Below are 72,089 nucleotides of genomic sequence, written 5' to 3' on the forward strand. Positions count from 1 at the left end.
CTTCAGCTGTTTCTTCTGTAATGAAAACCACTACAGAATCACTTTCTGATGCCAGCGAGAGCTCGTATACTCACACCAGCAGATCTGTGCCAACTTGGATGGCTGTTGCGAGTACTCAAACTGCAATGGGTAGCACAGTGCCAACTCACACATATGCTGCGAGTACTCAAACGGCAGTGGGTAGCACAGTGCCAACTCACACATATGCTGCGAGTACTCAAACGGCAGTGGGTAGCACAGTGCCAACTCACACATATGCTGCGAGTACTCAAACGGCAGTGGGTAGCACAGTGCCAACTCACACATATGCTGCGAGTACTCAAACGGCAGTGGGTAGCACAGTGCCAACTCACACATATGTTGTGAGTACTCAAACTGCAGTGGGTAGCACAGTGCCAACTCACACATATGTTGTGAGTACTCAAACGGCAGTGGGTAGCACAGTGCCAACTCACACATATGCTGCGAGTACTCGAACTCCAACAAGCAGCAATGTGCCAACGCAGACATATGCTGAGATCACTGGAGGTAATGTACCATGACTGAACATTCGAGGCTCTTCATAGTAACTGATTTTATTTTACTTCAGACAATCTGTTTCTCTTTACCAACTCTAGTTCCAGTGATCACAGAAATGCCACCCATCCTTGAAGCAAGCACCACTTCTGGTTAGTATCAAGCTTGTTTCTAGTTGACCACAGATAGATAACACAACATGGATTGTAGTATTAAATGAAGTCAAAAATTTGGATGCACCTACTCATGAGAAACTATTTAAGTCAAGCATGTCCAAACTTTTCACTTTTAAAGCAATATGTTCATACTGTATTAAGTTTAGGGTTGTTTTCGACCTAATAGAATATTTGTACAGTATGTTTAATTTCAGATGTTTTCTCTCAGGTCAGCGTGATCCGTTTGAGTTCCTCTCAGATGAGAAAATTCCCTGGATCCGGATTGGTCTCATTAGTGGAGTTCTGCTTGTCACTGCAGTCATTTTGGGTTCATTGCTGGTATTTGGAAAAATATGAATTGTTAAGAGAACATGAAAGAAGAGGTGCTAAAATTTTCAAACATTTCCATGAACAGAAAACAGATTGTTTGGTCAACTAAATATACAGTATTTTATCTAGCTTGTCTTTGTTACCTGTGGAACACTGTTTACTTTCAGTACTATTTAGTACTGGAAAATCAAACATATTTTAAAATTATTTTCATTTAAAAAACGGTTAATGACCCTGAGAAGAAAATTCACCTTTTTTAAACGTTTATTTTCTTGTATTCAGAGAAATGTATAAGAGATGGAAAAATGCATTCCTGATAGAGGTCGACCAATAGTGGATTTTGCAGATACCGATAACTAAGGCCGATAACCGATAAACCGGACGGTAGTTTTTAAAATCGATTATGCAATGTTAAAAAGTTTCTTCGTCATTTTTTAATATGACAGGCACAAGCATAGATGCTATAAGAGTCCAAAATGACTAAAATCCCAGATGCAATTGATTGATCAACCAAATTTGTAAACATTTTTTACCAGAACAAAAAATTAAGATTTGGTGCACTTTCAACTATAAACAAGCCTGAAACACACCAGGGACTCTTATTTTGAAATGACAGAGACTTGTCAATTCTCTGTTGTTAAATAGGCAATTTACCAAATTAATAAATTTTGTATAGCCTATATATTCATATATATGTGTGTGTATTTCACCAGATAAGGTTTAATGAAGAATGCAAGTTATTATTATTTTATTATTACAAGATAAGTTGGAGACACAATTTCTATATAGTTGCATTTTTCTTTTCATGCCCTCGCTTCAATTTCGAACACTTGATTATTTAATCATAATAAAATGTGCATTAAAGTGAGGATAAAAAATATAAGGCTGCTGTTATACTATAGAATCCTCCAGCACCAGCCACAGAGGAATAATACTAAACTTAAAAAACTGCGATTTTTGCAGGTAACTGATAGTTTGAAAAAGCAACTATTAGCACAGATTAAATGGTGAAACCGATATATCGGTCTACCTCTAATTATTGAGTCATCAAAGCCATAATTTAGCCTAAAAACCCTTAATAATAAGTTAGTGCTATGAATTGCAAACCACATCCCCAGGATGACGTATGTCTGGAATCTATTCATACTACTTGCTTGCATGCACGCCCAAAGAACGTAGTTTTACTGGCCGAGAATTGACGTTTATGGAAGTAGGGGTTAAACATGGTGCTGTTGATTTATACACATACTGGTGCAGTTAATTCCAGGGGGGATGGAGGTCTCCCCCCCCCCAAAATCAAAACAAGTACAACCCCCCCAATATTTATAGCATGATCAATGAAAACATGTAAATGCGTCATACTGCAACCCCCTCAATGTTCAAGCCAAATCTACGCCATTGATTGTATCACCCAAGATGGATGTTAATATCAGGTGTACACAGGGCCTCAGTTTCTTAAAAATGAATTAATATGACTTCATTTTACAGGAAAGAACATAAGGTCCAAACCTGTATATATTTTAATGACTTATATTTAACCTGTAAGGGCTCATCTCAGCTAATACACAACAGAATTGTGTATTAGCAAAGCAGTTACACCCATTGATGTGTATTTCCATTGTCACAGTGGAAAAAGTGGATATTACACATATTTTAATACTAATGTAAAAGCAACTTTTGCTCAAATGAACTGTCTGTGGCATTGCATAGTTGTATTTTTGTCCTGATGAGATTAGTTGTGCATGCTATGTTGTCTTGTGTGTTCAGTGAGCAAAAATGTTATATATTTGACTTTCAATATAAAGAACATGCAGCCTGTCTTTAGTTTGAGCATAAGACATCAGTGCTGTAACCACATTCAGATACATACAACATACACACATTGTCAGACTGATCCCTTTGATAATGCTTTATGTAACGTATACTTCTTGAACAGTTTGATACAAAGGCCAGTGTAAATTACATTACTGTTAAACTACAGGAAATAAGCACATTTCCACAATAGTTTTTCTAAACAAGGTTATATGGAGTAACCTAATCCAGAAAAAGAATATAGATATAATTTTAGGATTACGTTAAATATGTAGTTGAGTAGAAAAGATTTAAATATCAAAATAAAGTATCATTTTCCAGACTAAGAACCTCCTTTTATTGTTTTAACACAAAAACATGTTGTCTGCCAGTAACAGAATGCATGCCAATCTAGATGACTTCCGTAACATGCTTGGGCTGGTAAAACTGGTTAAAACATTTTTTTTTTTAAGGATAAAATGGTCAGTTCTTTACGATGCATCATTATTAAAGCATGCATGAAATATTTACAAGAACAGATATAGCAAAAACAAAGTATCAACATCGTCTAAAACAAAGTTTGTAGTTCAGTCAAATGCATCATACATCCAGAAGATATTTTGCACCTTTGGAGTCCAAACCTGGTCAAATTGGTATTTTCATTAACAGTGTGTGTGCTCATCTCAACTTGTTTAATTGCTGTGCAAAGTCCATCACAGTTTACCGAAACAAGGGGGTAGAGTAGAAGAAGAAAATGAGCCAAAATTACAAAAATACATAATGCAGATATGCGTTCATCATTCATCAACCAATGTGATACTGTGTATGAAGTTACGCGAGCATGTTCTGTCCTGGCATCAGATGCCAGAGGCCGCAGTAAACACCGGTCCAGTATGAGCGTTGTCGCCTACAACCTCTCCCATTGCTTGCAGGGCAACTGTGGCTGCCATTGCCTTGGCATGTTTCTTATTAGGACTGGCAGTTTGGGGCTGGTATTCACATCCATTCACCATCACCTGTGTGAAGTCACAGAGAAGCAGGTATTGAGAGTGATATGAAATCAGAATAAAAACATAGCCACATGCGGCAGTCGTCATTAAGGGTTTTAATTTCAACTTCCTACAATAAATAGTTGCATTTATAAAAAAAAAGAAATCCAGTTAGAGCGCCCCCTATAAGCAGAAATTGGTGGAATTTGGTGTCCGTCTTCAGAATGTCTGATTGTTAATGCGTACCAAGTTTCATGCAGACTGAACATTACGTTCAAGAGATATAGGCCAATTAGTAATGGCCCATGCTCCAAAATGTCATTGGCTTGTATCTGACAAACAAAATGACAAATCAAAATTATTTAAATAACCTTTTGTCAGGAGTGTTCATCATGGAAATCTGACCAATGGCCTAGGACAAGTAAAAATAAATAAATAGCCTTTTCAGAAAATCTGAACAAATACAACAGGGTTCGAGCACCTTAGAAGTAGTTTTCCTTGCATGATATGAATTTTGACCGCTCCATCAAAACTTTTGATCTTGGCTCAAACTCTATGACAGGAAAATTCTTACATCAGAGAATTTTAAGAATTGTAATTAAACCACTAATGTTACATCTTTATTCACACATGGCATCAATAAAGACATTTTCCGATATTGTTACAATTCCTTATTCTGAAAAGTTGCCGGAGATGATTTGCTGTTCTGTCCTTAACAAAGAGTTGACCTCTAAGTGAAAAAATGCAGTTAAATTCACAGCAAAGATTGTATGTGTGAAAGAACAATGACTACACTAAATGTGTAGACAATGAGATAAATTTGAGCACCGACCTTGAAGAGAAAGTTCTTGCGGTGGTCAGGTCCGCTGTGGTGAACCATCACAAACTCTGGTTGAGACCATTTCTTCTTATTACACATCTCCATTAAAGCAGATACTGGATGCTTCCCTACAGATGTGTAGGTTTGGGTCAGAATAAATGGTGGCTTATATCACTGAGTTTATTTTTTGGGAGGGGCGAGTTGGTATAAGGCAGACAGATTTTAGGGCTGGGGTAGGGTTAGGGTCTTGGACAACATTCTTGCCAACCAGTTTCTCTCTGACTTTAGGGCTAGGTTGGGGTTAGGTTTCTGAACTAAACAACACCACTGGCATCATCTTTAGGATTGGATTTGGATGAGGAAATGGGGTGGGGATAGGGATTTAGGATTGGAAGATGGGGTTTGAGGCTAGAAATAACGGTGAAGGTAAGGATTTTAAGGTTATGAACAGGAATATCCACATGGCTTTTCAAACCAACTCCTGGAGCGCCACTGTCCTAAAAAGTTTAGCTCCAACTCTAATCAAGGTCTTCAGGTTTACTTGAAAAATAAAGGCAGGTGTTTGATTAGGATTGGAACTAAACTCTGCAGGACAGTGGCACTCCAGGAGCAGGGTTCAGGACCCCTGGAACAGTGGTTAGCAATTGGATTTAGGGTAGAAAATTAGGAGCGGGTGTTAGGAATAGGGAGCAAAGGGTTAAGACCCAGGTTAAATGAAGGGGTTGGGGAATTAGGGGACAAGGTGTTAGAATTAGGATTTAGGGGAAGAGGTTAGGAATAGGAGGTAGGGCCAAGAGTTGGGGGTCCTAAAAGGGCTATAGGCATGCTGTTTCAGGACCAACAAAGGATGTTGTTGGTTAAAGGTCCTACTTCGGTACAACACCTAGGAAGGACAAGTGGGTTGGCAGGTTCAAAGACTTACCTAGAAGATCCTTCATCACGACAATGTTACCAGATTTCTGGGTCTTTTCTCCTTCTGCTACAAGCCCTATATGAACAAAAATGCATGCCATTGGTGACAAAATCCCAGTGATAAGAAGATCAACTGGTGATTTCTGCGAGGATTGTCCGTACCCTTGCGATCTGTTTTAAAATCGATAACGATGGGCTCCACTGTGCCTTCCCTGTGTTTCCCCAAACCCTCCCCGGAACGCCATCCCATCTTCCTCATTAACAACTCGCCCATTCCGCCTGAGACTGGCGCAGCTCGCAGGAACTGATCCTAAATGGAACAGGACAGAAACAGGAAGAGGGGAATAGAAGCAAACGGAGAGAAACGGGAGATAGTGAGCGATTAGTTTGTCACTGCATTCAACATCTTCAGAAGAAGCCAGGTCACGTCACTTTAACCTGAGCATAGAGCTGTATTTAAGGTAAAAACATATCTACATCTACTAGATTTTAGAGCTTAGTCGCCTTAATTTTTTACTGTTTGAGATGTTATAACTAGGGCTGTCAATGTAACGCATACATTTTGTTTAATTATATTTAATAGAAAATGTGTTAATTAAAAAAAAAATTTAATCATGCCCTCTGGCCTGCATGTGAATTCCATAAGTTATTTTCCCACATTTGGAGCAATTCAAGCTTAAAGTACCAACGCCATGTTTTTAGAAGTCTTGAGGTCAGCGCTCCCCCAGCTTACAGAGAGCAGGTGGAATCCTTCACAAAAAATCTAGAATGGACCAGAATGCAAGGGTCTTGAGACATGTTTATCAAACTTGATGCCGCATCTTTACGCGGCATTTATGACCCAAGATGCTAATAGTATACATTTACACAAGCTGAGATTGTAAGTCACAGCAAGTCACAATCCAATGGCCAAAGAAGTCCATTTTACGCCTGTGTACAAGTGATTAGTTTGTTATTAATTCCATTAATCAGCATATCATGTTATAAATTTGCTTAAAAATGTTAATTGATTGACAGACCTAGTTATAACATGGAAATCGTTTAAATGTAGAGTCCTTTCTTTGCATTCTCACCTGAAGCAATCTAAAAGGACTACACTTTTAGATAATACATCTGTAATTTAAGGTGCAAGCCTTCAACAGGCCAGGCATCAAAACCGCCCTGAACAGAACTCAGGGTCTGAGTCAGTTCAGATGAATCAAACAGTACGACATGGCAGAAATGTATCAATTCACACACAAATCCACATGAATAGAAGGAAGGGTGCTGGATGACGTACGTACCTAGGCCCTCATCAGCGGCTGAGCATCTGACGTGAATAGAAGGGGCCTGACTGTGACCATGGCAACAAGGCAGCTACAAGGACTGACCCTGCAACAAGTTTCCATACAGAGGGGTGAGAGTTCACAGGTCAAACTGTGAGCCCCCACCCCTCGTCCATCCGTGCCCCAACCCCATCAAACCCACTAGCTCCCACCATGGGCAGAGAGACAAACTTGAGGTTTGGAACCTTGTACCCACTGGCAATGGATGCCAAATCCCATTTATCTCTGATCCCGAAGGGAACAAACATTGATTTGATTGCAGTCATTGTGTGTTGGGAAGTTGACCAGGCCATTTGTAACACTGAGTGTTCAACACTTCATCTCAGGAAGTCATTTTTGAGACAGAAAATAGGGACTTACTTGAAGTTTAAAAGTATCATGCAAGTCAACTTTCTATAGGATTTGAACAATTTGGATCCCACCCCTTGAGTGAGGGTAAGCTCCAAAAATATTCCACATTTAGACATCTTTAAGTCTATTTGCTGTTGGGAAACGTTATTAATGTAATACTGTATATTGTATCTAGGTAAAATACTGCCCTGAATGCTGTCTTTGGTTGTATGAAAGCCATGAACTTTTTCGCCACTATTTATTTAGCTCCAAGGGATCCAGAGTCTATATAAACATGTAGGATTATCACATCTGAATGTAAAGATCAGGTTTGTATTACACAGTGGTCAACATCAAAAGCCTTTAGGACAGGGGCCTGGGTAGCTCAGCGAGTAAAGATGCTGACTACCACCCCTGGAGTCGCGAGTTCGAATCCAGGGTGTGCTGAGTGACTCCAGCCAGGTCTCCTAAGCAAACAAATTGGCCCGGTTGCTAGGGAGGGTAGAGTCGCTTGGGGTAACCTCCTCGTGGTCGCTATAATATGGTTCGCTCTCGGTAGGGCGCGTGGTGAGTTGTGCGTGGAAGCCGTGGATAATGGCGTAAAGCCTCCACACGCGGTAACGCGCTCAACAAGCCACGTGATAAGATGCGCGGATTGACGGTCTCAGACGCGGAGGCAACTGAGATTCGTCCTCCACAACAAGATTGAGGCGAGTCACTACGCCACCACGAGGACTTAGAGCGCATTAAGTACTGGGCATTCCAAATTGGGGAGAGAAAAAAAAAGCCTTTAGGACAATATGTATTTTGGCTAAAATGAGACTCATGTACACACTTCTGGTTGGAAGGTTTGAAAGAAGTGTACATTTAAAAAGTAAATGTAAATTACAGTTATTTTACCATGATTAAGGAGAGCTGTTAAAATTGCCTAAAACCCTTAACTAAAACATGGCCTCAATTAGTTAGTTTGCTTTTATTAAAATGGTACAACAGCAATATGATAAATTACACCAATGTTCAATCAGTAATTTCATTTAGTTCTAATAATAATCACAATAAACAATTCTTCCACCAGTAATATTAGCCTAACTATATTATAACATAGAATGTATTTTGATGTGTGGCCACTGTTGTGCATATAAGGCAACAGTTTTGAACATGGCTCATTCAATCAGATTTCAGAGTTGGAACTATCCAATGCATTTCCTCTACCCATTGACAGTTTCCGGGCTGTCTTCGGACTTACTTCAAATCCTCTTCCTTCCTCCCTTCTCTCTGTTTCCATGTCTCTCTCTCTCAAGACACTTTTAAGAAGAATACAGTGAGGTGAGCAGCCCATCCTGCATCTGCTACAACAGAATTTCAAAAATAAAACATCTGCATGACCATGCACAAGTGGTGTACCCGTGACTGCGATTCCTTCAAAAGATTGCCAGTATAAAATATTTGCACTTAAAACGGAAAGAAAAGAAGCCTTTTCTGTTAGCCGACTATGACAGACACATATGACGTCAGTAAACACAGAGGTCTGAGCTGTCTTTTGGCAAGAAGGTTACCATGGACACCTTGACGTCATCCTCACTCAAAGAACCATACTTAATACAAAAACGTGGCCAGCGCAGACTGTAATTGTCTTTTACGTGACAACTGACTGGATGGCGATCTGATTAACAACTCTGGGTACACCAATTGACAAAGAAATCACAGATGATCCTATATGAGATGTTAAATGTATTGAGAGAGGGGGTGGTGGGTATTTATACATTCGAGAGAAAGATGGTGTTATTTCAAGAAATATATTGCCCTCTGTGGCCATTGTGTGAGTGTTAGGTACGTTCTCAATAGTTAAAGAGAAAGTTCACCCAAAAATGAAAAGTCTGTCATCATTTACTCCCCCTTTGAGTCGTTCCAAATTCACATGACTTTCTTTGTTCCATGAAAAACAAAAAAAGATGTTAGGCAGAATGTTAGGTACTGACAGCTTCATTCACCAAGCCTGTTGTTCCAAACAGCTTAACATCTCCTTTTGTGTTCCATTAGGTTGCGTAAATTATTACAGACTTTCAATTTTTGGGTGAACTTTCCATTTAAAAACAAAAGGAGAACAGTGTAAACCTAAATAATACATCAAAAAGAGGAATACATTTACATATTTTTGTGTGATCTGACTGTACTACAACAATTTGCATGAGGAAAGGGTGTCTGCTCTTTGATTCTTGGGAGTCTTTGTTGTATCATACACGCATATGATGCAAAACACAAACCATCAACCACAATACATGTCCAACATCCATCTCAGAGTGGTGACACCAACTCATGGCTTTACCTTCTTAATCCAAGCCTGTGGGCCGCTGTTAGACAGCTCATCTGACGAGAGCACTTGGGCACCTGTTGAACCCGTGAAGAGTCCAGGAATTGTGTTGGACTGGGCCCAGGCGTCCACCTGTAGAAGTCAATCGCCAGACAGAGTAATAGAATTATTCTTTCTGCAAGTCTCAAACCTAGGCCTACAAGCAATACATTTAAATATGTTTCAAGTCTTCAGAAGCCATTTGATAGCTGTTTGTGAGACTTCTGTGACTGCAGATTCTAAGCAGGCCTGCACAAACCCAATATCCAAAAAACAAATTTCAAACGTACTTGCTCCTGAGCCCGATTGAGCATACACATGGCGTTTATGTCGAAAGGGTTTTCCGCCAGCCTCTTTTGGGCCACTGCTCTCTCGCTGACAGCCAATGTGATGTCCACTGGCTGGAAACACAAGACAAAAAGAGCTTGGACAAGTTGGAAAGGTAAAGCCCAACTGAGAATGTGGGGTATTTCGATAATTGTAAACTTACTTGAGAAGGCGCTTCAGGAAAGACACTATCTTTGTCCTTGCTGGCCTCTTCTGTCCCGGAAGAACCTGATTCTGATGGCTTTTCCGTCTTCTTTTCAACTGGCACCCATTCCCCGTACGCACCATCAGCCTCTTTCTTTCTGTGCTGGGAGCCGGAGGACACTGGAAACTCCTTAGCAAAGACAGCTTCCGTTCGGACGGCTGGCTTTATTGAGGTGCTCTGAAAAAAGAAGGGCACATGGTAATACAGTCACTACAAGGTTTGGGAAAGATAAAGGTGTGAATAGTTTAAAAATTATTGTCAGCCCAGACAAAAGGGTTGTTGCCAATAATGTCACTTGTTAACCCAAGTGCAACTGCTAATTGTTAACCAAAATGTCAACAACTACATATACATATTCAGCCATTCAAAGTTTTGAAGGTCCAGCATCACACCAAACAAATATTAATGCAGTTAAAATGCGTGACACAAATTTCGTCATCAGCACAGTACAGACTGTCCACGTGCAGCCCAGTCAGTGGTGTAACTTGGATCTTACGGGCCCCAGTGCAAAGCACCTGTTGCCCCCCTTATCATCTTCTGTGGGGTGGGGTCCCCCTTAGTCATTTTCAGTGACCTGTCGGGCTGGTGGCTGCCATAGGGTGCCCCCCTTTTTACCCTGGTCCCCTGTGCGTCCAACACTTCACTGTCTATAGTTACTCCACCGAGCCCAGTTTATCTAAACACATGGACAGCCAGTGTCTGTGTGCGTCGTTTGCACATACGCCTGCCACTGACTACTAAAAAATTGTTACAAAGCAGTCGTAGTGCACGTGTCGATCGCATCCGTATGGGCTCGCGTTTAAAAAAGTATACTTTGAAAGGCTGAACGCTCACAAGACAGAAAGGCAAGCGGAAAAACAAAGTATACCTTAGCCGTAATCGTGATGCTTGCCTTAGTGAGACACTTACACTGAGACTAAAGGCAAAGCCCTTGTTCTCCTTAAGGGAAGTTCCCCCAAATGGCTTCTCATCGTCTTCATCATCTGACACGTGTGGTTTTGCAATGGCCATCTCTTCCTTGCTCTCAGCAATCTTCTTGCATCTCTGAATGATGGAATAAAAAGTTGATTCAAGGCAGATCGAGAAACACTCAAGGTACACCAAAAGTGCAAGTTAATCCACAAGCACAACCCTTACCTCTGTTAGCTCTTGAATGCTGAAACTGTTAGCCTGTTTGGTTACTTTCCTTTTGGCTTCCTCAATACTGGCTAGATTAGAGGTGTTTGAAGGGGGTGGCTTGTTGACAATTGTCGGTAATGGGGCCAATTGCGGCAATGACGCCAAGGCACCCATACTAGACAAAGCAGCAGTCATTGTAGCAGCAGTCATGCTAGCCATAGCAGCATTCATGGTTATGTTTGACATCACTGGTACCCCCAAGGGTAAGGCTGTAGCATTTGCATTTGGCAAGGGTAGTTGAAGGATAGTTTTAGGCCTGAGGCTCTCTGGAATGGGCACCCCTGCCTTGGCACACATAGCTGCAGCATTAGCTTTAGCTATCTCCAGCAATTGTTCCTTATCTGTGAACAGAAAAGGAGTAAGATGAGATATATTCAAAAGTAAGCACTATAAAACCTAGGAAAGAATTCAGAAGTTTAGTCATACCAAGCTCCGTAAGACGTGGAGGCGTCTTGCTGGCACTTCGGCGAGTTTTGGACGTTGACCTTTTCTTACGAAGAATGAGGACCGGAGACCGACTGGGTTCTCGTTTCCATCGGTCCCGTTGATTTAGCGTTCGACTTCCAAAACCTCTTTTCCAACGCGAGCCTGATCGAGATCGCCTCCTTGAACGCGAGCGAGACCTTTTTTTGGATTTTGATCGCCTGCTTCTGTCTGGAGTTTTAGACCTTTTCCTTCTACCTGGTGAACGAGACCTTGACCTTTTCCTTTTGGGTGACCTTGATTTAGAACTTTTGTTCTGCGTTTTGGACTTGGTGCTTTTTCTTTGTGAGGGTGATCTAGATTTGGACTTCTTGTCCTTATTCCGTGAAGACGACCTGGATTTCCTCCTTTTCGAGGAAGACTTTGATCTAGATCTTGCAGCTCGTTTGGATCTTGAGGATCTTTGTGGATTGGGAGACTTGGACGGTGACCTTGAATTCTTCTCTAATGAAGTCTGTGGGTCTATTGTTGGAGTTGCGGTAGCTTCTTCCTTTTCAAGTTTGACGCTACACTCTAAATCCTTTGGCTCAACTGTTGAGGACGCTGAGGTTTCTGCAGATACATTGATCACCTCCAAAGGCACCTCTGGTGTAATGCACTTCTGTGAAGAGTTGCCCTTAGTTGACTCACTTAAAAAGGGTACTGGTCTCCAAGATCCAGTGAAGCCAACTGCATTCACACCAGAATTTGAGCTCTCCACAACAGTCTCAGGTGGCTTGGTTTCCGCGTTCACAGCCATTGGTGGACTTTGTCCATTCTCAGTAGTTTTTTGAGATACATCTGCTTGAATTCCAGAACTTTCACTATTGTCCTTTGCTGGAACTGTATCATTCTTAATAGTTTCAGTTATCTTCTGAATGTCTTTTGAAACAGAACTAGATTTTGATATGGACCTTGATTTTGAATGTTTTGTTCTTCCTTGCGACCTACTCCTGGAATGGTTCCTACATCGTGGAGAGTGAGACCTAGATTTTGAAGCGGACCTTCTGTTCTTCCTTAAGATTACAATAGACCTTGAGCGAGTCCGCCTGGAACGTGACTTTGATCTTGAATTTCTGCCTCTTCTCACAGAACGAGACCTGGAATGTTTATTCCGTACCTTTGACCTCGATCTACTTCTCTCTCTCCGCTGATTAGACCTCATTCTGGGACTATTTCTAGAACGAGATCTCGACTTTGATTTCTGTTGTCGTTTTGAAGACGGGGATCTTGATCTGTGTCCGGATTTCCGTTTGGGTGATCTTGATCTGGTTCGTCTTCCTCTGGAGTTCTCCTCTCTTTTAGATGTCCTGCTGGGGCTTCTTTTCTTGTCCTTGGCCCTTTCATTTTCTATGTTGTTGTGGACAGAATTTTCCATCTTGGGAATAATGTCGGGTAACTCCCGAGACTTACCTAAACCAGATGGTTCCTTCAGCTCAGACTTTGAAGCCTTACCTGCTGATGGCGATTTAGCATTTTCACTGGAAGGTTTTGCTTCGGATTCTGATTCTGATCCAGATGCAGAAGAGCTTTGAAAACGTGAGCCAGACCTTTTCGCTTTGTCTGCCTCTCGAGATTTTTTCTTTTTCTTTCTCTTCTTTTTCTTTCCACTGAAGGCCACACACAAAAACAGTGAGAATAATCATTTGAACATAAGAAAGAATAACTTGATAAATAACCACACTTGATTATGAAAATGACTGGTCAATACAAAGTTCCAGATGTACTAAATTATACTATGGGGGGCCTGGGTAGCTCAGCGACTACCACACCTGGAGTCGCGAGTTCGAATCCAGGGCGTGCTGAGTGACTCCAGCCAGGTCTCCTAAGCAACCAAATTGGCCCGGTTGCTAGGGAGGGTAGAGTCACATGGGGTAACCTCCTCGTGGTTGCTATAATGTGGTTCTCGCTCTCGGTGGGGTGCGTGGTGAGTTGTGCGTGGATGCCGCGGAGAATAGCGTGAAGCCTCCACACACGCTACGTCTCCGCAGTAACGTGCTCAACAAGCCACGTGATAAGTTGCGCAGATTGACGGTCTCAGACACGGAGGCAACTGAGATTCGTCCTCCGCCACCCGGATTGAGGCGATTCACTACGCCACCATGAGGACTTAGAGCGCATTGGGAATTGGGCATTCCAAATTGGGGAGAAAAAGGGAGAAGAAAAAAAGATATACTACATAGTTTCACTAGCTAACACAAAAAGGAGATGTTAAGCAGAATGTTATATGATAAAAATGGAAGTTGTCATGATTCCAAAGTAATGGTAATACATAATTTGTTTTACAAAGTACAAAGAACCACATCAAACCTTTCTTGAGTCTCTCTGTCAGAGTCAGTCTCTGAGCTGCCGTCTTTTCTGGACTTATGTTTTTTTTTCTTCTTTTTACTTTTGTGCTTTTTGTGCTTTTTACTCTTCCTGTGTTTAGTGCTGGCATCCTCTTTACCCTGGTCATCCTGGAGGTCAGTACGTGTGACTTTATCTGCAGTGAACAGAGTGACGGTCATAATATAGACAGTGACTGAACATTTGAACACAAAGAACATATAGTATGTATTGATGGCCGACCTGTTGTTGTGTTAATGTGTTCTGTTTGAAGTCCATCTTCTCTTGTCTCTGCGACAGGCTCAGATTGTGGTTCCACAGTATTACAATGGGTCTCATCTGTCCGACTGAATAAAAAACAAAACATTTTATTACTCATTTAAACTAGATTGTAGATGAAGGTCACTGTCATTTATCTTCTGTTAGGTGAAATTGTTAACATTGTTAAAAGATGCGTCCATTCTTTAACTCGTTACTTTTTCTAACATCACAAGTTTATCTAGGCTATATACTTTCTACATGAGAAAGTGTACATTTTAGGTGATGTGACTGGTCATCATTTCTTTTAAGTTTTATATATTTATTGAGGCCATTTTCAATCACCTATTTAAAAGAACAAACACTCAACATAGCCTCTCAATTAATATCATGGTGCTTGATGTACATATTAAAGTTCAGTGGTATCATCATCTAAACGCATCACTGTATCATAGAAACACAGCAACAGTATTACATAGCAACGCACACATGACAACGCGAAAATACACAATTCCACCAAACCACAAACATCATGATCAACATCATCATCTGTTGTTATACACTTAGCTAATGTTGCTATCCGGCTAAAACAGATCAACACGTTTATAAACATACTCTCGCGCAGTTTCACGTTCTCTGAAGGCACACGTAATAAAAAGAACAATTTACCTGTTATCTTGAGACTCATCCTCGATTTCTTTGATTTTACTCATAACAAAATCCCTGAAGATCTCCTCGATGTTGGTCGCCATCACAGTAGTGCTGTTGAGTCCGCCGGTATCCCACAATACCTCATGAAGCGCGGCGAATGACAGTCGCGTGTGTACCGAAGCGACTACTCATTCCCTACATAGTCAACGACTCGTAGTGCACTACATAGGGAAGAAGTGCACAATTTTCCCCTTTTTTAAATGTATTACAAAAACTTGTACCGAATTAATCACTCATTCCCTACATAGTCAACGACTCGTAGTGCACTACATAGGGAAGAAGTGCACAATTTTCCCCTTTTTTAAATGTATTTCAAAAACTTGTACCGAATTAATCACTCATTCCCTACATAGTCAACCACTCGTAGTGCACTACATAGGGAAGAAGTGCACAATTTCCCCCCCTTATTTATTGTAATACAAAAACTTATCACAGATTGATCACTTGTTCACTCATTCCCTACACAGTGAATAACAAAGTGCACTACATGGGGACGGAGTGCACAATTTTTGCCTTTTTTAAATGTATTACAAAAACTTGTCCCAAATTAATCACTCATTCCCTACATAGTCAATGACTTTTAGTGCACTACATAGGGAAGAAGTGCACGATTTTTCCCACTTATTTACTGTAATGCAAAAATGTATCCCAAATTGATCACTCGATCATTAATTCCCTACATAGTGAATAACACATAGTGCACTATTTAGGGAAGGAGTGCACAATTTTTTCCCTTTTGTTTACTGTAATACAAAAACGTATCCCAAATTGATCACTCGATCATAAATTCCCTACATAGTGAATAACACATAATGCACTACTTAGGGAAGGAGTGCACAATTTTTTCCCTTTTGTTTACTGTAATACAAAAATGTATCCCAAATTGATCACTCGATCATTAATTCCCTACATAGTGAATAACACATAGTGCACTACTTAGGGAAGGAGTGCACAATTTTTTCCCCCTTATTTACTGTAATACATAAACTTATCAAAAATTGATCACTCGATCATTAATTCCCTACATAGTGAATAACAAAGTGCACTACATGGGGAAAGAAAGCACAATTTTTGCCTTTTTTTACAAAAACATTGTATCAAATTGATCATGCATTTCCTACATAGTAAATGACACATAGTGCACTACTTAGGAAACGAGTGCACATTTTTTTCCCCCTTATTTATTGTAATACAAAAACGTATCCCAAATTGATCACTCGATCATTAATTCCCTACATAGTCGATGACTCATGGTGCACTTCATGGGGAAGGACTGCACATTTTTTCTCTCCTTTTTTTATTGAAATACAAAAACATTTCCCAAATCGATCACTCAGACACTCATTCCCTGTTCACCTACATAGTGAATAACACAGAGTGCACTACATGTGGAAGGAGTGCAACATTTTTCCCTTTTTTTATTTATCCCAAATTGATCATTCAATTATTCATTCCCTACATAGTCGACGACTCATAGAGCACTACATGGGGAAGGACCCAAATCAATCACTCAGTCGTTCATTCCTTATTCACCTACATAGTAGACATCGACATTCATTCCCTACATTGTCAATGACTCCTAGTGCACGACATGGTATAAGAGCACACAATTTTTGCCTTTTTTTATAGATTTTTATTTATTTATTTATTTATTTTTAGAAAAAATGTGAATGAATTCATATGGCACTACATGGGGAAGGAGTGCGTGATTTTCCCCTTTTATTGAAATACAAAAGCATACAGACAACCTAAAAGACATTATTATCAGATTGAAAACAGTTAGCAATTAGAGTTACGCCCCACAGGCCACCAATGATAACAGTTTAAAAATGTAATAAAACAAAAGCCAAAACAAGTAGGTTTTGTAATGCTTTTATTTTGTTGATATGCTGTAGGAATGTTTCTTACTGGGGATTAGTTCAAATATTGTATGAGGCTTCTATCAAAAGACACTTTTGAGTCCTATAGTACATCATATTAGATTCAACAACATACAATAAATGATTTGGTCATTATTAATTCTGAAAATAGCTTGGTATGCACTACAGATATATAGATACATATTCTGGGATGGTCTTTACACTGTCATAGGGAACGAACAGATGAACGCTCTCTTCTCACTGCAATCAACCGCTGTCCACCAGCTCTCGTCTGGAATTGGTGTTTATGTGTCAGAAAGAGAGAAAACCACAAGGAAACAAAAATATTTAGCACAAATATGATAAAAATACAAACAAATGAAAAATGTTTCTATCAGCATTGCAACATGTATTTCCTGCATGGTGGTGTTCTTTACTCTTGGCCTTAATGGCCTAGTAGACATATGCAATATTACGTCTTCAATCGTATGAGGCGTTACACAACTTAACAGCTGAAAGATCAAAGACGTTAAAATATGATGAAGCAAAATAAGCGGTTATGTAATCTGAACATTTGTAGAGGTTGCTTGGGTGTTCTAGGCTGTCTAAAATTTTTGCATGCAATTTACCCTCAATTATATTTAATATTTCAGATCAAAGATGTTCCCAATGACGCACAATGAGCAGTTATGTAACCTGATAATTTCTCATTACTTTGCCAGGAAAGATAATGTTCATTGATAAGGAAAAGTGCCATAAATCTCACCAATTCTAAACATCTCAAGACACGACACATTGTGTTTGTGTGGGTGACCGGGCATCCAGTCGCTGTATGTCCAAGAGGAACCGTCTATCCACTGGAACTTGTTTTCCTGTTGTGATCAGAAAATGCAATATTCATGACATACATGGTGTTGTATCTCTTTCATTTATAGTGTGAATGGATCTTCACCTTTTGGGTCCCTCCAAGCCATGTCAGAACTGGACCGTTCTTTGCTTTGGTCACCATCGAGACAAGCTGTTTATGCACTTCTGCACTCGCCACTGAGGCCAGGTGTCCTCGGGAAGACAATTTTTGACATGATACCTGCAAAATCACATTTGTTAAAAGCAAAGATTAAAGACAATGCTAAATCAAAGTTTTAAAGGAATAACATTTCTTGACAGTGTGGTGTACCTCAGCTTCCTTGAATGTTTGTGGAGTTGGATTGAAACTGTAGCACTTTCCTTGGATCACCTCACCCTGACAGGAAGCTTTGTCCTCTCCTATCAAACACAGAGCCACAGTGTACTCTTTAGATCAGTTTTAAGACAAACACACCAAATTCACTACTTTTTGTTGTTCCTCAAGATTAAAATACTATCTAATTGACCCTTCAATAAGCCCCAATTTAAAGGTGCACTCAGTTAGTTTTTTAGCTGGCTCTTACTCGTCCAAGTAAAAATTCCAATTACAGAGCTTTACAATTGAAAATTAACTTGTCATACTGTATGTTTCCTTTAAATCCCCTTCATTTTTTAATTACAGAGTTCTACAATTGAATTTTTACTAGTCATATGTTTCAATTAACTCTCATTCATTTTTAATTACAGACTTTACAATTGAATATATTCTAGTAAGAATTTCAATTACAGAGCTCTCCAAGTGATTTTTACTAGTAGAATTTCAATTACAGAGCTCTACAAATTATTTTTACTAGTAGAATTTCAATTACAGAGCTCTCCAAGTGAATTTTACTAGTAGAATTTCAATTACAGAGCTCTCCAAATGATTTTTACTAGAATAATTTCAATTACAGAGCTCTCCAAATGATTTTTACTAGAATAATTTCAATTACAGAGCTCTCCAAGTGATTTTTACTAGAAGAATTTCAATTACAGAGCTCTCCAAGTGATTTTTACTAGTAGAATTTCAATTACAGAGCTCTACAAATTATTTTTACTAGTAGAATTTCAATTACAGAGCTCTCCAAATGATTTTTACTAGTAGAATTTCAATTACAGAGCTCTCCAAATGATTTTTACTAGTAGAATTTCAATTACAGAGCTCTCCAAATGATTTTTACTAGAATAATTTCAATTACAGAGCTCTCCAAATGATTTTTACTAGAATAATTTCAATTACAGAGCTCTCCAAGTGATTTTTACTAGAAGAATTTCAATTACAGAGCTCTCCAAATGGATTTACTAGTAGAATTTCAATTACAGAGCTCTCCAAGTGTTTTTACTAGAAGAATTTCAATTACAGAGCTCTCCAAGTGATTTTTACTAGTAGAATTTCAATTACAGAGCTCTCCAAATGATTTTTACTAGTAGAATTTCAATTACAGAGCTCTCCAAATGATTTTTACTAGAATAATTTCAATTACAGAGCTCTCCAAGTGATTTTTACTAGAATAATTTCAATTACAGAGCTCTCCAAGTGATTTTTACTAGAAGAATTTCAATTACAGAGCTCTCCAAATGGATTTACTAGTAGAATTTCAATTACAGAGCTCTCCAAGTGATTTTTACTAGTAGAATTTCAATTACAGAGCTCTCCAAATGATTTTTACTAGAATAATTTCAATTACAGAGCTCTCCAAGTGATTTTTACTAGAATAATTTCAATTACAGAGCTCTCCAAGTGATTTTTACTAGAAGAATTTCAATTACAGAGCTCTCCAAATGGATTTACTAGTAGAATTTCAATTACAGAGCTCTCCAAGTGTTTTTACTAGAAGAATTTCAATTACAGAGCTCTCCAAGTGATTTTTACTAGTAGAATTTCAATTACAGAGCTCTCCAAATGATTTTTACTAGTAGAATTTCAATTACAGAGCTCTCCAAATGATTTTTACTAGAATAATTTCAATTACAGAGCTCTCCAAGTGATTTTTACTAGAATAATTTCAATTACAGAGCTCTCCAAGTGATTTTTACTAGAATAATTTCAATTACAGAGCTCTCCAAATGGATTTACTAGTAGAATTTCAATTACAGAGCTCTCCAAGTGATTTTTACTAGTAGAATTTCAATTACAGAGCTCTCCAAATGATTTTTACTAGAATAATTTCAATTACAGAGCTCTCCAAATGATTTTTACTAGTAAGAAATCACATTAAATATATGTTTAAATGCAGAGCTCTGTAATTGAATCACCGAGTTTGATAATTATATTCTTACTAGTAAAAAATCAATTAAAGATCTGTTTAATTGAAGTTTTTACTAGTAAGAATGCAATTTCAGGGCTCTGTAATTCGAATTTTTACTAGTAGAAAATCTATCGTAGAGCTCTCTAATTTAAGTATTACAAGTAAACATGCAATTACAACGAGTAACACTGGGAGCATTAAAAGCTAAATCGGTTGGCTGTTGTGGTTTTAGACTTTATACTGACACCTATCATAATCGTCAAGTTTGTTTAATAGGTCGCAACTCCTTCACATCAAAGATGTTTGTTTATCCTCTGTTTTGTTACTTTTAGCCTGTTATTCTCCATCTCATACTACACACATCCATATATTGGACATTCTTGGATTAAATCTAAAGAAATGTAATGCATTATTGCACAATGGACTGTGATCGGACTGCCGCAATGTTTCATCATGTCATATTAATACATTTTAGTTAATTTTACTTGGACTAATATGGCATATAATTTTAGTCCACAAAAATAACATATATTAGTTGACTAAATTATGTGCAAAATGATAAAAACATGTATCATAATGTATCAGACCAAACTTCAACAGAAAAATGTATATTTAGAAAAATTTATAAACTACTTCCAATTATTTAAACATGTATCAATCATATTAAGGATGAATATACTGAATATGTTTCTGGAGGCTTCATTACCTTGTCTGTGCAGCTCAGCAGGAATGACTCTCTGCTCATGTTTCTCACCAACAGCGCTGTACTGAGATCTCAAAATGTCTCGCATTCTCAGCACCTTCAGGATGTGAGGTCTGTACTCAGTGCCTTGTCTGAACTCATCCACTGTAGAGGAAACACCACAAAAAGGAAGTTCAGGTAATGGAGAAAATTTGAAATCGACATTCAAACCTGAAAACATGACATATGACCAATAGTGAAACACTCACATGGCGCTGTACTCCTCTGCATCTCAGTTATTGGATACAGCATCTGTCCAGTTATGGGGTCCACCAGTGTAGTGTGAGAATTCTGTGTTCCCTTTCTCACCTCATATGCTGGAGGATTGTAGACTGTGAAGAAGAGAAAAGAAATTAAATACAGCCAAAATCAACTGTGAATTGTAACCACTAAAGTGAATGACTTTGCAGACGTACAGCCGGCAACTCTTCTGTTCATTTCACCGACTTCCTCCTTCAGCATGCCAGCGTTCAGGTCCATCAGGAAACGTCGAGAGGGTTCTGTTCCCTGCCTACGCAACTCAACATGAACTGAGTTTTTGTTCTCCTTCGGTCCAGAAAAGTCCTGGTTTTTCATTTCCTCATGCTCAGGACCAGAAACGACTTCCCATTTAGCTGCATTTAGAGAAAAAAAGAGAGTCCAAATAGTCAACCATTGAGGTTTTCCTTTAACCCTTCCTTGGTCTTATGGGTCATTTTGACTCATTTTTAAAATGGCTCTAAATGGGTCTAAAAGTTCCGCAAGGCCAAGGAAGGGTTCAGGCATTGGGTCCCCCTGCTGAAAACACCAGCTTTCATACTGGTTTAGGCTTGTTTATGAAGATTAGTGCTGGGATAGCACTGATCTTGCTACAAAACATAGGTGGTGAAGCTACTTAACCGATAAAGTCTTTCTGGTTAAGAAGATTTTTAGCGACACCAACATCCAAAACACAACATTAGTTGGTGACCACATTTTCTGGTCTTTTCAGCAAGGTTGTGGATCTTCAACATCAAGAAATCTCCAATTCCATGGCATAAACATTTGGACTTACAGCCTGGTACTCTCCTGTCCATGTGGTTTCTGTGTTCTTTGAGTAGACCGGTGTTCAGGTCCATCAGGAGCTCAGCAGGAACAACTCTCTGCTCATGTTTCTCACCAACAGCGCTGTACTGAGATCTCAAAATGTCTCGCATTCTCAGCACCTTCAGGATGTGAGGTCTGTACTCAGTGCCTTGTCTGAACTCATCCACTGTAGAGGAAACACCACAAAAAGGAAGTTCAGGTAATGGAGAAAATTTGAAATCGACATTCAAACCTGAAAACATGACCGATGACCAATAGTTGAAAGACTCACATGGCGCTGTACTCCTCTGCATCTCAGTTATTGGATACAGCATCTGTCCAGTTATGGGGTCCACCAGTGTAGTGTGAGAATTCTGTGTTCCCTTTCTCATCTCATACGCTGGAGGATTGTAGACTGTGGAGAAAATAAAAGAAATTAAATACAGCCAAAATCAACTCTGTGAATTGTAACCACTTAAGTGAATGACTTTGCAGACGTACAGCCGGCAACTCTTCTGTTCATTTCACCGACTTTCTCCTTCAGCATGCCAGCGTTCAGGTCCATCAGGAAACGTCGAGAGGGTTCTGTTCCCTGCCTACGCAGCTCAACATGAACTGAGTTTTTGTTCTCCTTCGGTCCAGAAAAGTCCTGGTTTTTCATTTCCTCATGCTCAGGACCAGAAACGACATCCCATTTAGCTGCATTTAGAGAAAAAAAGAGAGTCCAAATAGGCAACCACAGAGGTTTTCCTTTAACCCTTCCTTGGTCTTATGGGTCATTTTGACTCATTTTTAAAATGGCTCTAAATGGGTCTAAAAGTTCCGCAAGGCCAAGGAAGGGTTCAGGTGTTGGGTCCCCCTGCTGAAAACACCAGCTTTCATACTGGTTTAGGCTTGTTTATGAAGATTAGTGCTGGGATAGCACTGATCTTGCTACAAAACGTAGGTGGTGAAGCTACTTAACCGAGAAAGTTTTTCTGGTTAAGAAGATTTTTAGCAACACCAGCATTCAAAGCACATCAGTTTGTGACCACATTTTCTGGTCTTTTCAGCAAGGTTGTGGATCTTCAACATCAAGAAATCTCCAATTCCATGGCATAAACATTTTGACTTACAGCCTGGTAATCTCCTGTCCATGTGGTTTCTGTGTTCTTTGAGTAGACCGGTGTTCAGGTCCATCAGGAGCTCAGCAGGAACGACTCTCTGCTCATGTTTCTCACCAACAGCGCTGTACTGAGATCTCAAAATGTCTCGCATTCTCAGCACCTTCAGGATGTGAGGTCTGTACTCAGTGCCTTGTCTGAACTCATCCACTGTAGAGGAAACACCACAAAAAAGAAGTTCAGGTAATGGAGAAAATTTGAAATCGACATTCAAACCTGAAAACATGACATATGACCAATAGTGAAAACACTCACATGGCGCTGTACTCCTCTGCATCTCAGTTATTGGATACAGCATCTGTCCAGTTATGGGGTCCACCAGTGTAGTGTGAGAATTCTGTGTTCCCTTTCTCACCTCATATGCTGGAGGATTGTAGACTGTGAAGAAGAGAAAAGAAATTAAATACAGCCAAAATCAACTCTGTGCATTGTAACCACTAAAGTGTATGACTTTGCAGACGTACAGCCGGCAACTCTTCTGTTCATTTCACCGACTTCCTCCTTCAGCATGCCAGCGTTCAGGTCCATCAGGAAACGTCGAGAGGGTTCTGTTCCCTGCCTACGCAACTCAACAGGAACTGAGTTTTTGTTCTCCTTCGGTCCAGAAAAGTCCTGGTTTTTCATTTCCTCATGCTCAGGACCAGAAACGACTTCCCATTTAGCTGCATTTGAAGAAAAAAGAGAGTCCAAATAGGCAACCACTGAGGTTTTCCTTTAACCCTTCCTTGGTCTTACGGGTCATTTTGACACATTTTTAAAATGGCTCTAAATGGGTCTGAAAGTTCCGCAAGGCCAAGGAAGGGTTCAGGTGTTGGGTCCCCCTGCTGAAAACACCAGCTTTCATACTGGTTTAGGCTTGTTTATGAAGATTACTGCTGAGTTAGCACTGATCTTGCTACAAAACGTAGGTGGTGAAGCTACTTAACCTATAAAGTCTTTCTGGTTAAGAAGATTTTTGGCGACACCAACATCCAAAACACAACATCAGTTCGTGACCACATTTTCTGGTCTTTTCAGCAAGGTTGTGGATCTTCAACACCAACAAATCTCCAATTCCATGGCATAAACATTTGGACTTACAGCCTGGTACTCTCCTGTCCATGTGGTTTCTGTGTTCTTTGAGTAGACCGGTGTTCAGGTCCATCAGGAGCTCAGCAGGAACAACTCTCTGCTCATGTTTCTCACCAACAGCGCTGTACTGAGATCTCAAAATGTCTCGCATTCTCAGCACCTTCAGGATGTGAGGTCTGTACTCAGTGCCTTGTCTGAACTCATCCACTGTAGAGAAAACACCACAAAAAGGAAGTTCAGGTAATGGAGAAAATTTGAAATCGACATTCAAACCTGAAAACTTGACCGATGACCAATAGTTGAAAGACTCACATGGCGCTGTGCTCCTCTGCATCTCAGTTATTGGATACAGCATCTGTCCAGTTATGGGGTCCACCAGCGTAGTGTGAGAATTCTGTGTTCCCTTTCTCATCTCATACGCTGGAGGATTGTAGACTGTGAAGAAAATAAAAGAAATTAAATACAGCCAAAATCAACTCTGTGAATTGTAACCACTTAAGTGAATGACTTTGCAGACGTACAGCCGGCAACTCTTCTGTTCATTTCACCGACTTCCTCCTTCAGCATGCCAGCATTCAGGTCCATCAGGAAACGTCGAGAGGGTTCTGTTCCCTGCCTACGCAACTCAACAGGAACTGATTTTTGGTTCTCTTTGTGTTTCACGCCAATGTTAAAATCCATCTGTAAATGATTTGAAGGTTCTGCACCCTTTGGATGGACTGAGTTCTGCTTGACTTCATCTTGGACTATTTGTGGCCCCTTAATCATCCATCCACTATTTCGGAATCGATGGGTGTCTTTCAGTGGTCTTGCATGGTGACCTGCAAACACATCCACACCATATATCACACTATATCTGTTCACACGAGTGTAAACAAAAGTTTTTGTAAATGTAATGTCAAGTAATGTCATTTAACCAATGTAAGTGAATGTTGTACTAGTTAACAATGAAAACTATGGAACAAAGAGAATTAGTAAACAAGGAAACTATAAAGTATTTGGAGATTTATGACTTGTCTGTCTCCACATTAACCATTTACCATATGCTGTAAATGGCTTAGCCGTAAAGGGAAATAATCACATATTTTATCAAAAAGATTAAATATGGCAATATGCCCTAGAGATGATTTGCAATAATACTTGATTATATGCTGACACAGTTTAAAGTTCAAAAGGGCAAAAGGACAGTCGTAAAATGACACATCATTTCTAGTTTTATCTATGCAGGGACCCTTGAAAGAAACATGAATATTTGTCCTGAATATTGTGATTTCTGTCATTCAAAATGAGTTTGTAGGAGTTCCAAATGCATACATATATCAAATCATAAAAAAACAAATTTATAAGTTTTAAGAAAAACTAGCTTTTGGACTATTAATTTAGTACAGAGATATGGCATTTCTCAAAGGTTTTGCTCATTGTTTTCCTAGTGATAGACCGATATATCAGCCAGGCCAATACATCGACCGATATTTGGTCATTTTGCATCAGCCAATAACCGTGCTCGCTTGGCCAATTAGCAAGAGTGTTAACTTTTAATTGTGCCAGTTTCAAAATCTAACAATAGATATGCCAACAGATAGTCAACATTTTCTGTTATCAATGCTTCTCCTATTCAAGTTTATGCAACTTTGATGAAATATTTCATAAAATAAGTGTTTGTTTCACTATAATAATTTTGTGTTCATCTGATTGTTGTTGTTAAATTGTATTATGCTTATTGGCATTTATATCAGCCATCCTGCTCTCTAGATATCGTATTGATATCAGCCATTAAAAAACCCATCTTGGTCAACCATTAGTTTTTTCAAAAATTCCTTTTGTTTTTTGAGATATCGATATCAGCATCAGCATTTGAAAAACCTATAACGGTCGACCATTCATTTTTACAAAAATGTATTTAGATTCTTGAGATATCGGTAAAACCCATAACGGTCGACCATTAGTTTTTACAAAAATATATTTTGATATTTGAGATATCGGCATCGGCCATTGAAAAACCTATAATGGTCAACCATTAGTTTTTACAAAAATTTATTTTGATATTTGAGATATCGGCATCGGGCACTGAAAAACCCATAATGGTCGACCATTAGCTTTTACAAAAATTTATTTTGATTTTTGAGATATCGGTATCGGCATCGGGCACTGAAAAACGCATAATGGTCGACCATTAGTTTTTACAAAAATGTATTTTGATTTTTGAGATATTGGCATCGGGCACTGACAAACCCATAACGGTCGACCATTAGTTTTTACAAAAATATATTTTGATATTTGAGATATCGGTATCGGCATCGGCCATTGAAAAACCCATAATGGTCGACCATTAGTTTTTCCAAATATTTATTTGGATTTTTGAGATATCGATATTGGCATCGGCCATTGAAAAACCCATAACGGTCGACCATTAGTTTTTCCAAATATTTATTTGGATTTTTGAGATATCGATATTGGCATCGGGCACTGAAAAACCCATAACGGTCGACCATTAGTTTTTACAAAAATATATTTTGATATTTGAGATATTGGTATCGGCATCGGCCATTGAAAAACCCATAATGGTCGACCATTAGTTTTTACAAAAATGTATTTTGATATTTGAGATAACGGTATCGGCATCGGGCACTGAAAAACCCATAATGGTCGACCATTAGTTTTTACAAAAATTGATTTTGATTTTTGAGATATCGGCATCGGGCACTGACAAACCCATAACGGTCGACCATTAGTTTTTACAAAAATATATTTTGATATTTGAGATATCGGTATCGGCATCGGTCACTGAAAAACCCATAACGGTCAACCATTAGTTTTTACAAAAATATATTTTGATATTTGAGATATCGGTATCGGCATCGGCCATTGAAAAACCTATAATGGTCGACCATTAGTTTTTACAAAAAGTTATTTTGATATTTGAGATATCGGCATCGGGCACTGAAAAACCCATAATGGTCGACCATTAGCTTTTACAAAAATTTATTTTGATTTTTGAGATATCGGCATCGGGCACTGAAAAACCCATAATGGTCGACCATTAGTTTTTACAAAAATGTATTTTGATTTTTGAGATATTGGCATCGGGCACTGACAAACCCATAACGGTCGACCATTAGTTTTTACAAAAATTAATTTTGATATTTGAGATATCGGTATCGGCGTCGGTCACTGAAAAACCCATAATGGTCGACCATTAGTTTTTACAAAAATATATTTTGATATTTGAGATATCGGTATCGGCATCGGCCATTGAAAAACCTATAATGGTCGACCATTAGTTTTTCCAAAAATTTATTTTGATATTTGAGATATCGGTATTGGCATCGGTCACTGAAAAACCCATAATGGTCGACCATTAGCTTTTACAAAAATTTATTTTGATTTTTGAGATATCGGCATCGGGCACTGACAAACCCATAACGGTCGACCATTAGTTTTTACAAAAATTTATTTTGATATTTGAGATATCGGTATCGGCATCGGCCATTGAAAAACCCATAATGGTCGACCATTAGTTTTTCCAAATATTTATTTGGATTTTTGAGATATCGATATTGGCATCGGCCATTGAAAAACCCATAATGGTCAACCATTAGTTTTTACAAAAATATATTTTGATATTTGAGATATCGGTATTGGCATCAGCCATTGAAAAACCCATAACGGTCGACCATTAGTATTCCAAAAATTTCTTTAGATTCTTGAGATATCGATATCGGCATCTGCCATTGAAAAACCCATAATGGTCGACCATTCATTTTTAGAAAAATTTATTTTGATTTTTGAGATATCAGCATCGGCTATTGAAAAACCCATATCGTTCGACCATTAGTTTTCCATAATTTTATTTTTTATTTTTGAGATATCAGTATCAGCATCAGCCACTGAAAAACTCATATCGGTCGACCATTAGTTTTTACAAAAATTTATTTTGATATTTGAGATATCGGTATCGGCATCGGCCATTGAAAAACCCATAATGGTCGACCATTAGTTTTTCCAAATATTTATTTGGATTTTTGAGATATCGATATTGGCATCGGCCATTGAAAAACCCATAATGGTCAACCATTAGTTTTTACAAAAATATATTTTGATATTTGAGATATCGGTATTGGCATCAGCCATTGAAAAACCCATAACGGTCGACCATTAGTTTTCCAAAAATTTCTTTAGATTCTTGAGATATCGATATCGGCATCTGCCATTGAAAAACCCATAATGGTCGACCATTCATTTTTAGAAAAATTTATTTTGATTTTTGAGATATCAGCATCGGCTATTGAAAAACCCATATCGTTCGACCATTAGTTTTCCATAATTTTATTTTTTATTTTTGAGATATCAGTATCAGCATCAGCCACTGAAAAACTCATATCGGTCGACCATTAGTTTTCCATAATTTTATTTTTTATTTTTGAGATATCAGTATCAGCATCAGCCACTGAAAAACTCATATCGGTCGACCATTAGTTTTTCCTAAAAATGTTCTTGATTTTCATTATTGGAACTATTTTATGTAAAAATATCAAATGGAGAAAACATATTCCATTGTTAGAACAGAATGAGTAACATAAAGAGCACTGAAAAATAACTAGTAAGATTTACTTAAAGATTTTGTACATAGTTTTTCTAAGAAAATCTTAATGGTATAAAATAAGGTAAAATCTGCTTAACTTCATGATTAAAGTTTACAAAGTAACATATTAAAAGTAACATATTGATTAAAGTGAGTAAACTTAAACATTTTAGTAAATACAGTAACTTTTACTGTATTTATTAAACAAGAATATACCAAACGTAACAACACAATTAACATTAAAAACAGTGTAAATAAACTTGCAAACAGTGAAACCATGCAAGCTCATGAATTATTCAAGCCCAGTGCATGCTGGGAACACCAGCTCCGAAAAGTTATGTAAAATATACTTATTTTATTTACCTGTGAAATTTACTCAAAAAAGAAAATAAATATGACAATATTTTCTACTTTGGGATTTATCCATCATGACGCATTGTAAAGATAACAAACAATCATAAATAATATTTTCGTATAAGCTAGAGCATAAGTTTTTACATGTCTGAATGTAGAATTTACTTAATATTTTCAAGTTCACACTTTACCTTATTCAGTGTAAATGTACTTAATCTTTTCTGCTATATTTACTTTACCACAATTTTCTTTTCTTTCTTTTTTTTTTGTTTTTTTTGTAGAGGGTTAAAATGTCTGAAATAGTACAAATCTCAGCTACAAAACAGAAAAATAAATCCAAGTCGTAAATAAATCTTACCAGCCACAGCCAAAAGGAGTAATATCGCCCGTAACATCCTGTAAAAAACAGATATATTAACACATTTTAATTAGTCATCAAGTCTCAATATTTAAATTGTTTTCCAAATATTACTTGAAACATCTTTAACTGCAGTATCAACATGTTAAATCCCACCTGTGACTTGTTCTTATTAGAACAATATCAATAGATTCTTCAGCGCTGTACAGGTGAGTCTTGTTTGCTTGACTCACCTCATGGAACAAGGAAACTGACTGGAATGTTCTTCAGACTGAGATAAGAACCTGGTTGAGTGGTTGATATACAGTATACCCATTATCATCTTTATCTTTTCATTTGCCTTTATCTCTTAGACACTGATAAAATATCTGCTCTTTGATCCCAGTTATTCCAACACATGATCTTATTTAATGTTTCAAGACATTCAGTTCACGACTGGATCACTCTGTACTGATTTCACTTTGCTGTACTGCTTTTCATTTATGCTGATTTTAACAATAAAATACTGTATTAAAGCAATACGAATCGAACGAGAATATCCTCATTGAGAATAATGAGAATTACAAATAAATAAATAAAAACTAACAGATGCATTTCATTAATGAGCATTTGAGATAAAAATTTGCTTAAAGGATTAGTTCCCCAAAAATGAAAATTCTCTCATTAATCACTTACCCTGATGCCATCCTTGGCATGTCTTTCTTCATCAGAACACAAATGAAGATTTCTAGAAGAAGATAGAGCTCTGTCCGGTCTTTATAATGGATGTACACGGGTGCCAGCACTTTGACGATCCAAAAGTCATATTTAGGCAGCATAAAAGTAATCCAAACGACTCCAGTCGATCAATGGTCTTCTGAAGAAAATCGTTACGTTTGTGTAAAAAATAAATCGATAATTAAAACGTTATTAACTTTTAAAAAGCACTTCCTGTCACATTATGTAAGCGCGTCGGTGAGTTCACATGAGAATTCGGAATCGCTGCTTATTTATAACAGAAGAACAAACATCACGCAAGAGTTCGGCCATTTCTAACAGCATCAGAACACTGGATGGAAGCGCCGATTTAAAGATTGTAAAGTTTTAACTATAGATTTGTTTCTCACATAAACCTATCGATATGATTCAGAAGACATTCACTGATCGACTGGAGTCGTTTGGATTACTTTTATGTCGCCTAAATATGATTTTTGGACTGTAAAAGTCCCCGTGTACATCCATTAAAAGGACCGGACAGAGCTCTGTCTTCTTCTAGAAATCTTCATTTGTGTTCTGCTGAAGAAAGACACACATACGGGATGGCATCAGGGTAAGTGAATAATGAGAGAATTTTTAATTACAATGGTCCTTAAAATAGGCTTAATTTTCTTTATGCAAAAAATGACCCAACCTGTTTTGTCCTGTTCCATGGGTATATTGGTTGCACTTGTTTAAAGCATAAACATCACTAAATTTACAAATTTGTCATATTTTCTAACATATGTTTTTTTCAGTGTGAATGCTTTGATTCACAGGCAATGAATGGGGGGAAATGTTTTAATTTTCTCATTATTTACTCACTAACATTTAACTTTTTTCTTCCATGGAACTCAACATGCAAATTTACTCTTATAGAATAAAAGTGAATAGTGACTATCACTACCAAGTTCCAGAAATGACAACAAAACAGTGAACAAAACAAATAACAAAACAAAAAACAAAACAATGAACAAAACAAAACAGTAAACAAAACAAAAACAAAGCAAAAAACAAAACATTGGACAAAATCAAAATAAAACAATGAACAAAACAATGAACAAATAAAAAAACAATGGACAAAAACAAAAGAAAACAAAGAACAAAACAATGAACAAAATAATAAACAAAACAATGAACAAATAAAAACAATGGACAAAAACAAAACAAAACAATGAACAAAACAAATAAAAAACAAAAAACAAATAAAAAACAATGGACAAAAACAAAACAAAACAATGAACAAAACAAAGAACAAAACAATAAACAAAACAATGAACAAATAAAAAACAATGGACAAAAACAAAACAAAACAAAACAATGAACAAAACAATAAACAAAACAATGAACAAATAAAAAACAATGGACAAAAACAAAACAAAGAACAAAACAATGAACAAATAAAAAACAATGGACAAAAACAAAACAAAACAATGAACAAAACAAAGAACAAAACAATAAGCAAAACAATGAACAAGACAATGAACTAAACAAAACTCTATAAAATGAAAGTGAATAGTGACTATCACTGCCAAGCTCCAGAAATGACAACAAAACAGTGAACAAAACAAATAACAAAACAAAAAACAAAACAATGAACAAAACAAAACAGTAAACAAAACAAAAACAAAACATTGGACAAAAAACAAAACAATGAACAAAACAATGAACAAATAAAAAACAATGGACAAAAACAAAAGAAAACAAAGAACAAAACAATGAACAAAATAATAAACAAACAATGAACAAATAAAAAACAATGGACAAAAACAAAACAATGAACAAAAAAAGAACAAAACAATAAACAAAACAATGAACAAATAAAAAACAATGGACAAAAACAAAAGAAAACAAAGAACAAAACAATGAAAAAAATAATAAACAAAACAATGAACAAATAAAAAAAACAATGGACAAAAACAAAACAAAACAATGAACAAAACAAAGAACAAAACAATAAACAAAACAATGAACAAATAAAAAAACAATGGACAAAAACAAATCAAAACAATGAACAAAACAAAGAACAAAACAATAAACAAAACAATGAACAAGACAATGAACTAAACAAAACTCTTATAAAATGAAAGTGAATAGTGACTATCACTGCCAAGCTCCAGAAATGACAACAAAACAGTGAACAAAACAAATAACAAAACAAAAAACAAAACAATGAACAAAACAAAACAGTAAACAAAACAAAAACAAAACAAAAAACAAAACATTGGACAAAAAAACAAAACAATGAACAAAACAATGAACAAATAAAAATAACAATGGACAAAAACAAAAGAAAACAAAGAACAAAACAATGAACAAAATAATAAACAAAACAATGAACAAATAAAAAAAAATGGACAAAAACAAAACAAAACAATGAACAAAACAAAGAACAAAACAATGAACAAATAAAAAAACAATGGACAAAAAAACAAAAACAAAACAATGAACAAAACAAAGAACAAAACAATAAACAAAACAATGAACAAATAAAAAACAATGGACAAAAACAAAACAAAACAACGAACAAAACAAAGAACAAAACAATAAACAAAACAATGAACAAGACAATGAACTAAACAAAACTCTTATAAAATGAAAGTGAATAGTGACTATCACTGCCAAGCTCCAGAAATGACAACAAAACAGTGAACAAAACAAATAACAAAACAAAAAACAAAACAATGAACAAAACAAAACAGTAAACAAAACAAAAACAAAACAAAAAACAAAACATTGGACAAAAAAAACAAAACAATGAACAAAACAATGAACAAATAAAAAAAACAATGGACAAAAACAAAAGAAAACAAAGAACAAAACAATGAACAAAATAATAAACAAAACAATGAACAAATAAAAAAACAATGGACAAAAACAAAACAAAACAATGAACAAAACAAAGAACAAAACAATGAACAAATAAAAAAACAATGGACAAAAAAAACAAAAACAAAACAATGAACAAAACAAAGAACAAAACAATAAACAAAACAATGAACAAATAAAAAACAATGGACAAAAACAAAACAAAACAACGAACAAAACAAAGAACAAAACAATAAACAAAACAATGAACAAATAAAAAACAATGGACAAAAACAAAACAAAACAACGAACAAAACAAAGAACAAAACAATAAACAAAACAATGAACAAGACAATGAACTAAACAAAACTCTTATAAAATGAAAGTGAATAGTGACTATCACTGCCAAGCTCCAGAAATGACAACAAAACAGTGAAACAAAACAAATAACAAAACAAAACAGTGAACAAAAACAAATAACAAAACAAAACAGTGAACAAAACAAATCACAAAACAAAACAAATGGACAAAAACAAAACAAACAAATAACAAAACAAAACAGTGAACAAAAAAATTGAACAAAACAAATAACAAAACAAAACAAATCTATGGACAAAATCAAAACAATGAACAATAAACAAAACAATGAACACAACAAACAAAGAACAAAACAGTGAACAAAACAAAACAGTGAACAAAACAAATGGACAAAACAAATGGACAAAAACAAAACAAAACAAATAACAAAACAAAACAAATGGACAAAAACAAAACAAACAAAGAACAAAACAATGAACAAAACAAATAAAAAACAGTGAACAAAACAAAAAAGTGAACAAAACAAATAACAAAACAAAACAAATGGACAAAAACAAAACAAAACAAAGAACAAAACAAAACAAATGGACAAAAACAAAACAAACAAAGAACAAAACAAACAAAGAACAAAACAATGAACAAAACAAATAACAAAACAAAACAGTGAACAAAACAAAAAAGTGAACAAAACAAATAACAAAACAAAACAAAACTATGGACAAAAACAAAACAAAACAATGAACAATGAACAAAACAAACAAAGAACAAAACAAAAAAGTGAACAAAACAAATAACAAAACAATCAACAAGACAATGAACAAAACAAAACAAAACAAAACAAAACAATAAACAAAACAAAACAAATCAAAACAAACTAATTTCTGGTCTGTTCCTCACACAAAGCTATCATATCATATCATCAGAGACTCCAGCCACCCGAGCCATGGGCTGCTCTCACTGCTATCATCAGGCAGGCGGTATCGCAGCATCAGGACCCGCACCAGCCGTCTCCATGATAGCTTCTTCCCCCAAGCAATCAGACTTTTGAACTCTTGATCTCCCACGATCAAAATACATCAGCACTGCACTTTATTAATCTCAGACTGGACTCACATTTTATACTTGTCTTAATAACACACTGGCAACTGACTATCAACTGACAGCTTCTTATTTTGTGTATACTGTACATTGTATATTATTAGGTGTATATTGTATATTGTGTAAATTGTGTTATGTGTAAATTTGATGTTTATTGTAATTGTCATACTGCTATGTTGCTCGGAACTGCACCCAAGACTTTCACCCACTGTTGCACTTGTGTATATGGTTGAGTGACAATAAAGGGATTTGATTTGATTTGATTTGATATGACTTCAGAGGCTTGGAATATAATGCAGAATTTTTTAGGATTACTTTTATGGTGCTTTTCAAAAGAGCAATATAAAAGAACGAAAGTTATACGTGTCTGGAATAACATGATAGAATTTTCATTTTTGGGGGATGAGTCCCTTAAAAGTCCTTTAATTTGAGGCACTGGAGTGTGTATCTCTTTGTAACTTGCCTGTTCTCTTAAGCACCTTCTTCCTGTCATCACGCTGCACGAATAAGACGACTTGCCACGAGTGTTTGTGAGTGTTTGTGTGTGTGTGTGTGTGTGTGTGTAGGGATTTGTAGTACAGTTGATTCTGCCTCAGAACATCCATCATTTCATGACAGGTTCCAGCAGTGCATCTCAATAGGTTTGTGCATGTAAGCTTGTGTAATTGCACTTTATCACCACCAGAGGGAAGTCTTTTCATACAGTTTTACACTAGTGCAGAAATAAAGACTTGAATTGGGTCAGTTAAGGTGATAACGCATTTATTCCACATAGTTTACAGTTCTCAGCATCCAAATGAGATATTATTTGTTTTAGAATTTGTAAAGTCAGGAATTTAAAAAAATATTCATGTTAAATTCAAAGAGGTCTACAAGACCTGGAGAGAGGTGTCCTTTAGCATTCCCATTCATTGCTCCATAACTGTCATAAATGTAATGTGACCAGAATTTAAAATGAACATCAACATTGGCAGTACAAAAAATATATTTTGAAGAATCTCAAACTGTTTTTGTCCATATAATGAAAGTCAATAGGGTCCAAAACAACACTGGACCCCATTGACTTTCACTGTATATATATATATATATATATATATATATATATATATATATATATATATATATATATATATATATATATAAAACACAGACATTTTTCAAAATATCTTCTTTTGTGTTCCACAGAAGAATGAAAGTCATACATGTTTGTAGTGACATGAGGGTGAGTAAATGATGGCAGAATTTTCATTTTTAGGTGAACTATCCCTTTAAAAATGCAGTTCGCACAAAACAATCACTTGTTCAAAGTCATTAAGATTTTTTTTTTATAGGACATAAAGTCAAGAATGTCATGTGGTGTAACTATCTGGAGACAGTAAAAATATAAATAACTAAAAGTCTAATTAAAATTCTTGAAAAAAAGAAATGTTGGCATGAGTAGAATAATCTTTTATAAATTTAAAACAGAGAGGACCCCTATAGACCCTCCTGACTGCGTGTGAAGTTTTTAAATTTTTATGAAAAGGCACATTTGGTTCAAGTCATGTGGTGTAACCCTGAGAAAACATCTTCATATTCTTCAAAAAAACCTTGAAAAATAAGTTTGAAAATGTGTAGTCATTAATTATTCATTGTGTAATCTTATTTATTCAAGGTGCAAGGAAAGTAGTTTAATACATTTTACTTTATGGTTACACCACATGACATTTTAAATTTGTTTTTGTTTTTTTTATGTGTTAAAACCAATTGGACACATTTCTACGAACTTGACGTGTGTTTTAAACTAGACTTCTAAAAGATTTCACATTTTTATCACCTTGGGCTCATTGAATTGAATAGTTTTACAAATGATTTACACAGAAATTCATGTTTCATGAATGAGGACAAATGTTTATGGTCATATTTAATATATTTTAGCCATGGTCATGGTAACATGAACCCCCAAAGCTAGTATGATCTTCTAAGTTTTTAATGAAACCCATTTGTAACCCATAATTGACCAATTTGTACAAACATAGCTCAAGTTCGAGGCTGTGTAGTAACGCTCAAGAACAAGCAGAAATGTCGATGTATTTTCTTTTTTGATATGAGATAACATATTCCCAATATTCCCCACCGCACTGAATTCTCACAAAAACGCACACAAACTCTGGCCTACAAATCATTTCTATTATCTCTATGCAGTGTTGGTCTGGACATATCTGTCTGTGAGATGACGGCTTGAGGGAGAACGCGAGGAGAGGTATGCCAGTCCAACAGGAATTCAGTCGCTTGGCTCCGTTAGCTCAAACTCTTTTTAAATTGAACCTGCAAGGCCTCGGTGCAGATTGCATTCAGAGTCGTGATGATAAAGGTCGTAGGTCTTTGAAACTGAGTCACTGTGAGAAAGTAGGTCCTCCAAACACTGAGGGACAAGAATTGTGCACCACGCGTTTGGCTTCTGTTTGAGCAGGCATGTTTCCTTCCTGAGGGAAATGAAGAAAGTGACGGTGTGCTGTGAAATCTACTTATGTTACTGTGGGTATACTCGCAGCCGCTGCAGACCTGACAATGCAAGTCACTGCAGGGAGAGTTTGGGGATCAGTCTCGTCTGAACAGAGCTATAATATGAAGTCTCTCTAAAACTTGTCTGAAAAAGCACAATTGGGTCATATTAAAAGGAATAGTCAAGCAAATATATCTAATCATACAACAGGTAGTTCTGGTCCTCTAATTTGATTGAACAGGCAGTGTTTCAAGAGTGCTGATACTTTTATTTAGAATAGTACTAAATACAAGCAATTGTACGCTTCAGTGAGCATTTTTACATGCACAGCAAAACACTAATAACTATCAAAAATCAGCGTATTAAAAAAAAAACCAAACATTAAAAATGTGCTACATCCAGTATAAATGTCTTAACATTCTTAAACCAAGAGACAATATAATTACTTGAAAAGTAAAATGGTAGAAGATATTAAGTCTTGTTTTCCGAGGAATTGGACAATATTTAGTGAACTTTATGCTTAAAGGGTCATGACACCCCCTGCTTCAGCACAGTTGAACTCTCACCACATTCCAACAACTTATTCCAAGATGATGATTTACAAATATAAGTGCTTAGATCGGTTAACACAGTTACATTAGGGATGGATGGATCATGGATAAATGGATGGATGGATGGATGGATGGATCATGGATGGATGGATGGATGGATAGATGGATGGATGGATTGATCATGGATGGATCATGGATGGATGGATGGATGGATTGATAGATAGATGGATTGATGGATCATGGATGGATGGATGGATGGATCATGGATGGATGGATCTTGGATGGATGGATGGATTGATGGATCATGGATGAATGGATTGATGGATGATGGATAGATGATTGATGGATCTTGGATGATGGATGGATGGATGGATCATGGATGGATGGACAGCTGGATTGATCATTGATGGATCATGGATGGATGGATGGATGGATCATGGATGGATGGATCTTGGATGGATGGATGGATTGATGGATCATGGATGGATGGATTGATGGATGATGGATAGATGATTGATGGATCTTGGATGGATCATGGATGGATGGATCAGGGATGGATGGATGGATGGATCATGGATGGATCATGGATGGATGGATGGATGGATTGATGGATGGATAGTGTTTGTGTCTGGGACAATAAATGAGTCCACCTCACCGCATATCTCAAAACACTCACATTAATAAATGCGTGCTATGCAAACATTTAAAAGGTGTTGCCTTTGAATGAAAGCCTGTCCTGCCCCTCTGTCAGCAGGGTGGGGAGACTTGCGTCACGGTACTATCAACTCTCTCAACTGACTGATGGCGCTTGAGAGATTGAAGCGCTGGTCATGTGCATGGCAACGACTCGCTTGTCAATGGTAAAGGCCACGCCTTCTCATGAATAATATGGAGAACACCCATGACATAGATTTGCATAAAGCTCACTAAATTATATAAAAGTTCTCTGAAAACAAAACTTTGGGCCCTATTTTAAGAACATAACACTATGCAATAAGTCATAAGCACAAAGTCATCCTATTTTATAGGCCATTCCCTGTCAATCACCAGTGATATAAACAAAAACAGCACATTCATCAGAAGTTGGTAGTGTAAATGGACTGTATGCAAAGAATTAGAGGAATTGAAATATAGCTGCAAGCAGCGATGGAGGGCCCAAGCACCATGGGTCCATTTCCACCCGGTAGCTTTCGGAAAACCATGCAAGGTGGACACATGCATTTGACATTATTCTAAACAATTTTGAAGCAATTTGGGTTAATATAAGAGGACTATTTTAAAGTCTGTTGTAAGAGCCACATCTCCTGCTGCCAGGTGGTGGCGCTATGACCGTAACCCAAAATAGTCAAATCCATGTGATTAGCCCCCAAGTCTAAACATACATCTCAATTTTGATCTAAATCACACATTGCACGCAGAAGACATGGAACACTTCCTGTTTCCCATTTTTTGCCATTAATTTAATGCCTCGCCATGGCAACACCATTCAAAATATCGAAATCTGTTCACAATATAGCATCTTCAATGTCTTGGCATAATGTTGTCTAAATGTGGTGACAGTCTCATCAATCACCTAGGAGGAGTATTTAAAAGTTGAGAGACTGCAATATTTTTTTTTTTTAAATGGCTGACTTCCTGTTGGGTGTAGCTAATGACTGCAAGTATGAAAGTTGTTTGGCTTGATGAGAACTATATATGTACCAATTTTGGTGACTGTAGGTGAAAACTGGGGTGCCATTTACATGCCCATTTTAAAGGGGGCGTTACAGGGCACTGCCTTATTTTTATTTTAATATTATCCCATAGCCTGGTATTATTTAAAATTTCAAAACTTAGTCCCACTGTCCTGTGGACATACATTTTTGCTTGTTTTTTAGGTGCTACTAGTTACAAATCAAAAAGGGGGAATGGAAAATGCACACAGCACTCATGCTCGGGTCTCAGAAGGTGAAAAAAATAATTAATTAATTGAACACACTCACACACACACACACACAAAAATTAAACCAAATTTATTTTATATTTCTAAATTCAAATTAAACTTCAAACTAAATGAAAATATAATAAAAATAACGAAGTGGTCAAAAAATCATACCAAATCCAAACATTTTACTCAGAACAACTTCTTCCACTGGCCCCTTTTGCAGTGACTTAAAAATGACTCTACGACAACAGGTGGAAATATACCAATACAAATTAGATAATAAATACAATTGCAAATATAAGCATAATAATAAATATAGCTGGAAGCAGCAATTATGGGAGCAAGCCCACCCATGTATGGCATGTACGTAAGTGTCACTGGACAACACTGATTATGACTAAGAAAAACAGCATAAAAAACACGAGTGGAATTGCTAAAATTAAGGTGTGGTTATTATGACACACAAAGTTATGGCAAATATTTGCAAATATGGCAAATCATTGCAGAGATACATCCTCAGATGTTTTTTGGCGACTTGCCATCAAATTAGTTGGTGCGCTATTCGAGAACCATTTTGTCTATCGAAAAACTTTTGATAACTTTTTGTTGTGAGTGTCCCTAGATGATACACAACAATTAATGTGCAAATCGGACTTGCAGTCTAGGAGGAGTTAGAAAAAGTAGGTTTTCAATTAAATTCAAAATGGCGGACAGGAAGTATGGATGACCATGGCAAATTTGCATTCACCATACTCTGCATGACCCAAAAAATCTATAGAGAGAAGTCCCAGAATGATAGGTAAAATTTATCAAACGTTATAAGCATTTTTTAATATTTCATTATAAATTTTGACCACAAGGTGGCACTGGTCCCAAACTTTATAGGTACCTTCAGGGCATTCAGCTTTTTACGACAAAATTCAAAATGGCTGACATAGAAACATTGGGTATTAGTTGACTCGTTATGCCCCAAGGAATCTAAAGACACCAGCCTCATGATTTTAGGCTAAACTATTCAGAAGTTATAAGCAAAAATGTAAATTTTTCATATTTCCTGACCACTAGGTGGTGCTGTCCCAAAACTGTGCAGGTACCCTCAAGTCATTATGGCTATGACATATACCAAGTTTGGTGTCAATACATCTAAGCGTGGCAAAGATACAGCCTCAAGTCCATTTTGGCGTGCTCACTGTCAAATTTGTTGAACCGTTATTCGAGAATGGTTTGGTCTATCAAAAAACTTTTAATAACTTTTTGTCCCCAGTGTCCCTGGCCTAGATGACACACGACAAATTTAGTGCAAATCGGAGTTACGGTCTAGGAGGAGTTAGTAGGTTTTTCTGAAAAAACAAAACAAAACAAAAAAACATAGTATGCATTTGACTCGGCATGAGTCAAAGAATCAGAGGAAAAAATTTAGATTCTAGACCTTACGGTTCAAAATTCATGAGCATAAACATAAGTGAAACTTTGAACAGTTGTTGGCACTAGAAGGTTTGAGATAGAGACCCCAAATTGGGACCAGTTACAGTTCAGAGAGCCCTCTAGCAGTGTGCCAAATTTGATAACTTTCCTATGTACGGTTCTATGGGCAGCCATAGACTTCAATGGCGGAATAATAATAATAATAACACTAACGAATACAATAGGTGCCTACGCACTTTCAGTGCTTGGCCCCTAATAATAATGGAAAAATTAACCATGACTTAAAGATAGTTTAACACAAATCTAATAAATATTTGTTTCATAAAGCGGCTACAACAGTGATCGTCAGGGACATAATTTGATGTTCCACTATATTTTCTAGAGTTTGGACATGAACTTTATTACCACCTGCTGGTGGAATCTCCAAACTGCAAATGCAGGAACTGAATTTGGACTTTGCGCTGAGAACAGACCTTCTCCTCAAACATCTTAGTGCAATGACCTATTTCTCAGGAAATTAGCTAATTGCGGTTTGCGCCACTTTATTTATATACAATAAAACCACAGTTTGCGCGCTTACACCCATAGATAGCGCAAACACCCCACCTATGCCCACTTGCACTTTGCGCTAGCACGAAACCACTGTGATACACTATATTGCCAAAAGTATTCGCTCACCCATCCAAATAATTGAATTCAGGTGTTCCAATCACTTCCATGGCCACAGGTGTATAAAATGAAGCACCTAGGCATGCAGACTGCTTCTACAAACATTTGTGAAAGAATGGGCCGCTCTCAGGAGCTCAGTGAATTCCAACGTGGTACTGTGATAGGATGCCACCTGTGCAACAAGTCCAGTCGTGAAATTTCCTCGCTACTAAATATTCCACAGTCAACTGTCAGTGGTATTATAACAAAGTGGAAGAGATTGGGAATGACAGCAATTCAGCCACGTAAAATGACAGAGCGGGGTCAGCGGATGCTGAGGCGCATAGTGCGCAGAGGTCGCCAACTTTCTGCAGAGTCAATAACTACAGACCTCCAAAGTTCATGTGGCCTTCAGATTAGCTCAAGAACAGTGCGTAGAGAGCTTCATGGAATGGGTTTCCATGGCTGAGCAGCTGCAACCAAGCCATACATCACCAAGTGCAATGCAAAGCGTCGGATGCAGTGGTGTAAAGCACGCCGCCACTGGACTCTAGAGCAGTGGAGACGCATTCTCTGGAGTGACGAATCACGCTTCTCCATCTGGCAATCTGATGGACGAGTCTGGGTTTGGTGGTTGCCAGGAGAACGGTACTTGTCTGACTGCATTATGCCAACTGTGATGTTTGGTGGAGGAGGGATTATGGTGTGGGGTTGTTTTTCAGGAGCTGGGCTTGGCCCCTTAGTTCCAGTGAAAGGAACTCTAAATGCTTCAGCATACCAAGAGATTTTGGACAATTCCATGCTCCCAACTTTGTGGGAACAGTTTGGGGATGGCCCCTTCCTGTTCCAACATGACTGCGCACCAGTGCACAAAGCAAGGTCCATAAAGACATGGATGAGCGAGTTTGGTGTGGAAGAACTTGACTGGCCTGCACAGAGTCCTGACCTCAACCTGATAGAGCACCTTTGGGATGAATTAGAGCGAAGACTGCGAGCCAGGCCTTCTCATCCAACATCAGTGTCTGACCTCACAAATGCGCTTCTGGAAGAATGGTCAAAAATTCCCATAAACACACTCCTAAACCTTGTGGAGAGCCTTCCCAGAAGAGTTGAAGCTGTTATAGCTGCAAAGGGTGGGCCGACGTCATATTAAACCCTATGGATTAAGAATGGGATGTCACTTAAGTTCATATGCATCTAAAGGCAGATGAGCGAATACTTTTGGCAATATAGTGTATGTCTCGCTGCTTTTTTAGCACCTTGCAACATGGGAGCCACGTTCTTAAGAGACTCCTGTTATTTTCCTTTTTAAACACTGCATATATAAAGTAGTTATGAATTATTATTCACTTTGGGGCCTGGGTAGCTCAGTGGTAAAATACACTGGCTACCACCCCTGGAGTTCGCTAGTTCAAATCCCAGGGCATGCTGACTGACTCCAGCCAGGCCTCCTAAGCAACCAAATTGGCCCGGTTGCTAGGGAGGGTAGAGTCACATGGGGTAACCTCCTCGTGGTCGCTATAATGTGGTTTGTTCTCGGTGGGGCATGTGGTGAGTTGAGCACGGATGCCGTGGTGGATGGTGTGAAGCCTCCACACGCGCTATGTCTCCATGGCAACGCGCTCAACAAGCCACGTGATAAGATGCGTGGGTTGATGGTCTCAGACACGGAGGCAACTGGGATTCATCCTCCTCCACCCGGATTGAGGAGACCACGAGGACTTAAAAGCGCACTGGGAATTGGGCATTCCAAGTTGGGTGAAAAAGGGGGAAAAAAATAAATAAAAAATTATTATTATTATTCACTTCTATTATAATGAACAAGACCCGAGAAAATTTTAAAGACATCATCAAGTTCTGCATTCATGTCTGTAGTGTATAATATTTAGGGTTATTTATACAATAAAAGAGACTTTTCCTCCAGTTAGTGTAGCTTCTGTAAGCAGCATTAGATAAAATATGTCTAAAGAATACTAATTAACTTATGATGTTGGCAAACCTACACATTTCACACAGTATTTACAATGCATCCAGAAAGTATTCACAGCGCTTCACTTTTTCCACATTTTGTTATGTTACAGCCTTATTCCAAAATGGATTCAATTCATTATTTTCCTCAAAATTCTACAAACAATACCCCATAATGACAACGTAAAAGAAGTTTGTTTGAAATCTTTGCAAATTTATAAAAAAGAAACCAAAAAAAAAAAAAAAAAATCACATGTTCATAAGTATTCACAGCCTTTGCTCAATACTTTGTTGAGCACCTTTGGCACCAATTACAGCCTCAAATCTTTTTGAGTATGATGCTACAAGCTTGGCACACCTATTTTTGGGCAGTTTCTCCCATTCTTCTTTGCAGGACCTCTCAAGCTCCATCAGGTTGGATGGGGAGCATCGGTGCACAGCCATTTTCAGATCTCTCCAGAGATGTTCAATCGGGTTCAAGTCTGGGCTCTGGCTGGGCCACTCAAGGACATTCACAGAGTTGTCCCGGAGCCACTCCTTTGTTATCTTGGCTGTGTGCTTAGGGTCGTTGTCCTGTTGGAAGATGAACCTTCGCCCCAGTCTGAGGTTCAGAGCGCTCTGGAGCAGGTTTTCATCAAGGATGTCTCTGTACATTGCTGCATTCATCTTTCCCTCGATCCTGACTAGTCTCCCAGTTCCTGCCGCTGAAAAACATCCCCACAGCATGATGCTGCCACCACCATATTTCACTGTAGGGATGGTATTGGCCAGGTGATGAGCGGTGCCTGGTTTCCTCCAGACATGATGCTTGCCATTCTGGCCAAAGAGTTCAATCTTTGTTTCTCATGGTCTGAGAGTCCTTCAGGTGCCTTTTGGCAAACTCCAGGCGAGCTGTCATGTGCCTTTTACTGAGGAGTGGCTTCCGTCTGGCCACTCTACCATACAGGCCTGATTGGTGAAGTGCTGCAGAGATGGTTGTTCTTCTGAAAGTTTCTCCTCTCTCCACAGAGAAATGCTGGAGCTCTATCAGAGTGACCATTGGGTTCTTGGTCACCTCCCTGACTAAGGCCCTTCTCCCCCGATCGCTCAGTTTGGCTGGGCGGCCAGCTCTAGGAAGAGTCCTGGTGGTTCCAAACTTCTTCCATTTACGGATGATGGAGGCCACTGTGCTCATTGGGACCTTCAATGCTGCAGAAATTTTTCTGTACCTTCCCCAGATCTGTGCCTCGATACAATCCTGTCTCAGAGGTCTACAGACAATTCCTTGGACTTCATGGCTTGGTTTGTGCTCTGACATGCACTGTTAACTGTGGGACCTTAAGGCTGTGAATACTTATGTACATGTGATTTTTTTCGTTTTTATTTTCAATAAATTTGCAAAGGTTTCAAACAAACTTCTTTCACGTTGTCATTATGGGGTATTGTTTGTAGAATTTTGAGGAAAATAATGAATTTAATCCATTTTGGAATAAGGCTGTAACATAACAAAATGTGGAAAAAGTGAAGCGCTGTGAATACTTTCTGGATGCACTGTATTAGTGTATTTGACCTTAAAGATGAAAGATAGACCACTGTAGAATAATTTATTAAGCATGTACAGTGCCCATTCAAGACCCGTTTTCTCTTTTTATTGCATACAGCAAATAACCACTCTGTGTTCAACTGAACATTTTTACCATATAAACAAAAAATACGTCAATGAATGTCAAAGGAAGAGAAACTGACATTTATCTCCAGAATTACTGCATTGTAAAAGAAGCAAAATTGCTTAAGCTCCATTATGAATAGCAATTTCTGTAATTCCAGTTTTTCAGCTGGAATTATGATAAGAGTTAAACGCATGCATTTAAGGGGTTTTGTAAGTATGAACAGTAATAATAGTGCTGCACATCCAAGCAATTAAGTTGAATAAGTCCTTTAATGGACTCAACTGTGCTTTTAGGTACATTTAATGCTTTTCAATTTTTCTTAAATTCTTGTTTTGACCATTTTCTCAACTCTGCTCTGAATCTATTTTCAACTGAATCCACCCACCCTACACATCAAACTTCATCCACCCCATCAAACTTACTCAGTTTCTCTCTGGCACACTTGATGCTCTGCCCGTCACCTTCTCCAAACCTAATGAGCCGAATACTGTTCTCAGTATGCGGAATTTGTCAGCTGTGAGCGTAATGTACCAGCACCGCACTGATTTAGGATCCGCGTCCCCTTCACAGAGTTTTGTCTCAGTTGTTATACGAGAAACTTTCTAACTGTCCCCAGATCAGAAAAAGATGGGAAGTCTACCAGCACTGACTAATGTATCTGCAGGTACCAGTGAGCTTCCTCACCGCTGCCAGTAAAATGGCACAGGCTCCTCACTGTGCCAATCATCTATGCAAAACCTGGGAAATGGAACATTGTTACATGGTCTTGCAATTTCTGTTATTTTTCAATTCGGAAAAACATATGAAGAGACCCAAAAGTATATCACCAAATGGAGACTTGTATTACTTTTTAATGATCATAAGTGTAAAAATGCCACAAGAGCTTTAAAGAAAACAGAGTGCTCTTGAAAAAATGCAGAAATAGAAGAATGTTTTGGTTGAATGATGCACCCTTAAAAACTAGTATAATACTTCGACACTTGATCCACACTAGATGCTGATAATTACATTTATATTTTGCAACAGTAACATATATGTGTGTGTATATATATATATATATATATATATATATATATATATATATATATAAGAAAAATATATCTATATCTATATCTAATATTTCTATATCTAAATTATTTAATATAATTATAATATTAATATATAAGAGTCCCCCAGCCACTGGGGGTTGCGTCAGGAAGGGCATCCGGCGTAAAACCTGATCCAAGTCAAATATGCAGATCATGGATGGTCCACTGTGGCAACCCCTAATGGGAGCAGCCTAAAGAAGAAGAAGAAGATAATATTAAAATCTAATATATATATAGTTATAAATCAGAATATATATATATATCTGTAAATCTAAATATATAATTGTATATCAGAACATATAGTTACAAATCCTGAATAGTTTTAAATCTGATTAGAGTATAAATGTAACTTTAAATATATAGTTACAAATCTGATTGTATAAATGTAAATCCTGAATATATAGTTGTAAATCCGAATATAGTTAAAAATCCTAAATATCTACTTCTATATATCTAAATCTGAATATAGAGTATGCGTGTTACTCTAAATATATAGTTATATATCCGAAAATATAAATGTAAATCCTGAATATATTATTTTAAATCTGAACATAAAGTTAAAAATCCTCAATATATAGTTATCAGTCTGAATATTTAAATGTAAATCAAATTTAAATTATTTTTTCATGTTGGTATGCAGTGCCCTTTTTACTCTAAACACAGTGCTGCGTGTTCTTCCCAAACAATTCAACCTTAGTTTCATCAGTCCACAAAACATTTTCCCAGTAGCGTTGTGGAGTGTCAAGGTGACCTTTGGCAAAATTAATGTGCAGCAATGTTTTTGTTGGAAAGCAGCGGCTTCCTTCATGGTGTCCTGCCATGAACACCATACCTGTTTAATGTTTTCTGTATAGTAGACTCATGAACAGAGATGTTAACCAGTTCCAATGATTCCTTCAAGTCTTTAGCTGTCACTCTAGGGTTCTTTTTGACCTCATTGAGCATTCTGCGGTGTTCCCTTTGAGTCATCTTGGCTGGACGGCCACTTCTAGTGAGAGTACCTATAGTACTAAATCATCTCCATTTATAGACAGTTTGTTTAACTGTGGACAGATGAATATCTAAGCTCTTCAAGATAACTTTGTAACCCTTTCCAGCTTTATGAAAAGCAACAACTCTTGATCGAAGGTCTTCTGAGATCTCTTTTTTGTGATGCATAGTCCACGTCAGCAGATGCTTCTTGTGAATTGTAAACTCAAAATGTTTGAGTGCTTTATACAAGTCAAAGTAGTTCGAACCCACATCTCTAATCTAATTTTATTAATTGGATGTCAGGTTTGCCAACTCCTGACTCTAATTAGCTTTTCGTGCCGTCATTAGCCTAGGGGTTCACATACATTTTCATGCTGCTGTATACAGCTTGAAATCTGAATATAGAGTATACACGTTACTCTAAATATATAGTTATAAATCCGAAACTATAAACGTAAATCCTGAGTATATTGTTGTAAATCTGAATATTTAAATGTAAATCAGAATATATAGTTTCTGAATATATTGTTATAATTCTGAATATATAGTTGTAAATCTAAATATATAATTGTAAATCTTAATATATATATATATATATATATAGTATCACTTTTACTATTTCTTATTATTTAGGGTTTTCTATTGCGCATAATTTGGGCATTGCAACAAACCCGAAACCCTATAGAATGTGACATGATCTGCAACAGACATGAATGATTGATTCCTCAAATCATGTGCTGATAATTTTAAAGCAGTTGGACTTTTAGGACCTAATTGGACTTAACCTTACCAAACCAAACCTAACCTAACCCTAACCTAACCACATAGCAGCACAGTAAAACATAATATCATAAAGTCTGTAAAAGGCATGGGCTAATAACATGGGCCAGTTAGCATGCACCATAGCAACCACAAAACACCTTAGAAATGCCCTGGTAAACACCCAGAACTCTTTAGCAACTCCATATCAACTCCCTGGCAACCACCGAAATCACATCTTGGTGGTGAGTTTTATACTGGAAAACACCACTGACATGAAAAATCAAGTTAACGGCGCACTCATTTTGTCTATGTTCTTTGCAAAATAAAAATAGAAATGCAAGAATGACTATCTTTATAAATATCAGTATCAATGTCAATGTGTTTTTTCTTTTTCGATAACAAATAGGAAGTGATACAACAGTTTTCACAGCTTGGCACCTCAAATTTCTGCAGAGATCGACTCTGCAACTTCTCGACTAGTCTGAACTCGTATTTTTTGTCTGCTTGGGAGTAAGCCTGCAGTTTCTCTATTCAGAGGTTACTGTACTGCCAGTCAATTTTCAATCTCTCGCCTCGGACTCTACGGTACCCTTTAGATGTGAATCAGCAAGTTCTTACGACTCCATATGAAGGAGTGACATTGACCGGTCAACGATTCAGTTCTTAAGAGAAAGAACAAGATTGGTACCTCACCTTCAAAGACCCAGAGGAAAATTACATTTAAATTTGAGATTGGTGACCCTATTCTCCTTCAGAGCACTGTGGGAAATGAAATTAATGGCCCATGGGTATCACTCCAGGGTCTAAAGAGAGGGATAGAGATTAAACCACAAAGAAGAGAGAAATTCTTGTAGTGAAGGAAACGTTTAGGTGACTTTGTGGAAATGAAGACGTTTGAAGGTCAAGCACCTTCGAAAACGCCAAAAAGGGACGTAAGTGAGATTGAGTGGAAGCCAGAGATAGAGTTTGGAGCAGAAGGAGAGACCGGGTGTCTGGATATTTGCTCTTTTTTCCCTGCTCTAGCTGTAATTAACACTGGCTGCCTCACTCCATAAATCAACACCTGTGTGAGTTTCACAACAGGTTCACCGCAGCTTCCCTGAGGACGACTGTACGAACGACACCTCCTACTAAGTGTGAAACCAGTTGTGTAGAGCTTTGCTTCAGCCATCTACTAGCTGGCTCGGTTTTTAGGTTGCTTTGGTGAAGTAATATTATAGCTATTATATCAAGGAATAGTTCACCCAAAAATGAAAATTCACCCACATGTTGTTCCAAACCCGTATGACTTTCTTCTGTGCAAGAGATGTTAAGCAGAATGACAGCCCCAGTCACCATTCACCAGTAATACAATGAAAGTAAATGGTGACTGAGACTAACTTATTGCCAAACATTTATGCCATTCCTAAGTTGTATTACTTTATTTCTTCTATGGAACACAAATATTAGATTAGAGGTGTTCAACAGTCTCAGTCACCATTCACTTTCATTTAATCTTTTCCACCAAGAAACATGCCCTTACGAAAATTAACCATAGTTTCAATATAGTAAAACTGAAGGAACCATGACTATGTTTGTTGTAATGGTTTTACTACAAATACAGTAGTTGAACTACAGTTACCGTAGTAAAACCATAGTCAATTCTGTGGATACTGTGACTTAACTACAATTACCGTAGTTGAACTGTAGTTACTGTAGTAAAACCGTGAAACATTTTGTGGTTATGGTTTTATTACAAATACCGTAGTTGAACAATAGTTACTGTAGTAAAATCATGTTAAATTTTGTGTTATGGTTTTACTACGAATACTGTAGTAGAAATATAGTTACTGTAGTAAAACCATGGTAAGTTTGGTGTTATGGTTGTACTACAAATACCGTTGTTGAACTATAGAAACTTTTTTAAAACTGTAGTAAAATGTGTTGTTGTGGTTTTACTACAAATACAGTAGTTGAACTATAGTTACTGTATAAAATTTGTGGTAAATTTGGTGTTATGGTTGTACTACAAATACCGTAGTTGAACTATAGTTACTGTAGTAATACCGTGGTAAATTTTGTGTTATGGTTTTAATGCAAATACCGTAGTTGAAATATAGTTACTGTAGTAAAACCATGGTAAGTTTGGTGTTATGGTTGTACTACAAATACAGTAGTTGAACTATAGTTACCGTAGTTGAACTAAAAAAGTGGTAAAAATTTGTGGTAATGGTTTTACTACAAATACTGTAGTTGAAATATAGTTATTGTAGTAAAACCATGGTAAGTTGGTGTCATGGTTGTACTACAAATACCGTAGTTGAACTATAGTAACTTTTGTAAAACCGTAGTAAAATGTGTTGTTGTGGTTTTACTACAAATACAGTAGATGAACTATAGTTACTGTATTAAAGTTGTGGTAAATTTGATGTTTTGGTTGTACTACAAATACAGTAGTTGAACTATAGTTACTGTAGTAAACCATGGTAAGTTTGGTGTTATGGTTGTACTACAAATACCATAGTTGAACTATAGTAACTTTTGTAAACCGCAGTAAAATGTGTTGTTGTGGTTTTACTACAAATACAGTAGTTGAACTATAGTTACTGTAGTAATACAGTGGTAAATTTTGTGTTATGGTTTTAATGCAAATACCGAAGTTGAAATGAAACAGTGGTAAAATTTGTGGTAATGGTTTTACTATAAATACTGTAGTTGAAATATGGTTACTGTAGTAAAACCATGGTAAGTTTGGTGTTATGGTTGTACTACAAATACCGTAGTTGAACTATAGTAACTTTTGTAAAACCATAGTAAAATGTGTTGTTGTGGTTTTACTACAAATACAGTAGTTGAACTATAGTTACTGTGGTAAATCCGTGATACATTTTGTGGTTATGCTTTTACTACAAATACCATAGTTGAACAATAGTTAATATAGTAAAAGTGTGGTAAATTTTGTGTTATGGCTCTCTTCTGTCTCTAGCGACATCCCTGGTCCACTGTATATTCCAAGTCTTCTGACATCATTCAATAGCAACAGGCCCTGATCGTTAACGTCAAAAGCCCTCAGAGAGATATGAGTGGTGAGCGTGTTGCATAAACCATGAAAGTTGCCGCCATTCTCTGCTGCTGTCGGTGTAACTGTTACTCCCAGAGATTATAATGGAGCGGCTGCCCTCTGTGTCCAGATAAGCCCTAAATACCATCAATCAAAAGCTACTTTAAACCATATTTTGGCTGTCGCTCAAGCAGCATCGATTGCTCTCGCACTCCAAAGCCTTCCTTCCAGTGGCCGCTTTCAGAGCTGATGTTTGAAACATTGTGGGGCTTGACAGGTCTCACGTTCTTGCATTCAGAAGCATTGATTACTGAAGATCTCTCACACACTCGCTGTCAATCTCACACCCGTACAGCACTGTAGCCAGTCTGAAGTGGATATGAAGAAACCGGGCTGCTCTTGAGAGGAAATGAGGGTGAAAGTAATTCTTCATGGGCTGAAACACAAGACGAATGCAGCCTCCTCATTCCAGGAACACTTTACTCCACTAAACACTAGTTTTTCACACCGTTATGACCTCCAGTGTTGGGGAAGATACTTGGAAACTGTAGTTATCTGAGCTACAGCTCATAAATCTTCATAATTTATAGTAGTTGAACTACTTTCAAGCTACCATTTAAAAAAAGTAGTTAGCTATGCTCGGTTTGCTTCTATACCCAGATTTTACATCGGACATCAAGTGGCGACCCAACACATTTGTTAAGCATACAAAAGTAAACAAAAGTCTCTACAAAATCAAACAATGAGTGCGTTTAGATGCCCAAGCTAACAGTGATTATGCTTAATTAGCGGACAACGTGTGGTCATGTAAACACCTTAAACAACGTTACTTTAATCGGGTAAGGTCATAAATGATTTTTGCACATTTCCCTGATGTGGCGTTACATGTGGACGCCATTCTTAATGGCTTATCCAATGTACGCATACCTGTTTACATTTTGACATCAAAAGCAGAGAATAATCCAATGATTTCAAGGGCCCTATTTTAAGAGTGCTAGCACTAAGCGCAATGCTTGAAGTCATAAGAGCAAAGTCAGTGGGTTTCGATATTTCGATATTTTCGTGCAAGCATGCGCTAAGTCTAGGCGCAAGTGGCCTGGGTCAAGTACAATTTAATTCTGAGGTATTTCTCCAGTAATTGCAGTGTCTGCATCCTATTATATAGTCCATTCCCTGTCAATCACCAGAGATAAAAGCAAAGACAACACATTCATATAAAGTTGGTAGTGTAAATGGACTGTATGCAATGAATTAGAATAATAGAAATATTGATTTATGTTCTTTTGTGTATTAACAAAAGAATGTCAGGCATATTTCTACAACAGTGACACGCTCCTTTTATATGCATAGAAAATATGTCATGTTTGGATGTATGCTCAGTTAAATTATAGAGAATGTAAGGTTTATTAATCATTTTCATCTACAGACAAAAAAATCATGGCTAGTATTAACACTGATTATATCGGCACACACTTCTCTTCTACCGGTCGATTTTGATTTTTAAAAATGTTATTCATTTATTGAAACATGATAATATTACACCAAAAATATTTCTAAATTCAAATTACACTTCAAACAAAACAAAAATATAATTGAAATAATGAAGGGGTCAAAAAAATCTTACCAAATCCAAACATTTTACTCTTTTCAACTTCTTCCACCGGCCCCTTTTGCAGTGACTTAAAAATCACTTTATGACAACAGGTGGAAAAATACCAATACAAATTAGATCATAAATACAATTGTAAACTTATAAACATAATAATAATAATAATAATAATAATAATAATAATAAAAACTTGACCTATAGATGATTAAACACAAGTCTAATGCATTCTTGTGTCATAAACGGCTATTGTGAGAGACATATTTTTATGTTCCACATAATTTTCAGAGTTTGGATATGATGAACTTGATTACCACCAGCTGGTGGAATCTCCAAACTGCAAATTTGGGAACTAAACTATTTGCGCTTTGCGCTGAAAACAGATGAGGTTTTGAAACGTCTTAGCGCAAAGACCTATTTCTCAGGAAAATAGAAAGTTTCCTGTAAAAATATAATTTACATAAAATACAACCACAGTTTGCGTGCATACACCCACAGATAGCGCAAACACTCCCAACCACTTTGCGTTAGCACAAAAATTGCGCTTACAATTAGTGCTCTTATGAAAATTGGATTAGATGTAGCACATGGTTTTTGTGCATAGCCCTGCGCTTTGTGCGCTCATGAAACTAGAGCCCCAAGTCTCATGTAAATGCAATTTTCTTGTGTTGTCTGTTGAATACGCTGATTTTCATTTTCTGCGCTGATTTTGAGGGAAAATAAAAAATGAGTACAGTAATTAAGTTCTTTTCATGGCAAGTCAGTCCATTTCGGGCCATCTTTGGAACACTCCCTGACAGCTATTTTCTATCAATACAAGCACCATAAAAGTGCCGCTCTTATCTACTTGAATGGGGAAAGACCAAAATCTCCAAAAAGGTTGGTCAAGATTACAATCAAAAAACATATTTCAAATCAGCAGTAAAATCAGACAACACTTGTTTCATAAATTGTGCTTCTTTGGCTGAGATTACACAAAAAAAACAAAAACCGCTGTTTTTCAGGCTGGTTCAGCTAATCTGCACGCTCGTTCTCAATTTGACTGACAGGCGATATTTGTATCTAAAAGGTTATTGGCTCTTTTACTGTTGGAAGACGGGACTTCCTTTCTGTTTCAATTTCTCACATTAACGTTAATACCAGAGCTCCATCTCTGGCTGAATAGTCTCTGCTAGAGTCTCAACACAACTGTGTTTATCCTTATTGCAGTCTGGGTTTTAAGTGACTGTATCGCCCCCTTAAGTACTGAGGTTTGTTACCAGCACAGAAACGCAAAAGTACTCGTGTAAAGTACGTTTCTGACCTAAGGCTGTATGCACAATATAATGTGACATTAAAACAGCAATGTGATGTACTGACACACTACATTGCTACTCGCTAAAAGAAGTAGCTTGTAACTGGAAAGCTAGACTGTTTCAAAAACAGCTGAGCTACTGTCAAAAGAACGGGTGGCGTATAAAGGTAGCGTGAGGTCTTTGTTTTGTTGTTAATGTGTTATTGTTGTGATGGTGCAGTAGCAGAATGGAGATCTTGTGGAGCGTCAGCACCAGGCAATAAATCATCAGTCTGCAGATGACAGTTCTAAACGAGCGCTCTCATTGGACGAGACAAGTACATCACTTTGTGTGTTGGCTACTCCAGGCGCCGCCACGCCATCTGCACACATTAGATTCAGCAGAAGGCTGGTGTGTGTGTTTACACTGTGTATTTTGTGTATTCATGACAGTGAGGGACTGCATGAATTTCTGCCATTAAAAGCTCAATGAATTGCTTGTTATCTATGGCTGATACATTTCGGATGACTCATTTTTAAAAATGTCTCCCCCCTCGTTTAATTTCCCTGCTGCACTTGTGTAGTTTGTCCCAAAAACTAACTTGCAGGGTTTTTTTTTTTTTAACAGAATACTAGCGTAATGCATGTGGCACAGAATATATACATTTATACTCCGCACTGCCAACTCCTTAAAGGTGCAATATGTAACAATTTTCATGTAATATTCACCTTTTTGTGTGAACAGCTTGTAATGCAACTTAAAAAATGAGCTTGGACTTCCTAGGTTGCCTATTAAAGCCTGTAGACTGATTTTCATGCGAAGGGAGCGGGTCGCTTTTGCCGGGAAAATCCAAAGGATATGACGTTTATGCGCACTCCCGAGAGCCTTGCCTCAGAGCGCGAGCAAGAGGCTGCAGTTCACTTAACGTCCACAGGTGTCACTAATAACAAGGGTTTCTGAATCTTACATACTGCACCTTTAAAAAAACAGAATGTAGGAGGGCCTGGGTATCTCAGCGAGTAAAGACGCTGACTACCACCCCTGAAGACGTAAGTTCGAATCCAGGGTGTGCTGAGTGACTCCAGCCAGGTCTCCTAAGCAACCAAATTAGCCCTGTTGCTAGGGAGGGTAGAGTCACATGGGGTAACCTCCTCATGGTCGTTATAATGTGGTTCTCGCTCTCGGTGGGTTGTGTGGTGAGTTGTGCGTGGATGCCGCTGTGGATGGTGTGAAGCCTCCACGGCATCGCGTTCAACAAGCCATGTGATAAAATGTGCGGATTGATGGTCTCAGACGTGGAGGCAACTGAGATTAGTCCTCCGCCACCCGGATTGAGGCGAGTCACTACGCCACCATGAGGACTAAGAGTGCATTGGGAATTGGGCATTCCAAATTGGGGAGAAAAGGGGAGAAAAAAACAGAATGTGAAAGCATGAGTTATGCGGTCAAGAATTTTTTTACAATTTTGTGTAAAACTGTAACAACTTTTTTCTTTTTTGTCAGTCAAATCGAATCAATGAGATGTAAAATATATATATATATGATAATGAAAAATGTCAAAACATCATGATCCTAAAAATGTGCTTCATTTTCTTTACACCAAAAATATTTGTTTTATATTTTTATATACATACAAATAAAATATAGATATATTTTTTGTGTAAAGAAAATGAAGCAAATTTTTAGGATTATGATGTTTTGACATTTTTCATTATCTTTATAATTAAGCACATTTTGATTTGAGTGATTCTAATTACTGTAATACAGCTTTTTTTTTACCGTAGTACAGGGTAATTGTCATGAAAATAAAGTCACAATGCAACATTTTAATGGTCCAAAAACTAGGCTTCAATTTCTCATTATTTTAGTTTGATTTTATAGTGAAATATGACTCGAACATGTTCTTGACAATTAACAGGATTCACACGTATACTGCACATATTGGCAAATGTAGAGTAAGTGTACCCATTTTCGGGCTTTTAATTTATTTATATTTCCTTAGTTAACATGAAAAATAATGTATAAAATTAAGGCTTAATCTATCATTGGACGTTTTAAATGTGAATTACAATTTTTTTTTTTAATAGTAAATACAAATATTTCATGATATGTGAAAATTTTGGAATGGGCTTAAACAGTACCTTATTGAAATTAAAAATCAATATGATATCTAGATGAGACTGTGGTGCCCTTGAACTCAGAGTTTGATGTCTTGTTCATATACAGTATGAATGTGTTCTCTGAAAGAGTTTGGGATATTAAAAAAGAGAATTCTTTCAGTGTGCTCATATCAGATGTTCACAAAAAGCAATAAAATAACTTTTTTTCCTCTGCAGAATATCCATTTCTATTCGAGCTGCACACAAAGTGAACATGACACTCCCTACAAAGACAATGAACAGCTCAAGGTTACTGTAGTGACTTTTTGCTGGTTTGTAATTGAATTCTCAAACGAGTTTCTAGAAAAGAAGACTTTCTGTCGGTTCGGACCAGATGGGCTAGGCTTTGTTGCCCTCGTGCATTGATGAGCTTTAGGCACACAACACCCTGTCGGCGGTTTGTGGTTTGTCCCTCCCCGGACCGCTGTCTGTAGGTACTGACCGCGAGCACCCCACGAGCCTTGCCGTTTCAGAGATGCTCTGACCCAGTCGTCTGGCCATACAAATTTGGCCCTTTTCAAAGTCGCTCAGGTCTTTACTCCTGCCTATTTCTCCTGCATTCAACACTTTGATAACTAGATCGGATTGTTCGCTTACCATCTAATCTATCCAGACCTTTACATGTGGCCTTGTTAGGAGATGATCAATGTTATTCGCTTCACCTATGAATGGTCATAATGTTTTGGCTCATCAGTGTATCTATCAAACATTAGTCCTTTTATATTTATCTCCTGCTGCTAGTTCACAAACAAAATTCGCACAATCAGTGTAAGGTGATTTTGAACACTGATTGGCTGCATCATTTGCTCCCCGGCCAGATATGCAAACACACAAACACTGTTGATGAAGAGACCTCATCAGTCATCTGAATGCTTGTGATGGACACCCTGCTGAGTGACGGTTCAAAGCAGACAGATCAGACTCTATGGTGTTCTGGTCTCTAGATATGACTCGAGTCCCTCCTTCAATGCAAGTCTAAGGATTTTTTTTTTTTTTTTTACCGTTTATTCAAAATATTAACCTTGAGCAATAGTTATAGTGGGGTTAGCGTTAGTCATACAAGTCAACAATTCCGCTCTCAAACAGGTCAAGAAGGTTTGGGAAATTCATTGCTTATTTTGTTATGAAAGGGCCTTTATACAAGCATCTCTGTCTGTAGTGTTTGCCCAGTGATTAATTTTTCCATCTTTCAATAACATCAGGAGTTTCACAGCAATATTGCATTTGGTCATCTTGCCAACAGAAACTACCTGAGACGTGTAATACAGTTCGTTAGGCAAACCTAACGCCGTCTGCACAGGAAGGTCATGGTGTCGATGGTGTGACATTACACATCGCTGCAATAATTTGAGCACTTAAGAAAATCAAGTGCACAATTAGCTGCGTTGCATTGCCAGATCCATTACCGATATCACCGGCTGCTAGCCGTTAGTGATGGGCTTGAAGACAAAATTCAATCACAGTCTCAGACCGCAAATGAATCAAGGGTGACATCGCTTGCCATAATTATCCCGGAGAAAGACAGTGTAATTTACTAAGGGTGGAAGGAGAACGAGTGGTGTTGAGATTGTAAGGCGCTTCTCATTTTTAATGCTCAAGCTTGAAGACTTTGTTTTGCATCTGACGTGAGAAATTGTACGTCCAATGGAGGTTTAAATCCTCCAAAAATTGACCTCGTTCACTTCCATTGTGAGTGCCTCACTGTAACCTCGATTTTTGCTTTTTTGAAGAAAAGGAGAAACCAATCAAAATCATTTTTTGCGATAATCAACATTATGCCACAAATACTGTTGATTGAGCTTAACTTATAATTAACCTGGTATGTTTCTTTAACTCTCCTATGGTATTGAAAAATGGCAGCTCCCTTTGGTATTCACAGTCATTTTTGACCGGAAGGGTCAAATTATGCATTTCTTTTGAGATTTTATGCTATTTTGATCTTATTTACATGTACATTTCTAAATTAACTTGCATATAAAAATAAGCAAATTTTTGGAAAAAATAAATTCAGAACCTACACTTCTATAAGTTGAAACATGAAGAAAATTTGAGAATGTGACACAGGTAACAGCAAGTAGATGGCTTGTTGTATCCTAATTTTATATTTTATCACAAGATATGCATTTGGATATATATTTAGACATTATAAAATTAGTATTTGTTAAAGTTTAGTATTTTAAAATTGATTTGAAGTGTCAGTTTTTGCAGTTAATGTCATTATGCTGCAATCAAACCTGACCATGGTGTTACAAAGAGAAGACACAGAATAAGCATTTTTCTACAAATAATTAATTTCAAACATAAAAATGTAATATCTCAAAGTAAATGCATAATAATGTCAAGAAATTGAACATCAAGAAACAGAAATGAACTGCAAAATTCAATTAGAGTATAAAACAGAAGAATCAAAGTAAACATTTTGCAATTTCAAACTTTCTATAGTAAAAATGTATTTTGCTAATGTGTGTGTGTGTGTGTGTGTGTGTGTGTGTGTGTGTGTGAGTGTGTTATCGTCTCACCCTTTTATTTCTGTGTGTTTAGCATCGGGACTGATTTATTGGTTTTATTTAACAAATGTAAAAAAAAGCTCTGTGTTATAGTCTCGCCAGTTCATTTGTGTATGTCTGTTAGTGTGTGTGTGTGTGTGTGTGTCTGTAAGTGTGTTTGTGTGTGAGTGGGTGTGCATGTTTTGCACTGAGGATGCTTTAGAGTCTCACCCTGTAATTTCGGTCTGTTTTATTCTGCATTGAGGCTGATTTATTGATTGTATTTGACAGATAAAAAAAAATTGCTCTGTTTTTTTCATTCATTTTCAATGGTCAGTCAATTTTGACTGCGAATATCAAAGGTGTCGCTTTTTTTTTTTTTATGACCACTTAGACTTATCGAAACAAGCCCAGTTTGTTTTGCATGTTCACATGGCAAATGTAGGAAAAGTCACCAAGTTTTGTGCTGCTCAGATAAAGGAAACAATTTTTATTACATTTATTTCTGTCAAAAATGACCAAATACCATAGAAGGGTTAAGAGGCAGATAATACGAGTTTGGGAAACAAACTCTAACAGTCAACTCTAAAAATTAGAAACATTCTTCTGCATATTCAAACCTGATGCATTGCATTTCATTACATGTGTGCGAGTACCTATACCTATGGCGTCAAAACATAAATTTTAATTGGATTTGATAGGAAAATTTCCAGTACTTGGAGGAATATTGCGAATGAGCCGTATGGCTTACTTTTATGTACTTTTTGGAGCTCAACACAATTCGCACCCATTCTAGCAACTTGAAAATTCTGCCAAAGAAAGAAAGTCATACGGGTTTGAAATGAGCATGATTAAATGATGACAAAATGTTCATTTTTGGTTTAACTAAACCTTTAAAAAGCTTCTACAATGGCATCAAGTTGTAAAACCCTGTTTGGTATCTTCGGAGACAGGTCACGTCCACACTAAAGAGCTGTTCAGGTTGAACGCGTCCTTGTGCTAAAAAATCTATATGCAATGCAGAGACCAGAACAGAACACAGGTGTCCAGAGAAGCATTTAAAAACTTATTTTTTAGTTGGCTTCTGAAAAATGTAGCACTTCTGCATGAGATGCTGAAGAAACATCAAGACACAACACTACGTTCAAGTGTATGTTTACATAGAAAAACAATTGAACAACAGTGCAGAACAGTTGTGCTGACCACTTACAATGGAAGTCAATGGGGCCAATTTTTGGAGGATTTAAAGGCAGAAACATGACGCTTATAATTTTATAAATACACTTACATTTATTCTTCTGTTAAAAGCCATGTATTATTTGATATGTAAAGTTGTTTTAAAACAATGAGTGCATGATGAGGCCAGGTTGGTTTTCCAAAGTATGAGATATTAGAGTGTTTTCGAAAATCTATTTCTTTTTTTTTTTTCGGTTAATATGGCGATTCAGCTTCACTGTTTTTCTCACCATATGGCTCATTCTATAATTGGGGGTACATTTCATGTCAACAAAAAAGTAACATATCTACTAGTTGCAAAGCTTAAACATTAAACACCTTTTGGATTTTATAAGGGAAAGGATGTTTTCCCTATAGTGAGTTTGTCAACTATGTTACGGACAAACTGCATGTCATTACAGACACTGATTTAATGCTACACTTCAAGTAACACACATAATTAAGGGTTCTTTTGTCTATTCTGTCATATGTGCAGTAATTCTTTTAAAATAATTTTAAGAATTGGATGTTTTTGCAGATATTCATGTGAGGTTTTCAGCACGGTCACCAGTGACAGTAACATTTTTTATCATAAATCTGCCTTAAATATAATTTTGGTAGTTTTAAGAGATGTTATGCATAACTCTAACCTTTGTGGATGTAAAATATACCTTGAAGGATATCAGCATTCATGTTATTTGAAATGTACAAAAAAAAAATATTAAAAAAAATTATCAGCTGTAACATAGTTGACAGTGAAAGTAACATAGTCGAAAAAGCAATAACCTGCTTTTTTCACAAAAAAACAATTACATAATTTACATAAGAAGATCTCTATTTTAATTGGCAAAGGAACAATATCTAGTTAATTTAGTAAAATCAATGAAATGTCCCTTAATCCGTAATCATCATGATTAACACACATGCATGAGGTCACACACACCCTCAGTGTCCTCTGATACATACAGGTTTAAATTATGACAAAAAACTGATCAATGGAAAATAATTCATTATCATCAGTGGACACTGAAGGATTGAGTCAACTATGTTACCCAAGAGTTGGCAATAGAGTCAACTATGTTACCCAAGAGTTGGCAATAGATGGTAACTTAGTTGACAATTATCTCATTTTGACTGGCTGGCCAACCACATGTAATTTTCTTGATCAGGTTAACCTCAAATTTGAATATATATTTTAGTTCAAATCATACAAATATTACAGACCATAACAATGTACCCAACATAGTTGACGGTCAATTAATATACTCCTTGAAAATAAGCTATTGTAGTTAAAATATTGAAAAATAAAAATAATGTTCAAAATGTCTCCCACAGAGGAATATGACGTCACATGGTGCTGGTCACATGGTTTTGGGATGCACCATTATTTATAGTAACATAGTTGACAGAACTTTTGTGGATATGGGTAAAATAAATAATTTATTGAAAATAAATAAACTTGCCTTGCCTACTAAAATGTCAAACTCAATCTAGTGTTCTAGTGTTTAGAATTTAAAAATAAATACAATATAGATAATGTTGACATCATTTTTTTTTTATTCATTATTTTTATTTTAAGACCTACTCACCTCAAAAACCGACAGTGCAAAAACTGTCAATTAAGAAACATCATGGACATTTCAAGCAAAATGAAACACGGGGTGCACAAAATATTTGTGTGATATTATAACATGCTTTCCCTTAATGGATAAAATGGGATAATTCTGAAGAAAATGGTTAGAAAATATATAATTATCATCAATGGACACTGAATGTACCCTAAATTATAGAATGAACCATATAGCTAACATAAAAAGAGACACAAGCATTCCTGTAAGATTCACTGTTACTCTCAAGGCTTCCCTGGCCTCAGAGAAATAATAACTGTCAGTGTGAGCTGTTCACGGAGGTACTTTGGTGTAGGGCAATTTTCTTGAGCCGCGTCGATAACGGTCATTTCTTTATCCTGCTGTTTTGACGGTCATCTATATGCCCTGATCCATTCTACAGGAGCTCTGATCTGACATCCACATGCGCTTGTGTTCCTGTCACCTGTTATATTGGTGTAAAGAGCATTCAGTTCAATTTAATGTAATTTTTATAGCACTTTTCACAAAACAATTTGTTCCAAAGCAGCTTCATTTGCTTAAAGAAAGGAACAGATAACTATACACACATTATAATTTTCAAACAGAAGTTCAAGAGCTACAGAAACATTATAACAGTAGGCTATATTTTGCATACTAATCAGGCAATGTTTTATCATAAACAAGAATGCAGTTGCCAAATTTAAAAAAGATGAACATACAAAATGTAAAGCACATTATATTAACATTTCTCCATGAATGTTATATATATATATATATATATATATATATATATATATATATATATATATATATATATATTATAACAATCTGTAAATGTAGACTTCTAGATTCATTTTAAGAAGAATTTCTCATCTCTGTTGGTCCATACAATGCAAGTGAATGGTGGCCAGAACTCCAGAAAGCACACAAAGGCAGCATAAAAGTAATCCATAAGACTCCAGTGGTTTAATCCATGTCTTCAGAAGTGATATGATAGATGTGGGTGAGAAACAGATCAATATTTAAATCCTTTTTTGCAATAAACTCTCCTCCCTGCCCAGTAGATGGCGATATGCATAAAGAGAGCGAATCACCAAAAACAAAAGAATAATGTGAAAGTGAATGTGGAGATTTAGAGTAAAAAAGGAGCCCATTGGTCAATAAATTATTTATTCATGCCAGGGATGTCAGTGCCTTTACGCCTCGACTCTTCACTTTTCTAAAGCAGCCTGTGACTCAAACCACGGACAGCGTAGGCAACAAATGATCATTCAGAACCTGAATAAATAATACAAACACACACAGCAGCTAGCCTGCAATCAAAAAAATTGAAAATCAGTTAAATATAACCACAGGCAATTAACTGTAAGAAAGTGAGATGGCAATTAAATTTGTTTATCAAGGAGACACAACAGAAGCATTTTTCACATTTGCTTGCGGTCATTGCCGTGCATGTTTTTGTCCAGCATCATCCAATCACTGTCAACCATGTTAAAATAAAATTATACATTATAAATTCTGAATCTATGTACTGATTATCATTGTCACATGTCTGTCAAACATGTTGAGTGATCCAAACATCCACTGATTCTCAGTGTGATAATGCACATTAAATATAGTGTTTATCAACGTGGCGTTTCACGATAAATTGTTCAAATTTTAAAAATGTCATATCGGATGAAACTAGAGACCCTAATCTTTTGACTCAAACAGGTTTTAATGTAAACCCTTAATTAGGTTTCTTACCAGATGTAGTTTTGTTGCCATTTCAACCAAAGACAAACTCCGCTGTGGTCTGCGCCATGTTGTTTTGTCACATGACTTGGTGTGTCGAAATATTAACCCTTTACTGACAGCACTGAGATCAGTCAGTTTAAATGAATTTCAGTGATGTGTTGCATACAGCGAAGCCAAAATACAATGTTCACGCATGTGTACGCGGGGTCACACAAGGTTAAAAAAAAAAGAAAATTCAAAGATTTGTGGTGGAAAAATAAAGATTTACACTGAATTCTCACAGCTGAAGCCTAAATATGCGGGTACTCAAAGAGCTCAGTCTGATCTCATTAAAATTATGTAACTGTGGTGACAATTTTGTAAAATTGTATTGCGTGGTTCATTAAATGTATCACGGCAGTTCCGAGGTGAAATGTCCACTGTGTGGCGCTAAAAGCGAGTGAAATGTTCTCCCAAACAGAGTTTTAACCCTTGTGTGTCAATAAAAAAAGATACTCAGAGGTCCTTAGAGGACAAAAATATCAGCGTCAAAAAACTGCCATAATAATATTATATATTAATATTATTTTCCACTTTCACTGATTTTTTAACAAACATCAGTCCTGATCATAACTACCAAATATTCATTCATTTTCAGGATTTTAACCCTTTAAATGCCAGTTTGTTTACATAATGCCACTGTTGTTTTTTTACACACACACACTCTAGCTGCATCATTTATTTAATTGGCCTGCAGTGCTCTATAAAACAGCAAACAGAGAATAGGGGAAAAGCTTGTATTTGCTCCATAGGCTAAACATGAGAAAAATGGCGCCATCTGGTGGAATATATATAAAATGTAAATTTTGAAGCCAGGGCTCCGGAATGAAAGAATAATATCATAGAATTCATGATTTTATGCTTTAATGGCACTGGGATCAATGGGGACATTTTTGTCCTGAAGGTCCTGAGTGTAACTATTTTGTGTACACAGTGTATTATAGATGTATTATAGGAACTGATGTTGAAATATCAAAATTCCCCCAAAAATACACACCTTTGGCAAAATTTATGTCGTTGTCATTAACACAGCCAAAATGATCGAAAAAACAAAAATGAAAAAGACAAAAATGTCCCGAAGTTCGCACAAGGGTTAACGTTAATGATCTATGGACCTTCCTACCCTAAACCTTAAACCTAAACCTAACCGATAGTGTCAGAACAAGCAAATGTGAGATGAAAAACACAATTAATGTAGTTTGTGGTGCTTACTTTTGGCTTATGTGTTGACTCACGTGCTCTTCAGGACTCATACAGCCCTATTTGACCACAAGTCTCATCACACCAGCCATATACGTACAAAGAAAACCTTGCATCAAAACCTCATCTTCAACAGATTGCTTCATGACTGCTTTATCCCCTGACAGTTTATGTTGAAAATGAAACACTACAGCCTAAAATATGTCCATGTCATTAAAATGAATGCCAACTCAAAGCTGAACATCTGACTGCTGAATTGGCAGTTTGTAATGTAAGATTTTCTGCGTCTGTCATCGTGCAGCCCAGAGGAACATTTGATTGCTCAGATGTTGCTCTTTCATTGCTCAGGAGACCTAGCGCTCAAGTATGATTAAGTATAAATTCTTTTTGGCAGATGTTTCTCTTCAAAAGCCTTAAGAGACATTAACAAATCTGGTGGTTGAAAAATACACAACAATTTGAAGTTTGACTGTACTATAACTCAGTCTGAGGGAAATGGTAGAAGACCTTTCTGGCTATTATGGGTCCTCCATCTCAGATTAAGGAGAATTTGTCGGTGGTGCCGACAGTCTATGGACTTCCATTGTTCATCACGATAAAAAAAATTAAATCGTACTGATTCTATCACCATCGAATCAACTTTTTCACGGACACACCAGCCTCTCCAATCTGTTTTCAAGGACATGGGCTATGTCCTTTCCAGAAGTTTCCTAACAGTTGTGTGTGTGTGTGTGTGTGTGTGTTTGGGGCAAATCCGCAAGTTCAATCAAGTTGACAAGGCAATTCCAAACTCTCTTAACTGTATTTACTATCTTCCAGAGAGGCACTATTAAGGAAGTGGATGGAGAATTTCAACCTCACTACTTGGAATCAATAGGAGTCATGCGTTACCTAATGAATTGATGTATGCTGCTACTTAGTGTGGGGAACGATATTCCTTGCAGAGTAAAAGACATAGACACTTCTAGAAGCTCGACTCTTGAGCGAGCAATTATTGGTGTGTCAGTCTATATATGCTCTGGATTGTGGTGATTGCGAACTATTGAACTGTTTGGGAAATTATCATTCACACACCACTGTCAGAAAGCTGTTAAATCATTTTAAAGAAGCTATCTTTAACAGCTACGATGGAAATATAGTAGACTAGTTCTAGTTTGAGAAAAATTGGTGCTCGATTTGCCGCTCAATGCACAATGTTACTGGAGAGGTAAAGTTAACCCTTGTGAATCAATAAAAAAAAGTTACTCTCTTAAAACTGGCATAAAAATATTATATATTAATATTATTTTCCACTTTCACTGACTTCAGTCCTGATCATAACTACCATCATTTATTCAATTGTCCTGCAGTGCTCTATAATACAGCAAACAGAGAATAGGGAAAAAGCATGCATTTGCTCCATAGGCTAAACGTGAGAAAAATGGCGCCATCTGGTGGAAAATATTACACATTTAAATTGTGAAGCCAGGGCTCCGGAATGAAAGCATAATATCATAGAATTCATTAATGGCACTGGGATCAAATATTACAGTTTTAATGGGTTTAAATGGGGACATTTTTGTCCTGAAGGTCCTGAGTGTAACTATTTTGTGTACACAGCGTATTATAGATGTATTATAGGAACTGAGGCTGAAATATCAAAATTCCCCCAAAAATACACACCTTTGGCAAAATGTTTGTCGTTGGCATTAACACAGATAAAATCTATCAAATATGAATGTACAAAATGCCCAGATAGTGTGAAATTTTCTAAATATTTTCATGACAGTTAGAAAATAATAAAATAAGATATATTTTGATGTTTTATTTTTCATAAATCAAAGCGAAAATGCAAGAAATCAGGATAAATCTAGAACAGTTTTCATTATATTTCATGTGATGCAACTGGCTGTCATACACACATATTGAGCTACACATAATCTCACATAAGATACACATCAGCTACACCTAACGTTACACATATGTGCGATATTTTACAGTGATTTTACCAGGGGATAACAACTAGATTGGTATATGAGAGGTGCTTAGCAAAACACATTACCACAATGTCCCACCAATGGCCACAGTACACTGCTCCAACAAATCCCTATGATATTCTGGTGCCGAGATATGGCTGGGTTAAGTTGCCATACGGTTGCTAAGGTGCTCTGGATGGTTGCTAGGGCATGGATAGGCAGTTGCCAGGTTGGCCAGAGTCAAAAGAGCCCACCTCCAAGTCTTTATGATCCCTCTTATCCCATGTCAGTGGTAAGTCTGTGGGATTTCTTGCCCTATAGCATCTTTAAATTAATTCCATTATGGAAACATTCAGAGGAGTGCTGTGTATTTTTATACATATCTCACCTATTCAGGGAGTCATTGAATTCATGTGAAGCTGTTAATTATTTAAACAGGTGAACCCATTGGAGATTTTTTAATCAAAGCACTACACATTAATCTGTTCGACAAACACATATTTTATCAGCCACGATTAAATTTTATCATCCGAGAACAGCCTGTGCTATTAGCATTGGTGTTGTCACATCAAACCATCTGCGATTTCTGTTTCCACACTAAATTAGCCTTGTTAATGATAATTACTGATACTTCTTTGCCCTATATGTCTTTGTTAGGAATGTGAGTGCGATCTATTTCACGTTGGATGAAGCTAATGAGGTGATGTCATTTGCCGCGAGGATGCTGCAGTGCTTCAATTTTAGCGTAAAACATCACAATTTCTATTGCTTCTCTCTAATTTCCGTCGTTTTTTCCCCCTCTAAAAACAGTTTATTGGTCTGATTGTCTATCGTTTTTTTCCACCTTGAAATCAACCAATTTGTGTGAAAATGTCAGAGGCTCATTAAGACAGTGAGCTAAATGATCTGTGTAAATTAGCACACAAATGAGCTCAGAAAATATGCACTAACATGATTCTGAATATCATTAATGAGGAACAGATGTAATGCAATTTAATGGCAATTTTAAGATGGAAAAGAACCAAATGGGGTGCACCAGTTTGGCTAGAAATGAAGTTGTGTTTACACGGGCTGATGAAACGAGCTCTTCTGAAGAAGAACGAATCACTGGATTTGATTCAAATCGCTAATCAGTTTTATTTAAAGTGCTTTGTAGGCTGTAAATTAGATATCCACATGCAGAGCTGCATATTCCAACACATTCTCACGGTGAAATCGTCAGGATTCGTACGACTTTTTTACGACTAATTCGTATGATATTGCGCGACTGCACTCGTTTGAACTTCTACGACTTTCACTACAGCCAATGACGTCGCTAGACATTGTTTCCATCTAATACATGACAATTACTTGCTTCTGTCACACACAACAGCTTCCTGTCATGTTTACACATTCTACTGATTGGTTACGTTTAGATAAGAGGTTTGGGTAAGGGCATAATATTAATCAGCATGTCCGTAACACCACGTGCGTGGAACTCGCGCTTACTTCGTGATGAAGTCGAGTTTATGAAAACAACATCGTGCGAAACCATATGAAATAGCTAACTCGTAAATGATGTAGACTTTTCATGAGATTGGGTTGGCATATTTAGTCTGTCTTGTGTTAATCTTCCCAGCAAAATTACTGGTGAAAATTAAGGGTAGACTTTGGCAACGACAACAATGACGAGACGAAAAAGATGCATTACTGCAATAATCGGTTCTACTAAAATAATAACTGCTGACGAAAATTTGATGAGAAAAATATATTGCAACATATATGCAATGCACTAACACTTTTTCTTTTTATTTATTTATTTAAAAAAAGAAAGACTAGAAAGAATTGACATTCATCAAACAATAATCAGCTGGGGTCTGGGTATCTCAGCGAGTATTGACGCTGACTATCACACCTGGAGTTGCGAGTTCGAATCCAGGGTGTGCTGAGTGACTCCAGCCAGGTCTCCTAAGCAACCAAATTGGCCCGGTTGCTAGGGAGGGTAGAGTCACATGGGGTAACCTCCTCATGGTCGCGATTAGTGGTTCTCGCTCTCAATGTGGCGTGTGGTGAGTTGTGTGTGGATCACGGAGAGTAGCATGAGCCTCCACATGCTGTGAGTCTCCGCGGTGTCATGCACAACAACGTAACGACGGTTTCAGAAGTGGAGAAAAACAATATTTAAACTCTCATTAAGCATAAGATTTTTGCAGTACATCCATGTCCTAATATCAAAGGTATTACTAGAGAAAAAAGTTTTGCTCGAATGTGAATTTTCAGCATAGAATTCATCATAAAATATAATCGTGTCTGGCAACAGATACATGTATATAGCACTTTAGCTTAGCATAATGCTAAATGTTCACATAAAAATGTACTATTTTTGCTGGTCAAAACATCAAAACCCCACAGAGTGTAAACAACGGCATCCTTTTCTGATCATATGTGGATTCTGTTCATATAATATATTATTTGTAGCTTTCTATACGATGTTTAAGGCTACATTGGTTAGCATTTCTAATAAAAATACCCTAACTGCATAAAAAACAGTATGTAACCGTGGCATGTAACCGTGTATTTATTGAATTTATGTTTCATCTGTCAAAGTGTTTCTAACTGTTTTTGTTAAGCTGTAGAAACACAATATTAAGCTCCCAAGGGAAAGTTCCTCAATGACGTCATATCCAGCGTTTCACTCACAACAATGTAAACTTGTATGAATGAAACACATCATAAGAAAGTGTTTCACCGCTGTTCAAACGCTGCTCGGATCGCAACATTCATATGGATAAATGTTTTCCATCTGAAAGAACTAAATATTAAATTAAGCAAATGACAATAAAAGGCAAAGTAATCTCTTCAGTAATCAAAATACTTTTACTCTTAACGCATCATTTGAAAAACAATACATTTGAATGCTTGTATTAAAGACTTTGAACTCAAAAGATCGAGGCTTAGCCAAGCACACAAGTTGACATATGAGACGAAAGTGTCATAGAAGTGGCACAAAATGACGTGGTTGCTTTAGAAAATGTACTTTTCATTTTGCATTTTGTTTTTGGACATTTATCGATTAGGCTTGGGTGTTGGTTAAGGGTAAGTATGTCTGTTTTGTTCACCTCTCATTCGATTTTGGAGCACTATTGGTTAGGTTTAGGTTAACGTTTTAGGTTAGGGAGGTTCGTTTTACTCATTAAAACCTATCTATTATTCGCCCTAAAATCCTTGTCTGATTACAACACCATTTCACTCGCTTTTGGTGCCCCCCGCTGGACATTACACTAGGAAACTGCAGCAAAATGTGTAATAAAGCACACAATTTCATTAAAATGTTGCACAGCCATGTAATGTTCATGAGACCATGCTGTCTTTATTTGTATATTCATTATTCACTTTTATTTCAAGAGTTGAGGTTTTCTTGCATGTTAAACATACTAATCTTTAATATGTTTGACACATGTTTAAATAATTGCAAGTAGTTTATAAAATGTAGTAAATATTTGTTTGAAGTTCGGTCTGTTACAGTTTGATACATGTTTTTGTAACTGTGCACATTACCATCAACTGGCTAAAATTATGTTAATTTAAAATTGACTCAAATTAATGAATATGACATGATGAAATATTGACTGAATGTAAAGGACATTTTCATCAAAAGACAAACATTTTGACTAAAAAGGACAGAAATTCTGATCACAAAGTAATTTTTTCTTTTTCTCATTTCTTCTCTCTCAGTCATCCAGTCTTTGATCATGATTAATGGTAGAGAGGAACGTTAAAGCAATGATTCTCCAGCACGTGGCATTTCTAGCTCTCTGGTGGAGCTTGTGTCATCGACTCTCAGTGGTTATCAAGGACCACATCTTTTCTGAGCAATTCAGGGCCACTGCGGACCGCGGTAAATCACCGGGAAATAGAGTACAGAAATTGAGGTGAGAGCGAGCGAGAGAGAAAATAGAGAGTTAGACAGAGAGAGAAAACAGCCAATGAAAACAAGCTTCCAAAAAGACAACACGGTAATTGACTTTACCTTGACCAGAAAACAAGGTAAATGTGCTTCCATTTAAGAGGTAATACACTGTACTAATATTGTGAATGGAATGAAAATAACACCTTGGTCAGTTCTAACCAACACATCAACCTACCTACAGCATCATACAGTAGAAGTGATCCAAAAAGCAAAAACATTGTTTGTTGTATGTTGAGTTTGGCATCACGGTCCAAGATTGGCCCAAGTGCCACTTGCTGAAAGTCGTATTCTAAACAGTAGGCAACCAAATTATGCTGTCTTCTAAAATGCAAATTAGACCCTGCAACCCCGCTTACACATGCGTGGATGTTGTATTTTGTCTTCGCTATACGCAACGCATAATTTAAATTCAGTTAAACCAACTGATCTCAGTTCAGGTGACTCTGTGCCGTCAGTAAAGGGTTAAACTTTTGATGCACAGAGTCATGTGACAAAACAACATGGCGCAGACCACAGCGGAGTTTGTCTTTGAGAGAAACACCAACAAAACTACATCTGGTAAGAAACCTAATTAAGTTTTAACATTGAAACCTGATTGAGACAAAAGAGTAGAGTCTCTAGTTTCATCTGATAGGGCATATTTATTTGTATGTTTATTTTTAACCCCTTTTTCTCTCAGTTTGGAATGCCCAATTCCCACTACTTAGTAGGTCCTCGTGGTGGCGCGGTTACTCAACTCAATCCGGGTGGTGGAGGACAAGTCTCAGTTGCCTCCGCTTCTGAGACCGTCAATCTGCACATCTTATCACGTGACTCGTTGTGCATGACACCGCGGAGACTCACAGCATGTGGAGGCTCATGCAACTCTCCGTGATCCACGCACAACTTACTACGTGCCCCATTGAGAGCGAGAACCACTAATCACGACCACGAGGAGGTTACCCCATGTGACTCTACCCTCCCTAGCAACCAGGCCAATTTGGTTGCTTAGGAGACCTGGCTGGAGTCACTCAGCACACCCTGGATTCGAACTCGTGACTCCAGAGGTGGTAGTCAGTGTCAATACTCACTGAGCTACCCATTGATATGCAATTTTTTCTTTACATTTGAGCGATTTATCACGAAACGCCACACTGTTAAACACAATGTACAGTAAAGTGTACTTTAGAGCATTTTTTCCTTAGGATCCTATATTTACCATGCATTGTCACATGGGTTCATCCAAAAGCTGAAAAATGTTGCTTTCAGAGTCTTTATATGGAGTTAGGATGAAAATAAGGTGCATTTCAAACTGTTCTGAGACCAGTGCAGACAGACAGCACACTGGAGGTTAAGTCATTCACTAAATAGGGAGCAAGGGAGCATCCTATAGCTCTCTATGCAGCTAAGTGCATTCACTCCTAAAATCTGATCAAAAGTTCAGTTTCAGGCTGCAGATGATGTTTGGATCACTCAACATGTTTGACAGACATGTGACAATGATAATCAGTACATAGATTCAGAATTTATAATGTGTCATTTTATTTTAACATGGTTGGCAGTGATTGGATGATGCTGGACATTACTTTGAATCAGAATTAATTATGCTAATTTCTGATGTAATGTCTGTAACATCTCAAAAACATGAATAATCAACACTCCTGAAAACATGATAAACAATTTAATGAAAAAAAAATAGTTTCTATAGCTTTATATTATTTAAAATTGTCACAACCTCTTAGAATTTTTTTTGTTGTTGTCTTGTTTATTAAGTGCTACCATTTTCAAATGAAAAAAATATTGATTTAAAGTGGTTGATTATAAGTATAGAAAATATGTTTACATTTTATTGGAAAATATTCCAATAATATATTCCAATATATCAGTAGTTTGAGAGTGTATGGAGAGCAAAAAAATTACAAACGTAAACATTTATGAAAAAGCTCATCTTTTTTGTGCAATGGCATTCATTCACATAGTCAAAGTTTGTGCTTCACATAAACACAGCTGATTACTGTAATTTAACCTCTGCGTTTGAGGAACATGTTTCCCAGAATTGCTGATTGCACTACGATGCAGTAAATGGTGCTGTTTTTTTTTGTGTTTACACTTCTAATGTCAAAAGATTATGATGAATC

At 37.0% G+C, this 72,089-nt stretch overlaps 2 protein-coding genes across 9 annotated transcripts; both read right to left on the reverse strand.

Annotated features, from left to right (window-relative positions):
- Nucleotides 1-2,895: 2,895 nt before the first annotated feature.
- LOC127443361 (protein SON-like) lies at nucleotides 2,896-15,062 on the reverse strand. 8 transcript variants are annotated; one of them, XM_051701881.1, is made up of 13 exons: nucleotides 14,944-15,062; nucleotides 14,260-14,363; nucleotides 14,002-14,173; nucleotides 11,656-13,301; nucleotides 11,188-11,570; nucleotides 10,960-11,094; nucleotides 10,009-10,227; nucleotides 9,809-9,919; nucleotides 9,495-9,611; nucleotides 5,676-5,823; nucleotides 5,524-5,589; nucleotides 4,614-4,729; nucleotides 2,896-3,808 (listed from the first exon to the last, which is right to left on the reverse strand). In XM_051701881.1, exons 1-13 carry the CDS (start codon nucleotides 15,024-15,026, stop codon nucleotides 3,650-3,652), a joined length of 3,459 nt encoding a protein of 1,152 aa, XP_051557841.1. In that variant the 5' UTR covers nucleotides 15,027-15,062; the 3' UTR covers nucleotides 2,896-3,649. The 8 variants fall into 8 exon arrangements, 4 of the variants coding, with proteins under 4 accessions (XP_051557841.1, XP_051557845.1, XP_051557844.1 ...); XM_051701885.1 differs by lacking the exons at nucleotides 14,002-14,173; nucleotides 14,260-14,363; nucleotides 14,944-15,062 and adding an exon at nucleotides 13,464-13,993; XR_007897657.1 differs by lacking the exons at nucleotides 2,896-3,808; nucleotides 4,614-4,729; nucleotides 5,524-5,589 and adding an exon at nucleotides 6,797-6,884.
- A 1,565-nt stretch (nucleotides 15,063-16,627) lies between these two features.
- On the reverse strand, nucleotides 16,628-29,547 carry LOC127443364 (uncharacterized). Its single transcript, XM_051701888.1, has 18 exons — nucleotides 29,449-29,547; nucleotides 29,293-29,330; nucleotides 24,520-24,819; nucleotides 24,311-24,433; nucleotides 24,008-24,205; nucleotides 23,392-23,589; nucleotides 23,183-23,305; nucleotides 22,880-23,077; nucleotides 22,266-22,463; nucleotides 22,057-22,179; nucleotides 21,754-21,951; nucleotides 21,137-21,334; nucleotides 20,930-21,052; nucleotides 20,685-20,825; nucleotides 18,022-18,110; nucleotides 17,797-17,931; nucleotides 17,611-17,716; nucleotides 16,628-17,136 (listed from the first exon to the last, which is right to left on the reverse strand). The coding sequence occupies exons 2-18, from the start codon at nucleotides 29,327-29,329 to the stop codon at nucleotides 17,063-17,065; spliced, it is 2,562 nt and encodes an 853-aa protein (XP_051557848.1). The 5' UTR covers nucleotide 29,330; nucleotides 29,449-29,547; the 3' UTR covers nucleotides 16,628-17,062.
- Nucleotides 29,548-72,089: the final 42,542 nt, after the last annotated feature.

Source organism: Myxocyprinus asiaticus, chromosome 7 (assembly GCF_019703515.2).
Source record: "Myxocyprinus asiaticus isolate MX2 ecotype Aquarium Trade chromosome 7, UBuf_Myxa_2, whole genome shotgun sequence".
NCBI lineage: Eukaryota > Metazoa > Chordata > Actinopteri > Cypriniformes > Catostomidae > Myxocyprinus > Myxocyprinus asiaticus.

Excerpts from the sequence above, each read along its gene's own strand:
- LOC127443361 (XM_051701881.1), bottom strand. The coding sequence starts at position 15,026 with ATGGCGACCAACATCGAGGAGATCTTCAGGGATTTTGTTATGAGTAAA. Across the intron at positions 14,174-14,259 it reads ACACATTAACACAACAACAG|ATAAAGTCACACGTACTGAC; the intron begins GTCGGCCATCAA and ends TGTTCACTGCAG. Across the intron at positions 9,920-10,008 it reads TTCCTGAAGCGCCTTCTCAA|CCAGTGGACATCACATTGGC; the intron begins GTAAGTTTACAA and ends TTGTGTTTCCAG.
- LOC127443364 (XM_051701888.1), bottom strand. The coding sequence starts at position 29,329 with ATGTTACGGGCGATATTACTCCTTTTGGCTGTGGCTG. Across the intron at positions 17,932-18,021 it reads AAACATTCAAGGAAGCTGAG|GTATCATGTCAAAAATTGTC; the intron begins GTACACCACACT and ends GTGATTTTGCAG. Across the intron at positions 17,717-17,796 it reads GGCTTGGAGGGACCCAAAAG|GAAAACAAGTTCCAGTGGAT; the intron begins GTGAAGATCCAT and ends TGATCACAACAG.